The sequence below is a fragment of the Lathyrus oleraceus genome, chromosome 6 (assembly GCF_024323335.1).
Source record: "Lathyrus oleraceus cultivar Zhongwan6 chromosome 6, CAAS_Psat_ZW6_1.0, whole genome shotgun sequence".
Lineage (NCBI taxonomy): Eukaryota > Viridiplantae > Streptophyta > Magnoliopsida > Fabales > Fabaceae > Lathyrus > Lathyrus oleraceus.
Genome location: NC_066584.1, coordinates 264,736,385 through 264,808,473, shown reverse-complemented (window position 1 = coordinate 264,808,473; position 72,089 = coordinate 264,736,385). Strand labels below are relative to the sequence as shown.

Below are 72,089 nucleotides of genomic sequence, written 5' to 3'. Positions count from 1 at the left end.
GATTGCTTAACATGGAACTAAATTTGATCCTAAAGGCATATCATTCTAGTAAGTGAGATTGTAAGTCTCCCATTCTTCGTGGTATTTTGTGGAAACTTGACCTTTTTTCCTTTCATGAGAGCTAGTGGCATACTTGTTGCATTATCCAAGTTGGAGCTCTTCTCATGGAATATCTCTTGGTTTAAGGATTCATACTTGTGAAAGAATGGTTGAGTGTTCTCCAAAGAATGCCTTAATTAATAAAAAAACACCACTAATACTTGATTAACCATTGACTAACATTTGACTAACTCTTGTTAATATTGCTTTACTTTCAAGTCATTTACTTTATGCAATTTAAATTTCAGTCATTTATCATTCATTGCCATTTACATTCCATTTAACTTGTTTACGTTCACGTCATTTTCACTTTGCTCATTTGAGCCATATCTTGTGATTGTATATATTATTTGTGCATTTTGATTTTGTTTGTGGTCTTAGGACCTTAAAATACTTAATAATAACAAAAATCCTAAAAAATGTATGATGGACTATTGATCTTGATTTGAACTATTGGACTTAGGATTAAGCAACATTCCCCATGCTAAAGGACTTGGCCAATGCCAACATTTTGAGATCAAGTTACTGTGAACTAGGCATCTATCTAATGCAAGTCTTGGGATTACTTTGAATGCATCTGCAACTCTTTGTCTTGGTACTAATTGTTATTTTGATCTTGTGTCTAATGCTTTGTTCTGAGTTGATCAAGGAATATTTCATCGGATACATGAGAAGACAAAGAAGACTGCTAGCTATGAGAATTGCTTGCTTGGATGTGGCTATCTTTATTTGATGCCCTGATCTTCATAATGTCTAGATATTGCAAATTGCTCATTGATTATTGTTTGATTCAAATTCTAAAGGGAAAATGAGTTTTATATATGACATTCTTGTCTGTTGGATTGCATCTCATTGGTCAGATCTTTCAACTCTTAACTTTTAATTTGTGCTTAGGATAACCTCGTCATCTTCTCCCACTTCTTAAATTTCAAAATCTCTCCCCCTTTTTCAAAAACTTTATTTGCTTGTGATTTCAAATTTAGACCTTGTTTTAAATAGAAACTTTGGTCTTATGCCAATGGATTTTCAAACTCTTTCTTAAATCAAATTTGTAAATAAATTTAATCATATTGACTTAAAATTTCAAAGACAAAAAGAACTAACAACCTCATTCAAATTTTTGGTCCTTTGTGCCTTTTTCATTAAACTTTTGTTAAAAGTAATTCACCAACTTTGAAATTTTTACCACGAACTACGAGGTTTTCATCCCTCATTTTTATGTTGGAGGCACAAGATCGAAGGTCTTGTCAAACACAAAAATATAATCAATGAATTCTTTCTCATCCTCACACTCTATTTTTTTCTCAAACATCATTTATACCAAAAACACATGCACACATAAAAAAAGGGCTTCCTAGGAGTACCTAAGACACTTTGGGTATTAACATCTTCCCTTTGTGTAACCAACCCCCTTACCTGTAATCTCTGGCATTTTATTAGTTTTGATTTGAAAACTTCGTCAGTCCAACTGGCGCATGCTTCATGAAACGTGGTTATTTTCGTAAATATTTTGAAAAATAGGTTATTTTAGAATTTTATTTGAAAAATGTGGTTACTTTAAAAAAATCTTAAAGTTAACTTTCGAAGCGGAAAATAACATAAAATATATTCTAAAGTTAACTTTCAAAAGTATTTTAATATAACACGACTTAAACTTCCCTCCAATAATTGTCACTTGTTAAAAAATCATAAAACACATTCTTCTAAAATCTCATGCCTTCTTCCAATTTCTTAATCACTCTCACCCCTTACTCCAAAGTTTTTCAATCACAGCCCAACTCATTCAATCTCACCTTGCATTCTGTAAATTAATTACAACCCTTCCTCGCATTTTGTTGATGGATTTTATGAATAAACGATGACACACTTCTTACTTCCTCGCATTTTATCTGGTTAGTAACATATCTTCCTCTCTTTTTAAATTTTGATTTGATGAGTTTATCTTCTTTGCATTCCTTATAGAGTTGGTTTGTTAGATTTGGATTTTGTTACATTTGGGGTTAGGGTTTCTAGATGGAAGGTTTCTGGTTCGCACACGTATGGATGATAGCTTCCTGATACACCTTTAGGATGTTATCTTTTGGACCGCGAGAATGTTATGTTTACTCTGTTGATTTCTTTGTAGTTTTACACCTGCATATTAATTTTTTTGACAATATTTGTGAATTTCGCTTTCTCAATAATTTTCATTAGCTATGTTGATTACCATAATATCGTACATAGAAGTAATTTGTATGGAAGCTAGATATGATGCCATTGTGTGCTTATAGGTTAAAATTATCACATTATCAATTGTGTTGTCTGTGATATTATCTTAACTATCACAATGTCATTCATTGTCTTATGTGTGATGTTGTCTCTTGTTTTGTGTCACTATAGCAAAAATGGATGATGAACAACAAAGTATATGCATGGTAGATTATCACAACATGTATCAGTACGTAGCGAGAAAGGTAAATCGTTCATGACCCAAAGTATAAAGTTTGAAATAGTGCAAGTGCTTGGCACCTCTATGGGACCGTCATCCCATAGGCCGTGTAGTTTGGTCCAAAATCTTTATCCATTTTTATCCTCTTACTTCTTCGAAGCTCTGTTTCTTCTTGTATTTTTCTTTCATTTCCCCTCATCACATAAATGTGACATATTGTAGTTTCAATGCCCCTACTATTTATTGATTTCAATGGGTATCTAGCTTCATGAAAGTCAACATCGTTTAACTCTAAAATCAAAATAAAATAGAGGTTATAAAACATGTACACTTTGTTGTTTACTACATATATGTTAAATATACATTTATACGCTCTAGTGTCGAGTTTTAACTCGCTTGAATTATGGGATCCTAATATAATCTAGGCAACATGTACTTGTCAAAAAGTACATAATGCATGGCACCCCTATGCTGGTAGAGGTGGCTAGAGGCCTTATGGAATTTCTATAGGTTAGGGTTTGCTCACGGCGGTGAGAAACTCTGTTCCATGGTGTTTTAGGTTATGAAGATAATAAACTCACATGAGGTGAGAAGCTTTGTATTCTCTAGGTATTTTGTGTAGTAATGAGTTGTCCTCCTATTGTTTCGTCAACAATCTCTAACCTTCCTATGAGAGGATTACTTGCAGGACTGGCTACAAAGTCCTGGACTTAGTGTTTGAGCGTATGGTGTTTTGGTAAACAATGTCTTTGAAAGGTTTTAAAGAGTGTAAACGTAACTCTTGATGAGTTAGGGATGTGGTAAAAGTAAGACGAACGGGAATGTATAAATAGTAAAGCAAGAAACCAAAGGTAAATTTGGTAAGATTAAATGACTTATAAATGTAAAATGGAGGCAAAATATGTTTTTTTAGGAAGATTGACTCTTTTCTCGTAAACACTTTGGTACTTCAAGTTTTACTCCTACTGCAAATGTTTAAAATGCCATCTTTTAAAATCTCCTCTAACACTTGTTTAAATACTAATTAAAAGTAACCGTCTGGGAGGTTACGAAACTATCTTGTGATGACACGTGTTGGTCCACCTCCCCCATGTTTATGAATAACTACCCACACTCTTTGATAGCCCATGACTGCCTTCACCATTCAAGTGTTTCGACTTCAACCGAAGCTTGTAAATGTCGACCCATGGATGCGTCCATCTTCCCGTCCATCTTCCTGTCGAGGATGCTCCGACAGGTTCCTTAGTCGAACTGGTTTTCTTCTTTGGTTGAAATTGGTCAGCTAACAAATTGACCCCGAAAAGGCTGGTTTCGACATGAGCACATCGATCGAGGAACTTGCCTTTTGATTTCCCAAATTTAGGCTAGCCGTCTTATCACTACTCATGACCTAGCACGTGATGATGACTTTTTTTGGCGGCGCAATTCCCAAGACACTCCACCATCATTAGCAGTTATCCCTAGGTCGTGGGATCCCAACCGAACCCACTAACTCTTCTTACTACTTCCTAGCCATCCACTTGTCAATCACTTAGAGCTCGATTGTTCACCTTGTCATCCTATAAATAGTTCTCTCTTCTTCCTCAAACGTTTTTCTACTTCCATACCCACTTATTTTTCTTGCTCAATTCTTCAAATAGCTTCTACGTTGTAACTTGTCACCCAGAATCTCAAAACTCCAACCATTTGCTTCATCTCATAATGGCTTCCTCTTCTCATGTCAAAAAAATCACTACCTATGCTACTGGAAACAATCCCATCTCCTTCAAACTCACTGCTAAAGAGGGTATGAATCGCATTCCTCAACCCACATGAAGGAGAATTACGGTCCAAAACGCAGCGGAAATTAAAATTTCTCCTTTAGAGATCCTTACGAATGGTCATGATCAGTGATAGAATATTTACCTCTTGTGACGGTTGAAACCTTTGGTGCAGATCTCTTGTGATGATCAAAACCTTTGATGCAGATCCACGAAGCGATCACGAACGTTGAACGATGACAACGTCTCTACTCAGTCCACACGAACGGGTTCCTTCAATCTCAGTGCTAGCTGGTACGAATGAAGGCTTTGAGTGAGAGAGAAAGAGAGTGAAAACGAAAAGAATGCAACCGCACTTAGTGCTTCTGCACAAGGGTTCTATTTATAGAACCACTTGTGTGGGCTTCAAGCTAAAAGCCCACTTAAGTGTATTTTGGCCCATATCTTATAATATGCCCAAAATCACTTAAGCCCATGGTACCTTACCATATTTCGTATTCTACTCAAGTACACCGTACCTTACGATGTTCTATAATCCACTTAAGGGCACCGTACCTTACGATATTCCTTAGTTACTCTATCTCTCATCAATCCGTCCTTTGTGTGTGACCCTGTAGGTTTTCGCGGCGTTGGCAATTATATTAAATCATGTATTTAACATAATAAACAGTGAGCGGTATCTAGCAACACATCACTGCTATCCAAGACACGAAAATGTCATGTGATCTGACAATTCCTTCTGTGATAATATTTATGTGTATAATTACCCTTTTGCCCTTATGTCTATATTGAACACAAGGCATAGACCGTGTCATCCTTGTCCAGTTCAATATTGGGCCCGTAGACATTTATCCTGTTATGCAGGATGGGCAAATTCCATCTAGGTCACTCATGTCCCTCAGCATGCTTTGTGGAGTACCCATCAACTGTCTTTATGGTTATCCAGTTACGGACAACGTTGGATCAGCAATAAAGCACTCGACTCTACACCTAGGATCCATAGTGGTTTCAGGTCGAAGAGTGGAATACACTATTATCACCATGAGAATAACTTATGACACTTTGCATAACGTTCTATATAGTATTCTCATAGCGGGTCAATCCAGTATAAATATTACTCTTAATATTCATACCTATGTTTAAGACTTGATAACTCTTTATCCATGATCCATGAGATGTGATCATCAGTCTACAAACATAATAGTCTTAATGCTTTAATGTTATCCCACTTCACACTAAAGCTCGACTACGGATACTTTAAGAATAGTGTCCTTATGTTTAATGTGTTCTCATGATTAAGTCACACTTAATACATTAAACGGACTATCTATTCCAGGGACTTTATTAATCAACCAAAATAAAGAAAAAGCCTTTTATTAATTCGATACAAGTACCAAAAAGTATTGGCCTCTAGGGCTTACACCAACAATCTCCCACTAGCACTAGAGCCAATCAGGCATACCCCTTATGCCCATTGATCTAGTATGGCCATTATGCTTCTGCTGCGCAATAGGCTTTGTCAGTGGGTTAGCAACATTGTCTTGTGTAGGTACTTTACATATTTTCATTCAACGTCTAAGTATGTGTTTGGATCGTTGGTGAGATCTAGGCTCCTTAGCTTGTGCGATAGCACCATTGTTATCATAATAGAGACCAATGGGATCCACAATGCTAGGGACTATGCCAAGTTCACTAATGAACTTTTTGATCCAAACAGCTTCCTTTGCTACACTTAAGGCAGCAATATACTCGGCCTCGGTTGTAGAATCAGCAACTGCATCTTGCATTGAACTTTTCAAGCTCACAGTGCCACCATTTAAGCAAAACACATAACCATTGGAATCATTCATATTAAGGCGTCTCAGTACCTTGTCTATGTACTTTGACTTAGGCCAAGCATTTTATGATCTATCTCTATAGATTCTGATTCCTAATATATAGGCTGCTTCACCTAGGTCCTTCATAGAAAAGCATTTCCCCAACCAAGACTTTACTTGTTGTAGGGTAGGGATATCGTTTCCAATAAGTAATATGTCATCTACATATAATACCAGGAATACGATCATGCTCCCACTAACCTTCTTGTAGACACAAGGCTCATCTTCGTTCTTAATGAATCCATACAGTTTCACTATTTCATCAAAATGAAGATTCCATGAGTAGGTCACAGGTTCATCTTGATCCATGAGTAATACATCACCTAGATCAGATATCCATATATCTTAGTCAGGTGACGTATCCTGCCTGACCTACGCTGGTCTTGTTCTACTTGAGCAGGTTGCTCTTACACAACTACTTGTGTTTCCTGCTCTAATTCCTCCATAGGTGTATCGATACTTTGTGATTCTTGAATTTCTTCAAGTTCTACTTTCCTCCCACTGATTCCTTTGGAAATAAAATCCCTTTCTAGGAAAACTCAAGTTCGAGCGACAAACATTTTGCCCTCAGAAGGATTGTAGAAGTAATACCCTCTTGTTTCTTTAGGATACCCCACAAATAAGCATTTTGTCAGATTTGGGCTCAAGTTTAGTTGAAATTTGTCGTTTCACATAAACCTCGCAACCCCAAATCTTCATGTAAGACATATGTGGTCTCTTACCACTCCATATCTCATATGGTGTCTTATCAACCTTTTGGATGGAACACGGTTAAGTGTGTAAGCTGTTGTCAATAGTCCCCAAAAGGAGTTTGGAAGATTGGCGTGACTCATCATGGATCGGACCATGTCCAACAGGGTTCGATTTCTTCTCTCAGACACACCATTCCATTGGGGCGTTCCAGGAGGAGTGAGTTGGGATAGAATCCCACACTCTTTCAGATGGTCATCAAACTCTAGGCTTAAATATTCACCACCTCGATCTGATCGAAGAGCTTTAATATTCTTACCTAGTTGGTTTTGTACTTCATTCTTGAATTCCTTGAACTTTTCAAAGGACTCCGATTTGAGTTTCATTAGATATACATAACCGTATTTACTGAAATCATCGGGAAATGAAGTACTGAAAACCTCCTCTGGCTGGTATGTTCAGTGGACCACATACATCAGTATGTATGAGGGCCAAAAGATCATCAGCTCTTTCACCTTTTCTTGTGAGTGGAGATTTTGTCATCTTCCAAGTACTTTGGGCAGTTTCTCTTCCAATGTCCGGTCTTACCGCAATGGAAGCAGGTGTCTGCCTTTGCTATGCCTCCACTAGGCTTCAAAGCAGCAACAGTGGGTCTGGGTTTGGCAACTTCCTTGCCTTTCCCTTTATCACCCTGCTTGGTGGGCCTTTTGTTCTGTCTCTTTCCATTTCCGATCATCAGAATGGACTTCCCTTTTGACTTCAGATTCTGCTCAGCAGTTCTTAACATGGCTAGCAGTTCAGGAAGAGATTTGTCCATATCATTCATATTGAAATTTAGGACAAATTGACTGAAACTATCTGGCAACGATTGCAAGATCAAATCAGTCGCAAGTTCCTTTTCGAGGGGAAAGCCCAATCTCTCAAGGTTTTCCACATACCCAATCATCTTGAGTACATGGGGACCTACAGGGGCTCCCTCTGCTAACTTGCTTTGGAAAAGGGCTTTTGAAACTTCAAGCCTTTCATGCCTTGCTTGCTCTTGATAGAGCATCTTCATGTGTTCGATCATATCGAATGCTGACATGTTCTCATGTTGCTTTTGCAATTCTGAGTTCATGGTAGCCAGCATGAGACAAGCAGTTTCATTGGCATCATCGACATGCTTCTTATAAGCATCTCTTTCTGCCTTAGGTGCAGAACTAGGAGGTTCCTCTTCAGGAACAGGTGTCTCCAAGACATACAACTTTTTATCATGTTTGAGGACAATCCTCAGGTTTCGGTGCCAATCCAGAAAATTTGTCCCAGACAATTTTTCCTTGTCAAGGATTGATCGCAAGATGTTGTTAGAGGTGTTTGCTGTCATGGTTATCTACATAAGGATTAAGAAAATATAAGTATCATTGACATATTTAATTAGGCCTTTAATCAAATATGCTCCCACTATTTTACTCAAAACAAATGACCCTCATCATTTGATTCGGAAAATCCCGTTGGAAGATTTTCTAGTGGGTCGAGATCCATATTTCACTTCGTTCTAAGTCCGCGTAGGCGGATTACACAAAACTAGGTTATTTAGGTAGGAACTCCTTCCAGTTGTATCTCATACAACTCTCGAAAATTTCAGTTGGGTGAATAACTCCTTATTCCAATCCATCATATGGATCATTCCCAACTCTTGCTTCTAAAACATATATAAGAAAATTATAATTAAGTTTGACCCATTGTTTTAGCAGTTGGATATTACAATTATCCCATCGCACCTTACTAATATAGAACATGCACCTCGCTTTGGCGAAACCTACATTATTCGATACTAGTCTTGATGAGTGCTAAAACTTGGAAAGCATAAACTTAATATTTTAGTTTGAGGGAATTGCAATTGTTATGATCTCACCGGCTTGTTTATCATATAAATCGTCTCTCACATGCATCAACATACATTCACATGCATCAACATACATACACAATGAAACAGTTATGGCCCCTAGCGCAATTGTTCTCCCAAGCCAATGAGAGAACCTAAGCTAACCTAATAACGATCTAAGCTTCTCTAAGCAAGATCTTCAAGGTTGTCCTCCTTTAGTATTGAATTCTTCTCTAAGCTTCTCCAAGCAAGATCTTCAAGGTTGTCCTCCTTTGATCTTGAATTCTTCTCTTTCTTCATATCATTATTCTCCTTTGATATTGAATTCTTCTCTTTCTTCATATCATTACATTTACAGAAGAAACTCGTTTTACATACGAGGGTTTGAGATGAGAAAAGAAGTTACATTAAGAGATCAAAAGGAGAGGCACGACACGCAGGTCGTATTTAAAAAAAAAACCCAAAATAAAATAAAGAAAGACTAAGGCCATAACTGATCACAACAAGGCAATAATAACAAACACATTATTATTATTAATTTTAATTCCTTTAATTAATTAAAACCAAATTAAATTTCGGCGACCGATCACTCTACGCAGAGTTAGCCGGGGGTTCCGCTGCCCGGTCATTGTTTTGCATGAACACAACCCTTGCGTAGTCACAAAACAGGAACCCCAAAATTTTGACTCTGGGAGTGTGACGACCGTCACAAGCAATGTGAGTGTGACGACCGTCATGGGTGTGTTACGACCGTCACACATCCAGTTTGTTACGCCTGTTACGCTCGTCACACGAGCTTCACGCAGCCAAAGTAACAAACTTTGAAACAGTCAACACGCTCGTCACACGAGCTTCACGCAGCCAAAATAACAACCTTTGAAACAGTCAACAGACGTGTTCCAAAACCCTAAATTCACAACTCCTTGACGGCACAACCCTTGCGCCGTCACCAACCCTAATGCGCCAATTTCAGACCGTCAAACACACCTCGATTGTTGATTCAGTATGATTGATCAACAGGTCATTGCTTCACCATACTAATGTCGGATTCCGAAGCAAATGACCATTGATCGCTCAAAGGAAAACAATCATTTAGTGTTCGAATGAACGAAACAGAAATAGTATATCACATATACCGTATTTTGCATTAGGATTACTTATATCATATATAAGTTGATCGGTCTCAATTGCGTAACCTATGGACGATCGATGTATCGCTGCTTCACCATACTAATGTCGGATTCCGAAGCATAGTCAACATCAATCATCCAACTTATACACTCATGATGCCAAATTTAATTACTCTTTTAATTAATTGATTCATTCTGTCTTTTAATCATATTAATACAGAAAATAAACAGCTATCCGAGTCATGGTTTCGTAAGTGGCTCTGATACCACTGAAGGAGAATTGCGGTCCAAAACGCAGCGGAAATTAAAATTTCTCCTTTAGAGATCCTTACGAATGGTCATGATCAGTGATAGAATATTTACCTCTTGTGACGGTTGAAACCTTTGGTGCAGATCTCTTGTGATGATCAAAACCTTTGATGCAGATCCACGAAGCGATCACGAACGTTGAACGATGACAACGTCTCTACTCAGTCCACACGAACGGGTTCCTTCAATCTCAGTGCTAGCTGGTACGAATGAAGGCTTTGAGTGAGAGAGAAAGAGAGTGAAAACGAAAAGAATGCAACCGCACTTAGTGCTTCTGCACAAGGGTTCTATTTATAGAACCACTTGTGTGGGCTTCAAGCTAAAAGCCCACTTAAGTGTATTTTGGCCCATATCTTATAATATGCCCAAAATCACTTAAGCCCATGGTACCTTACCATATTTCGTATTCTACTCAAGTACACCGTACCTTACGATGTTCTATAATCCACTTAAGGGCACCGTACCTTACGATATTCCTTAGTTACTCTATCTCTCATCAATCCGTCCTTTGTGTGTGACCCTGTAGGTTTTCGCGGCGTTGGCAATTATATTAAATCATGTATTTAACATAATAAACAGTGAGCGGTATCTAGCAACACATCACTGCTATCCAAGACACGAAAATGTCATGTGATCTGACAATTCCTTCTGTGATAATACTTATGTGTATAATTACCCTTTTGCCCTTATGTCTATATTGAACACAAGGCATAGACCGTGTCATCCTTGTCCAGTTCAATATTGGGCCCGTAGACATTTATCCTGTTATGCAGGATGGGCAAATTCCATCTAGGTCACTCATGTCCCTCAGCATGCTTTGTGGAGTACCCATCAACTGTCTTTATGGTTATCCAGTTACGGACAACGTTGGATCAGCAATAAAGCACTCGACTCTACACCTAGGATCCATAGTGGTTTCAGGTCGAAGAGTGGAATACACTATTATCACCATGAGAATAACTTATGACACTTTGCATAACGTTCTATATAGTATTCTCATAGCGGGTCAATCCAGTATAAATATTACTCTTAATATTCATACCTATGTTTAAGACTTGATAACTCTTTATCCATGATCCATGAGATGTGATCATCAGTCTACAAACATAATAGTCTTAATGCTTTAATGTTATCCCACTTCACACTAAAGCTCGACTACGGATACTTTAAGAATAGTGTCCTTATGTTCAATGTGTTCTCATGATTAAGTCACACTTAATACATTAAACGGACTATCTATTCCAGGGACTTTATTAATCAACCAAAATAAAGAAAAAGCCTTTTATTAATTCGATACAAGTACCAAAAAGTTTTTCTACTTCCATACCCACTTATTTTTCTTGCTCACATCTTCAAATAGCTTCTACGTTGTAACTTGTCACCCAGAATCTCAAAACTCCAACCATTTGCTTCATCTCATAATGGCTTCCTCTTCTCATGTCAAAAAAATCACTACCTATGCTACTGGAAACAATCCCATCTCCTTCAAACTCACTGCTAAAGAGGGTATGAATCGCATTCCTCAACCCACATCCTCTGATGAAGTCGTGATGAAGAACTGGCAACGCCAGATGTTGATTCCTTTCGTGGTTGATAGGAAATTGCTAGTGTTTCATGGGCCTCTTGCGGACCAGAAATCTTCCCTAAAGGTTGCTGCAGCCTTTTTTCTGGATACAAACCCGCTGCTCCTCATGCCTTCGACAAATCTGTTGTACTCGACGTCAGATTCATGGAGGCGAAAGTCAGGGTTTTTAGGTTCATGCCTACTCCCGGCAACAAAGAATATCTGGCGTGGCTTAATAAAGCCCAACGAAAGCGTAAAGATCAATGGAGGAGTGCAGGGATCTACGACCTTATTCAAATATCAAGGTACGTTCACCGTGTAAATCTCTGCATGTTGCTGGAGTCCCTATACTTCTGGGAAGGCTCGACCAACACATTCAAGTTGCCTTGTGGGATGTTAACACCCACCCTTTTCGATGTGGCAGTGATCACCGACACTTTTCCTTTGGGGGAAGTCTTCGATCCCACCCTTTCGATGGAGAGTACCTTCTTGTTTGGTCAGACCATCCTTCTGAACTACATTGAAGACTACCATAACAACGATTTTATCGAAGTGTCTGACGAGGAACATATAGCCTTCCTCACTTTATGGCTTTCATACTACATGTTTTATCCTGGTTCCTTGCAGATAGTGGAGAGCTATATTGCCATGGGGATCTAGATTCATGAGGGTCGACAGGTGTCTTTAGGCAAATTGCTACTAGCCTCCTTGTATCAGGCTCTGGGGCTGGCAACCCTGAAATTGAAGCTTCTCTCCAACACCCCTAAGGCCTTGAATCTTTCGGGTCCACTATGGTTTTTGCAACATTGGGTAAATGCTACTTTTGAGTATCAACTAGGTTACCCCGTATCATACCGTATTGTGAGACTGACTGAAGATCGACCGATCGAAGGAGCCAGGTTGGCTTTGACGACCTGCCAAGAGACTTCCAACACACTTTTGTTCATGAAATACTTAAGTATGTTCATCAAAGCAGATAAATTTGCTCCTGGTATGGCGTCATTCGCTGACCAAACCTTCGGCCCTAAATGGTTCAAAGATCTCTTCCTTGGTGTTTCTCCATAGAATGCAGCCCAATCGAACACGATATGGAGAGCTTTCTTGACTCCTACCTTGCTGTCCTACAAGATTGAGCCAGGGTCGAAGGGGTTAAATTATAGAGATAGATCTCCTAACGCACCATGCACTAAATGAGTGTCACCCCATATTAAAACAAAAAATTATTTTGGAGATGCATCTCTGGGTATTTTCAAAAAATATATTGATATTTGAGCAGCCCAATGGATATTTCGAAGATGCATCTATGGAGGTTTGGGGCGGGATTTTGAAATTTTTGTCAGCTTTGCATGTCAAATATTTTTGGAGTCGCATCTCCGAAATAAGTTGATAAAACACTCATTTGCATGATCACATATCCATACTTGTTTTCCACTCCAAACCCTTTCCAAAAGTCCTCCCATTTCTACATTTTCGCTCCAAATTCATTCTTGTGTTTCATCATATCAAAGGGAGCAAAAGAAGATGGAATTACAGGTAAAGATCATTTATTTCAAGCCTCGTTGCTCACATTAATCTTGGTTTTTAGCTGAAAAATGTTCATTTAATCTGAAGATACATCTCCAGATTATGTATGAACTCTTCCGGAGATGCATCTCCGTAGATTGTTTGTTATCATTTTCCAGCCCTACTTGTAGAATTAACAGTTTTTGAGTTTTTTTATTGTAACAGTTTTCATTAGATATGGTGCACTCCAATCTTTTACCCAAACATGTTGTGTCTCCGGATGCCAAATATGTTGTTTTGAAGGAAGTAGATATTGGCAACCAATTTAAAAATGAGCAAGCATTTGAATTTCATGATCTTATGTTTCAATGGATTCGAACGGAGGCCTCCAAACTAGGATTTGGTGTGGTAATCGGAAGGTTCGATAATGGTTCAAATAGAAGAGGTGCATTTATGATAATGACATGCGAAATAAGTGGGAAATATAAACCTCCTACATGGAATTTTAAACGAGATGACACTAGTACAAGAAAATGTGAGTGTCCCTTTAAGTTGTGTGGTTATATGTTGGCAAATAAGAAATGGATATTTAATGTCATATGTGGTTTACATAACCATGACTTGTGTAAAAAGTTAGTCGGTCATTCAATTATGTGTCGCCTCATGCCGGAAGAGAAGGAATGCATTTCAGACATGACATTGAATTTGGTTCAACCAAAAAACATACTTGCAACTTTGAAACGTGAAAGACCCGAAAATATCTCAAAAATCAAGCAAGTGTAACATATTCGGTACCAAAATAACAAGGCTCTAGGGGGGGATAGAAGTGAAATGTAACAACTATTGAAACGTTTGGATGATAACAGTTATATTTCCATGTACCGAACATGTGGGGATGGAGTAACCGTTAGAGATATACTTTAGACTCATCTTCATTCCATCAAGTTGCTAAACACAGTTCATACTATGATCATTATTGATTCAATGTACAAGACCAACAAGTACAGGCTTCCATTATTGGATATGGTTGGTGTTACCTTTATTGAGAAGACCTATTATGTTGGGTTTGCATTTATAGAGAGCGAAAAAGAGGAGAATGCTACTTGGGCCTTAGAGGTGTGTTGGGAAATGTTGAAGGACCAAGAAGAGATGTCTAAAGTAATTATTGCCAACTGCGATACCGCTTTGATGAATTCGATTGCAAAGGTATTTCCTACTTCTTATGCATTACTTTGTAGGTATCACGTGACAAAGAATGTAAGAAGTCGGGTTAAACCTGCGGTAGGGACAAAATAGATAAAGGCCGAAGATCGAAAAATGTTGAAGGCGGGTGTGATAGTGGAAAAAATAATGGATGCATTGGCAACTATAGTAAATTATTCTAATAAAGAGTTATATGTTGATTTCATTATAAATTTCAAGAAGGTGTGCGAAAATATCTAGATTTGTTGAAAGCATAATTTTGGACCAGGTGAAGGAGAAAATTGTTTGTGCATGGAACGATCAGGTTAGACACCTTGGGAATACAACAACAAACCGAGTTGAGTTTGCCTGTGCTACATTGAAGAATTGGTTGGCAAATACTAAGGGAGATTTGTGTAGAGATTGGGACTCTGTGACCAAAATGATCCAGAACCATCATAATAAGATACAAACATCATTTGGTCTAAGCATCACAGTTTTGGAATACAGGTTAAAGACAACAAAATCTTTATTCTCAGTTGGTCGACAACATATCTCGAGCAGGTTTGAATTATATTTTTCACAAACCTAAACGAGATGATAATGTAGGCTCTGATGGCGCAAAATATGGTTGTGAAATTATGAAAACCTATGGTTTCCCATGTGCTTGTCTTATAGCAAAAAAGGTGAAACCTAGTAGGTCGTTAAAAATATGTGAAGTTTGCAGTCACTAGAAAGGATTAGGTTTGATAACGATAGTGCCATGAAAGACGGTAAATCAAATATCTCTATCTTGGCCGAATGGAAAGTGATACAAGAGAGATTTTTGAAAGTCGGTAACAATATGAAACTCCACATCAAAGAACAATTGAGGAAGATTGCTTATCTGGAAACCACTGACTTGAAACCACTTTCTCAACCAATAAAAACAAAAGGTGCTCTAAAGAAGGTCAAGCCTACATCGAGTGACAATTCAATGGTGTCATCTTCTTCTTATTTTGAACATGTTGACAAAGTTTTTCAAGACTCACAAACTCCAAAATCTATAAAAAAAAGTGTTTTTAAAGGAGCTCACATTAGCAAACCCCTTCTTCACCTTCCACCAAAAATTCCATTCATTGACGAGATAATAGAGTGGTATCAAAACTGTATCTCTGAAACTAGCATTGATACATGATAGAATTATAGGTCCATAATTTTCTACAACTTCTATAAATTTAGGCTCCTGTTTTTTATTTCATACAAACAGAAAATATCGCAAATGTCACAAATAAACATCATATGGTATGTCACAAATGTCTCATTTTCCAGTGCGACACCGAGCGAAAGTTTAAGATCAATGAGTACAGGTTTTTTATAGATCTGTAATACGAAGTGAATAATCTCCTATCTTATGGAGATAATAAAAAAATTGTGAAGCTCGAGTACCGCTCACCATCAAATAACAATGAAGGCAAGACTAAGTTCAACAACTATGATTCAAGACGGATGCAGATGTAAGAGCTATGTGGAATAAATTTTTCTGTTTTGAAACAAAAGTTTTGATCGAGTTGGAAGTGATGATTTCAATATCGGTCAAAGATATTGTGAAGATGTTGAAGCGTCCACCAGAATATTGAAATGTAATGTCTGATTTTATGTTAACATCACCTATGTAATGTTGATTTTATGTTATGAATGGTAAATTTATTTTGTCAAAATACAACTTTCTGGTTTTCTACTTCTGTTTCTATTTCACTATGCTACGCAGATGCATCTAATGACACATTATGGAGATGCATCTCCGGGTAAAAAAAAGGGGACACCCCTAGGGCGTCACTCAGAATTTTCCTAGGTTGTGTGTGTTTAGGGTGCACTCATAGATGTAACTCCGGAATCTGGGGGCATTTTAATATTTTTCACGTTGTGTCATAGTAGTATATATGAAGCATTAAGAAATCTCCTAAATTTAATGGTCTAATAGCATAGTAACCAAAAATTTACTTTTAAAAATAAATAAGTATGGTTTGATTCAAGTGTGAGTAGTTAAGTCGCGTGTCAATTAAAAATCGAGAAAATGTTGAATATATAAGATAGATGACTCATACTCCAATTGTCTTAAGTTGTGGATAAATATGTGGTATCAAGGTCTTTTGGACTTGAACGACCGATTGACACTCTCAACGCTTCCTAGATTCTCTAATAAATAGTATGAAACCACAGTTAGACTAGATGGGGAGCGAAAGTGAGATTCTAGTATAGTTCAATGTCAGTGATGTGAGTGATTCACAATTCTGATAAATGTTATTGGATTTAAGTGTCGCACCTCATAGAAATAGAAAAAATATTGGGAAAATTTTACCTCATATCCCTACCGTTATACCTATACCCCTATATTTTTAAAAAAATACTAATTTTACCCTTGTTTGTTTTTAACCAATTTACCATTTCACTTTTAACCATTATATTGAGACTTCCGAAAATTGCACTATTCATCCTCGTACCAGAACACATTGGAAAAGACTTCCGGTATATTTTTTTCTTAACCGAAACACTTTGTGGAAGACATCTAGTTTAGTGTGAAACGTGTTTCGGAAGACTTACTTGAAGAGTTTCAGTTTAGTTTTAAAAAAGTACCGTTCCAGAACACTTAACATATGTGTTCCGGTTAACATACTAATATATACCATAGCTCTTTCCTAAAGACTTCTGGTGTGTTATTTATGTGTTCCGGAACTCTTCAATGATGTCTTTCGATTTGCATTATTTTTTTTTTGACAATTTTTTATTATACCGGTATGAAAATTCTTCCCCAAATATGTGTAGATACTTCTGGTGCTTTTTCAACTACTCAAAGATTTGGTACACGAGAAGAGGTGATCAGGTGGATTAAAGAGCTTGGAGTCCATAATAAAGTAATTGTTATTATCACTCGTTCAGATACTGAAACAGGTAAGAGAGGGAGAAGTAACAAATTAATATTTGGTTTTGATAAAGGTGGGAAATACAAGGATACTGATAGTGGAACCAAAAGTGAGACAAAAAAATGTGGATGCCCATTTAAAATCAGGTCGACTCCAGCGAAAGATGGGTCTGGCTGGAAGATTGATGTAAAATATAGGGTCCATAACCATGGTTTACCTGATAGATTAGAAGGTCATTCCTTTGTTGGTAGGTTAACCACGGATGAGAAGCAACATGTTGTTGATTTGACAAATAGACATGTACCATGTAGACACATATTATTTTCCTTGCAAGACCGAGATCCAGAGAATGTCACTGGGATCATGCATATACAAGTATAAGAGTATGATAGGAAAAGAGATAAGAGGTCCTAGAAGTGAGATACAACATTTGTTTAAGCTTATTAAGGATGCAGGCTATGTGTATTGGAGTAGAAAAGAGATGACTCAGAAGTTGTGAGAGAGATATTTTGGGCCCATCCCGATTCAGTTAAGTTGTTGAATACTTTTCCTATTGCGTTAGTTATGGACAGCACCTACAATACAAACAAATATAAACAACATTTATTTGAAATTGTTAGCATGACATCAACCGAGTTGACTTTTGCTGTCGCATTTGCATATATGGAGTCTGACCAGACAGAGAATTTTGGTTGGGTCTTGGAGAAACTTAAAGAATTGTTTGTGAAGAAACATTTGTGTCCACATGTGATTTTGACAGATAGAGATCTTGTTTTGATGAAAGCAATTGAAATTGTGTTTCCTAGGTCGATTAACTTTCTATGTAGATTTCACATTAACAAATATGTTGGTGAAAAATCAAGCAATATGTGGTGAATGACATGCAAAAGACGATCTACACATTATGGATGGAAGTTGTTTAGGCTAGTGATGAGGTTGAGTATGATCAATGGTTGCATCAACTTGAGCAGGAATGTGTTGATTTTAGTGAATTTATTAATTATGTGAAAGGCACATGGTTGACTCCACATAGACAGAGATTTGTTGGAGCATGGATTAATTGAGTGCTACATTTGGGTAACATGACGACTAATCGGTATGTGTTATATTTTTTACTATGTATTATATGTGGTATTTTTAATATTTTCAATATGTATTATATTTAGGGTTGAATCTGCTCATTGGAAGTTAAAGCAAGTGTTGTGAAACAATATAGGTGACATGGTTAAATGTTGGTAATCTATGAATAACAACTTAAGGTCACAACTGGGCTACATTATAGCTTCTTTTCAAAAACGTATTTACGAAGTCGAGCACGCGCACATAAGTCTATTTTATGGTAATCTGTGTGATTCAATGTCTCGAACTACTTTGAGATGTATTGCTGAAGAGTTATTGGGAGTTGATTATGTTGGAACTAACAGGAAAATATGTGGTTGTACTCTTAGAACATCTTATGGGTTACCTTATGCTTGTGAGTTAGGAAGATACACATTTGGTGGTATACTGATACCAATAGATGATGTTCATGTTCATTGGAGGAAACTAAGTATGGAAGTTGAGTTAGAGGTAGATGTAGATTGTGAATCAGAGATGGATATGAGTTGTGCAATATATGAACTATGGAAAAGGTTTAGGTCATTAGATGTTGTTGGGAAAATGACATTAAAAAGTAGGGTTTGTGAATTTTCCTACCCCACAATGACTTCATTGTATCCACAATCTGAGAAATTAAAAACCAAAGGAGGAATGAAGAAGAAAGGAAAAAAAAACAAGTAGGATATGATGTTTATAGGGACCCTTTGTATCATGAGTATGTTGATCAAGTGTCTCAATCTTCACAGAGGCAATCTCAACCATCACAAACTTCGAAGAAGTTTAAATTATCAAAGAAGCAGCCACAATCAAAGAAACATTTCACTCTTCAATTTCCTAATCATATTAGGTCATACATTGAAGATGTAGTTAATGTTGTATCAGATAGTAATTGTGGATTTAGAGTCATTGCATCATTGCATGGATATGGTGAGGATGGTTGGTCAATGGTTCACCGAGACTTGGGGTTGGAAATAATAGACAAGGAAAGATCAAGTTTGTATGATAAGTTATTTTATAATCGGTTAGTAGAACTGAGTGAATCTTTGATGATAGAATCCTTTGGTCCACGACCACCACAGAAATGGTTGACTCTACTAGATATGGGTTACTTGATAGCGAATCTCTATAATATTGTACTTGTCTATTTAGTAAATTCGTGCATGATTTTCTTTCCTATGACAAGTTCACATTCACCAAATGTCTCCATTTATTGCATTTGTTTTGTTAACCAAAATCATTGGGTTTAGGTGCATATTTTATTTTATATGACTTACTATTTTAATTATTTTACTTAGTTCACTTTATTAAATATATGACTTAATATTGTAATTATTGTTATCAGGTAAACATGAAAGAGGCGTTTCTGTTGCCATCAGTCACATTAGATTGGAAGAAGTTTCGTTGTCCAGCAGTAACATCTTGGATGTTAGTGAAGGAGAATAGCGATCCAAAACGCAGCAGAAATTAAAAAATTCTCCGTTAGTGATCCTTATGAATGGGCATGATCAGTGATAGAATCGTTACCTCTTGTGGCGATTGAAACCTTTGATGCAGATCTAAGGAGTGATCGCGAACTTTGAATGGTGACAACGCCTCTACTAAGTCCACACGAACGAATTCCTTCAATCTCAGTGTTAGCTGCTACGAATGAAGGTTTTGAGTGAGTGAGTGAGTGAGTGAGTGAGTGAGAGAGAGAGAGAGAGAGAGAGAGAGAGAGAGACGAAATTTCAACTGAACAAATGCTTCTGCACAAGGGTTCTATTTATAGAACCACTTGTGTGGGCTGCAAGCTAAAAAGCCCACTTAAGTGTGTGTGGTCCATATCTTATTGTAAGAACAAAAATTGTTCAACAACAGATTCCAGGATTTTGATGATAACAAAGGATGAAACCAAAAATGGCACTCTAACGAAAAGTCTCTAAGTGTGCAGGACTCTAAACAAGAAGAAAGGAATCTGATCGCGTCATCAGATACAGAATCAAATCAGATACAAATTACCAAAAGATCAGAAGCATCTGAAGTAGAAACGCGCTCTAGAAGTTCTGACTCTAAGCAAAACAGCATATCAGAATATCAGAAGCATCTGAAGAAGAAGCGCGCTCTAGACGTTCTGACCCTGAGAAACGGTATATCAGAATTCCAGAAGCTCTCAACGTCATCTGAAGAAAACATCAGAACTCTAAGGAATCAGAACTATCAGAAGCTCTGAAGCCACATCTCAAGATCTCAGATTAACAGAGTAACGCAGACTCTGATAATGGATTTCCTCATCCAGAAAGAGTAACGACAACTTTAACTTCAAATGGAAAGAAACTATATTTGGAAAGAAGTTATTTAGAGAGACAAACTTGTTATGGCAAGAAACAACGAAGTTATGGCATTAAACTCTCATCAAGACTAAATATCTGTCATCACTACAACGGTCATTTTTCACCTCTATATAAAGAACGGCGAACCTCATTGAGAGATACACCTGAACGCACAGAATTACTCTACTCTCTCTCTAATCTTTCACGAGTTTTTGCTCATAAAGTGAAACCTCTTATCTGCTCTAATTGTTGTAATACTTGCTTTATCCTAGAAGCACTCTAGATTACAAATTCTGTTTTTATCTCAATTGTTTTAATTCCTCAAGTGACTCTGCGCAGTCTGTATACTTGAGAGGACTAAGAGATCCTTCTCTTAGACGTTGGTTGTAATAATCTTTCAAGATTAGTGGATTAAGTCCTTGTTGAAGGCGAAATCACCTTGGCCGGGTGGACTGGAGTAGCTTTGTGTTATAAGCGAACTAGTATAAAATCCTGTGTGATTTTATTTTTGCAAAAACGCTTATTTTCCAAAACAATTCAAACCCCCCTTTCTTGTTTTTCTCACCTTCACTTATGATATGCCAAAATCACTTAAGTGCGTGGTACCTTACCATATTTCGTATTCTACGTAAGTATATTGTACCTTACGATGTTCTACAATTCACTTAAGTGCACCATACCTTACGGTGTTCCTTATTTACTCTATCTCTCGTCATTCCTTCCTTTTGTGTGTGACCCTGTAGTCTTTCGCGATATTAGCAATTATATTAAATCACATATTTAACATAATAAACAGTGAGCGGTATCTAGCAACACATCACTGCTACCCAAGACACGAAAATGTCATGTGATCTGACAAATCCTTTTGTGATAATACTTATGTGTACAATTATCCTTTTGTCCTTATGTCTATATTGAACACAAGGCATAGACCGTGTCATCCTTGTCCAGTTCAATATTGGGCCCGTAGACATTTATCCTGTTACGCAGGATGGACAAATTCCATATAGGTCACTCATGTCCCTCAGCATGCTTCGTGGAGTACCCATCAACTGTCTTTATGGTCATGCAGTTACAGACAACATTTGATCAATAATAAGGCACTCGACTCTACATCTAGGATCCATAGTGGTTTATGGTCGAAGGGTGATATACACCATTATCACCATGAGAATAACTTATGACACTTTGCATAACATTCTATATAGTATTCTCATAGCAGATCAATCCAGTATAAATATTACTCTTAATATTCATACCTATGTTTAAGACTTGATAACTCCTTATCCATGATCCATGAGATGTGATCATCAGTCTATATACATAATATTCTTAATGCTTTAATGTTATCCCACTTCACAATAAAGCTCGACTACGGATACTTTAAGAATAATGTCCTTATGTTTAATGGGATCTCATGATTAAGTCACACTTGATACATTAAACGGACTAGCTATTCTAGGGACTTTATTAAACAAACATAATAAAGAAAAAGCCTTTTATTATTAACAAATAATTCGATACAAGTACCAAAAGTATTGGCCTCTAGGGCTTACACCAACAGTTAGAATTTGCAGGACGCCTACAATATTGGCAATTACTTACGCCTATATTGGCATGAATATGTAATCAAAACATGAATATTATATTATGTCATTCAGTTCTAAAAGTTAATACATAAATCAATGTGAATGAGAAATATGCAAAGCTTCAAATAAATCAGCAAACTACGGGTCATCCTCTTCAACATTAACTTGTCTAAGATAACGATGAATTAATGTAGAAACACGAACCCAATTAGGATCAGATGGTCCTGCTTTGTAAACAGGAACGGGCATCTCTCTTGGCTCAACACGATGGGGCGAGATCAAACGAGGATGCGAAACACAATAATACCACTCCAGGTATCAACCATTTATATCAGATGGAATGGTGGCCAATATTGTCGGACGGATCATAACAATAACGCTCTGATGGTAACCAATCCACTCGACATCAATATTATTAGCCATCATACAATCAGGAGGTGGGGGTGGAACATACTGCCTGTATCCGAACTGACGTATACATCTGTCAGGTAAGTATGAAACAACTAAGTTACCCCACTTCATACACCCCCTGTATAGACATAACTCATCAAACTGACGCATACTCTATGAATCCAGCACTATTACAATATAAAAACATAATAAATTAAATTAATATACTAAATAAAATTAATTAACATATAATAAACAAAATTAAATTAAATTAAATACTTGTAGGAGAGTAGAATATCCACTGAGTTGTTTGCAACTGAACATAGAAGCATCTTTGAGGTATCTATAAAGGGTAACCAATGCAGTTGCTCCCCAACTGTATCCCGAACATCTCTATATGTTTTTAAACATTAAGAGATATCGTTCCTCGACAAGCGTAAAGGTCTTGTCGACAAAAATTATGGAATCCACCAACATCAGCAAATACGCTCTAGTCGCATATGCCTAGCTAGAAGCAGCTCTATGCGCTATGAATAAATCGTATAACCACTCCAACTTATAGTAAGAACCCCTACAACTACGAGCATATGCATGTGTCTCACTCTGTGACACTCCTAAGTAGTCAACAACAAGTTCAACAGCAGCCTCTTCAGTGACACCTTGAGGGCTCCAGAACACACCCTGATGGACAAGTGAAGTAGACAAGAGACGTCATCTAGAGTAATGATCATCTCATCAAACGGCATGTCAAAATGAAGATGTCCCTAGATGTCATCTCTCCACAAATGCGGATATTAGGTTTGTGTTTATCTTTGTCAAACTGATTCTCTGAAGTGAAGATAATTCAGACCTAGAAATCCAACTCTCCATCTATTGTGGAAGAGCTTATAGAACCCTCGATGTCAGCTTAAGTCTGTGTCCAACAACTTTCAACTCTTTCTTCGGACCTCTCTCCTGAAAACAATTAAAACACAGTATAAAATATTCAAATATTATTGAATATCAAATATACGTCGTTTACTTGCCTCGCCAAACCATAAATATCGAGCAACATGATGTTCATACTTTACCAAAAGAGATGTATCGTACGACCCTTCTGGAAAGCCAACCGACTCTACTGCAGATGTAGATGCGTTCCGTCTTAAACTACGATCTGGAATCCTACCATCCTTGCCTCGTCTTCGAACCACTATCAAAAAATAAAATTAAAAAACGCATCGGGACACTTCTTAAAAGAGTTCCGGTGTGAAAAAAAGGCAAAACCGAAACACTTTTAAGAAGACTTCCAGTGAAAAATAGGAAAAACCATAATACTTTTAATAAGACTTCCGGTGAAAATAATGCAAAATCGAAAGTCTTTTAAGAAGAGTTTCGGTTCAAAGTTTGAAAATCAAAAGTCTTTTAAGAAGAATTTCGGTTCAACGTTTGAAATCTGGAACGAATCGGAAGTCTTTTAAGAAGAGTTCTGGTATCTTAATTGTGAATCAGAAGACTTATTCTATGAGTTCTGGTTTGCAATAGTAAAAGTGATGTTATGAAATTCTTGAAAAGAAAGTGAAGTAAAAAATGAAAAAATTCAGAAATATAACCTATTTATATGAGGATATTTTGATCCAAAAAATTATAATGTAAAAAAAGGATAATCAATGGTGTACGAGATAAAAAAATTTAAATATTGGTACTTAAGATTTTAGATTGAAATATGATATTAAAATATTTTAAATCTTACATTTTTAAACCATTAACATTTCTCATTCTCTTTAAACTCCCAAATAAATATAATATTGGGAATTCAAGGTTTGCTACTATTACCATCTTTGAAGTTGATAGACTTCAATTTGCAAAGGTGGTTCACCCAGACAGTTAACTAAATCATTCTGCCAACTTTTTATCTTTATCTCTAAAAAAACAACACTATTTTTCCTCTGTAAAAGTCAACCGTGAATGCCCCAATCCTTCCAGAAAGCACCGGCATTATCCGTCTGTACTTTTCATAGGGAAACGATTGAAGTTAAGTGATCAGTCACATCACATCACATCACATGGCAACCCAAACCGAACCAAAGAAGATCATAATTGACACCGACCCTGGAATCGGTAATTTAATTTTTACTGATCATCAATTCAATACACACTTTTGAATTTCCGATTCAATTTCTTTCATTTCAGATTTCACTTTTTTCAATTGTTTTTTCTTTGTGTGGGTAGATGATGCTATGGCTATATTCCTTGCTCTGCGATCGCCAGAGGTACAAGTTATTGGACTTACAACTATCTATGGAAACGTTTACACTACTCTTGCTACCAGAAATGCCTTGCATCTGGTAATTTATTTTGGGATTCTTTCGGTTTCAATAGCTCCACTTTTGATGAAATTGTGTTTTGAATTTTGATAATAAATTTGCATTTATATAGTTGGAAGTTGCTGGAAGAACTGATATACCAGTTGCTGAAGGATCCCATGTCACATTAACTGTAAGTTTGTTACAACTCATCTCTATTTTTGGTGTCCTTGTGCGGACTGATGTGGTAAGATGTGGTGTTACCGTTACGGCGTTATGATGCGGTATTTAGTGTGACTTACGATCCACCACAATTGCGGCATGATGCGGATGCGGACACAACCGCAATATTGCGACCGCATCGCGTGATGCGGTCCGCAATTTAAAACCATTTTATGACCACGGTCATTAGTGCATTCACTGTGGTTGCATTTGACGGCGATTCTTATTAATATTAAGGATTGTGATGGGACGACAGTGATTTGAAACTATGATTATTTCATTGACATTGATTGGTTTTCCAACTTTCACAATGACTATTACTGTTATCTTATCTGATACTCCCACAACCACCGTGTGTTTCATTTCATTTACTTAATCTTTTCTTCTTTTTTGTACTCTTTATAAATGTTATGAGTATTTAGAACTGATTATATATTTGATTTTTTAATTAAATGCATTTAGGTTAACAAACAGTCTATGTTATTTGTATTAGATAGTCCGCACACTTGAAACTTTCAGAGAGGCACACGGGCCGGCTCACACGCATTAAACTATATTTTCTACTCATTGAAATTTGTGTATTCCCTTCAAATGCACTGTAGTTGATGCTTCACTGAGGAGATCACTTTGAAATTTGGAGTATGAAATTAGTAGATCTGTGGTGTATCTTGGTATTTGATTTGACTAATTAGTATAATCCATGTCAATTTTATAGAAAGGGACGAAACTTCGCATTGCAGATTTCGTTCATGGTGCAGATGGACTTGGCAACCAAAACTTTCCTCCACCAAATGGGAAACCCATTGAAGAATCAGCTGCTGAATTCTTGGTTAACCAAGCGAAAGCTAACCCTGGAAAAGTCACTGTGGTGGCGTTGGGCCCTCTTACAAATATTGCTTTGGTATGATATGTCTGCAATTTCCTAAATATGTCATTTTTCCGTTACACTTCATACTTTGTTAGACGGTAACATTCGTTTTGGCAGGCTATACAGATGGACCCGGAATTCGCTAAGAACATCGGGCAAATTGTTCTGCTTGGTGGATCTTTTGCAGTAAACGGCAATGTGAATCCAGCTGCTGAAGCAAATGTAAGTATTACCATTCTGTATTAAACTCTAAATATAATCTCCATAAAAATATTATACCGTTCACTGCTCGATCTATCTAAATCTTCAGTTTGATTTGGTTCCAGATATTTGGTGATCCAGATGCTGCTGATGTTGTATTCACAAGTGGTGCAGATGTATTGGCAGTTGGAATAAATGTTACTCACCAAGTCGTATTGTCAGGTACCCCTCTGCCAAATTCATATGCACCCAGTTTTTTTATACATAAGCAGGCATATTGTTTAAATGAATAATCATCTCTTGGTAAGTCTTATGTGGTTTAACATCTAGTTGTTATGGTAATTTTCTCTCCTTTTCCTTTCAGGATTTATGCATCATGATCCAACAACATTTTAAGCAACTGTTTTAAACTTTTTATTTTAACAAGTTCCCATATATAATATTTTCAGCTCAACAGATTGCAGAGATGTCTCCCTAACTGAACTAGTATTCTCAGAAGACTTTTGATTAATGGATAACATTGTAGTAGATAATAATTCATTTACTAACTACCCTATGCCAAAATATAGATGTAGGAAAAAATGGAGATTAGAGATGAGAATTAGAATCTGTTTTTTCCTTTTGTAATGCATCTAACAAAAAATTAATTTGCACTCTTGCAGTACACATGATGTTGTACTTATTTTTCAGGGTTATATAGCATATATTCATTTTTCATGATATCACCGCATTTTTAGTTTGATGCTTTTTATTTAATGCAAACACATGCCAAAGGTAGGGAAAGATCACACCATGTTTGAATTGAGAGAGACAGAGTTCAAATATTTCCACTAACTTAAATAATATACTTCCCATGATAAATTTCAATGACTAACTCTCAAAAGCTTCAGTTTTTAAGTGAAGTTCATGACTGGTTTTATATTTAACTATTAACTATAATATTTTGACACCCATGCAACTTTTTATTACCTTTGTGTCTCATATTTGCAGTATTTGTAGCATTTTAGCATGAAACTTGACATCGATTGAATGCGCTGAGCATGCTTCTATTTTAATTATGGTTCGTGTCACTTGTCATATTCTGCCACATTTGTTTTGGTTTATCCTCATCCGAAAAATACAAAATGACTAGGTTCTGATCGAGAAAAGTTAGCAAGTTCAAAAGGAAAATTTGCTCAATACCTGACCGGAATCTTAGAGGTGTATTTCTCTTACCATTGTGACGCATACAACACCAATGGTATGTCTTCATACTGCATCAAAGAAATGGGAGAGGCCTGATCATCTGAATTATTAATCATAGTTTTTTTATACAGGAGTTTACCTTCATGACCCAACAGCGTTGCTTGCAGCCGTTGATCCTTCACTTGTAACTTGCACAGAGGGTGCTGTTAGAGTCCAAACCAGTGGCATAACAAGGGGACTTACAATAATCTACAATAAACAGAAAAGGTAGAAAGCACTAGGAGTTGATAGCCTTGAAATTTATCTATATGAATATTAATGCCTTTTCTTAGCAGTTCTGTCTCATTCCAAAATTTCCAGAATAGTTTGTTAAGATGCTCTGGGATTGCATTTTGTCCTGAAACTTTCTCTAAAGAACAACAACCCCCCCATTTTGTCCAGAATAGGAGTTGTGAATCCACCTGCGGGTTTTTCTACATGGATCAGAGAATTCCATTGACTCTATCAAAAATTGTATAATTGTAATTAAAAATTTTTAAAAAACTGGTATCATATGAAGACCAAAGAAATAGGGATTTTTCAGTGACCAACCTAGTTCTTTAGGAGAAGGAAGTAAACTTTTCGTAAATGGTTTAAGTTGTTGTTGATAGGAGTTTAGATTGCATTAAAATTTAAATGAATTGCCCGACCCTTTGTTCATGTATTCCTTCTATTTGATTAGGACGAGCAATTTAAGTGAAGATTTCTCAGGTATGTATGCCTAGAACATTTTGTTGGTCAGATAACTGTTACATTCTCTCAAGTACACTGCATTAGCCCCAACCTTGCCAAAATCTACCTTGCTGGACCAAACATGATGACAGGGATAACTACAAAGAATTTCTTTGGTTAAAAGAGTCTTAGCTGAACAGAGAACATAACCTGGAGTGTTCTAAGCTTGTTCCTTTTTGTATGGGCTAAAGGAGGATGCTTTCCAAGGGGTGAACAGTGTGCCTCTTTGATAAGAGCTCGAGCAATGGAAACCCCCTCCTTTAAAAACTAGCTGTCAAGAGGGAAAAACTAAGCCACACAGGTACTCCAACAACCATTCCATATTACTAAGCCACGTAGGACTTAGGTACCCCATAATACCCAAGTCATATCATAACACTGCGCACAAGAGCCAACGTTCTGGAGGCCGTACTGTAGAAAACTTCACTTGACCTTTTTCAAATAGCTCCTCCGTAGTTGGCTTTTTCTAAGACACCGGCAACCAACCCTAATACCATTTAGGAAGCCCTCAAACACTCGAGAACCCTTCCCTTAAAACAAAGTCCCTCAAATACTCTGCCGAACAAGTTATACTATTCAGTATTGGACTTGGGAACTTCATAATATTCAAGTCTCCATCACCCTTCTGAATGCAATTATTAGGGAAAATAGTTAGTTATAAGGATTTTTTATCTTGTGATGGCTTGTTCATTTTGTTATGAATTTTGAATCCAAATGCCCTAATTAAGTTGGTGGGTAAGTAAGATCAAATATCATCTACAATTGGGTAAGATGATTTATTGTTGAATTGGTTGACTTATATCTCTATTGGAGCTTAGTTTGATTCTTGGCTCAAGACATTGGTTTTTGTTAGTAGTCTCAATACCGCCTAAACCTCCCTAATTTTGAGGTTCATATGAGGATGTTCCTCTGTACCTACGAAAATACTAGACAACATACAATTAAAAATGATGATTAAAGATAGAATCAGAGTAGCACCTTATTGTAGAAAAATTGGCTCTATCTCGACTTAGGTGGCTTAGACATATGTGGAAAAACGTTACAAGTGTAGATCAGATGAAGGGTAGTCCAACCGCTAGAGTCATAGGAATACTTAGAAAAACTGTACGAGGAATTATTAAGGAAACGTTGGGGTCAATGGTTCGCTTCGAACAAAGATATGATTTATGGTAGATATTATACGGACATCATGCCAAATCAGATTCCTCTAAAGTGAGCAATTTACGTTAGAGTGTAACTTGAGTAATATCAACCATTAACTAACAAGTCACAGGTAGATATTATAGGTGCATCATTACAAATCATGAATTTGTTAACAACCCTTGGTTTTATCGCTTTACACTTAAGTCAATATAGAGGATCCAAATTCGGATTTATGATAGAACACTATGGCATCGTTTGATCCTCATAGGCGGCCCACCTAATGTTATATGGATTGGTTGATGTAATATAGAAACAAAACCTCTGAAGAACTAATGTGTTGGCATGCATAGCTTGGAGAACCAATTAAATGGTTTAATCTTTTCTTAACCGGGTTTCAACATTGTAAGAGTCCAATATAATGGATGATTTGGGAAGGGGAGTTGAACAAAAACCTTTTTGTAATAATATCTTGTCTTCATCTTGTATTGCAAATTTGATAAACTCTGTTTTTACGTTACCTTTACTATATGTTACCTCAATTTTCTGTCACTTTTCTGTTTGTAATAAACCAGGTTTGAAGAAGTCACTGAATGGTCCAATATGCCTACAGTAAAAGTAGCTGTGACAGTTGATGCTCCTAGAGTTGTGAAATTGGTCATGGATCGTCTTGTGGCTTGAAGTAGCTATGGAGACGTTCAATTAACATTATTGAGTATTGTCCATCTACTTAAATCTGGTTTCAATGTTTTAAACATAAGACTATGCTCACTTCAAAGCTGTTCTGTTTATTCTTCGCGCCATAATTGTGTTTTGGAGCTCTTGAGCATTACTTTTTACTTCACATTTTAGTTCAATTTCAATGTAAATTAACATGTGTATCCTAATTATTATATATTGAGTCTCATTCTTGTGAAAACTGGATGATGCCTTTCTATTAGACAGTACTCATCTAATATTGATTGTTGGAAGCATCATAACATGTTAAAAAAGTATCTCTGATCTTGTGCAAAATACATACATCTTCAGCAGAACTATTCTTTATGATGTTATATAACATTTTGGATCTGTGTTTACAATGACCCTTTGAAGATCTGCATACTATAAGAAGGTAGTGCACAAGTCTCTAATCTTTCTCAATGATTGGACAAATGCAAGGAGTTCCACGTTACGCACTTATCATGTTCAAATTACTTCACCAAGTTCAGGATGCGAGTTAAAAAAAATTCCAAAAAAAAAGCTGTCACAAAAAGTTATGCACATCAGACAACACTCTTCATTTGTTCATCTGACACATCTCATTTCCTACAATCCGCATAAGAGTAACCCCAATGGGAGTTTTTCAAAGTTTCCAGGTTGGCTCCTCTTCTCCAAGAACAATGCATAATACAAAGCAGTTTTCTCAGGCATCAGGTTTTAAAGAGACAAGAGACTTAGGTAAGTATTTATGCATTCCTTTGACAGGCAGGAATCCTAAAAGGAAAGGCTACTAATATATTATTGACTAAGTCAAACCAAAATTAGTGGCTTGGAAGGTAGAGTATTTATCTTTAACAGGAAAAATTACCCTCTCAAAGGCAATAAGTGAAGTCATTCCTACATACAAGAAGTTCTGAAAAAAGTTTAGAACGCCCAAAGAGCATTCATATGGGGAGACTCAAGTGCTGGTAAGAAGGTCCACACTGTCAGCTGGGAAAACATTACATTACAAAACCTTAGTGTATATGAGGATTTGACTTGAGAAATTTAATTGACATGACCAAAGCTTGTTTGGTCAAGTTAAGTTGGAACTTGAAGAGTGGAGTGAATTCTTTGTGGAGTCATGTTCTCCAAGGAAAATATGGAAGAAATCACAAGAATTTTATTGACATAACAGCTAAACCTCATGATTCTTGCATTTGGAAGTCTATAGTGAACATCTGGCCAACAATGAACAATATGGTGCATTGAAAAATTGGAAATTGAGATAGTATCAACATGTGGAAGGATTATTGGCTGCATACCGACAGCAAACTTAAGCATTTGAGACCTGCTTCAGATGAGGGTCCTCAACTTGAAAGAATTACTAAGTTGTTGGACACTAGTGGTGACTAGAATGTGGAGACCGTGAATAGATACTTCCCTCTGAATATTATTGATAGTATGTTGATTATGAGCCCTCCTAATGCTGAGAAGAGGGGAGATATATGTATACGGAAAGGCACAAATACAAGTATATTCATTATTTCTAGTGTTTATAAGTCCCTTAGATGCTCTATGAATGATGATAGCTTTGAGGACTAGAACACAATTTGGAGATTGGAGATTCCTGAAAGAATTATATCTTTCACGTGGATGGTGAAGCATAACTGTTTGATCGTCAATCAATGGCTCTCTCTATCTCTATCTCTCTCTCTCTCTCTCTAAGACATTTGAGCATGTCTGATTGTCCTGATATTATGAAGATGAAATAATCATTCATATTCTGCGAGATTGTAACAATGCTAATATTATATGGTATAATTTGGTGGGTGAGGCAAATTGGGAAAATTTCTTTGAATGCGGTTTGCAGGAATGGATACATCTCAATCTAAATGACATAAAGGATCATGAGTGGAGCAACACTTGGACTACTACATGTCACATGTTGTGGTACTCGAGAAATCAAAGGAAGTATAATGCAGATTACATCATGCCTACAAATTTGGTGACTGAAACTAGAAGAAAAATAATTGCCTACAAAGATAGCATAAGTATTATGTAGAAGGTGCACCAAAAGAGGGAAGTCACTAAACTCATTAGTTGGCATCCCCCAAATGTTGATTGGTTGGCTCTTAATACCGATGGAGCAGTCAAGAGTAACTTGTATGCAGGTCGTGAAGGAGTATTGAGGGACAACAAAAGTCTCTGGTGTGGAGGTTTTTCCTATAATACGGGACCTGCAAATGTCATTGAAGCGGAATTGAAAGTTATCCAACTAGCTCTTCAATTGGCTTATGATCGAGGGCATGGGAGGATTGTTCTTTAAATTGACAATAAAGTGGTGTATCAAGCTATCAACAAGAAATATCCTATCATCAAACTAGGGAAGACCTTCATCAATAATATTAAGTTGTCGTTCAACTTTGATTAGGAGGTTCGGGTTCATCATATTTTTCGTGAAGCTAATAGGAGTGTAGATGCTTTGGCTAATCTTAGTCTTCAGCATAATATAGGAACAATGATGTATGATAGTTGTCTTTTGGATATTTATCCATCATATTCCTTTGACTTGTTTCGGGAGGCAATACCCTGTTTTTCGTGTTTAGTATTTTGTTTTTTGGGGCTTTTTAGCCCTCCTTTATATCAAAAAAAGTTCTCCAGGCTGACAAAAATCATTGAGCGTTTCTTAATGCATCTTTAAAACTTCTTAGCCACCACACTAAATTATTTAAATGCGCTTAGTTTTCAGAGATGCATCTCCGGACGCACCAAATCCGGAATGAACATTGTAATATCGCAGAGATGCATCTCCATAACAATTTAAAATATTCAATACATCCCACTCAAAAGTCATTTACATTTGAATTGTACCGTAGATGCATCTCCGTGAATATTCCAGAGATATATCTTTGATACGTCTCAGAACAGGTATTTCATGTTATATGTTGTTTATCTGTGTTTTGATGAAGATTTGAAATATACTGTACAATCGAAAATAAAAAAATAGACGTACATAATTTCAGATGGACCAAAAATGTCATACAAAAATAAAATACCAATAAATGTCAAAAATGTCGTACAATTGAGATTAATAAAGTAGCAAGACCGTCAAAATAAAATACATACCATAATACTACTACTAGATAATAAGAGACTACTAGGTGTGTCTGACAACCTCTCATCTACCTCATCTGCCTCCTCTGTCAACTCTTCTTCCTCAGTCATCAATCCCCTTGTTCTCCGATATTGTCTCTGGTACATCAATATCCCTCGTGCCTCCATCATGATGGCATCTAGGACCTGTCTCACATCATACCCATCAAGGAAGATACCTTTGTCAATGCATACATGCGCAATCTCCACTATGCGACGACACCTAGGCAATACATCCCAGAATGATCTAGTTGTGGATGTTCCTCCTCTAATATCTCCTGATGAGCTGGTCTCGGCAAGTCTCATGGAGCAGCCTGCACCATCTACGGATGTGACACACTGAAGAACCATTTTATGTACCCTTCGACATAGCTTTAGTCGCTCTCAGCTATGGTAGCCTGTATGGCACCATATGACTCTCATAATCATAAAATATGTCATTTATATGTATATGTGTCAAGGAAGGAGGAGCAAAGCAGGGTGTCTGGGAATGGTCTGAGTGTACTCGAACTGTCGCATGACGCGCTCGAGCATATGAGGAGCAACGAGACGCGATCCTCATGCCAATCATCCATAGTATATAATTATCTCGTCAAATGGTCGTGTCTTACGGTGATCACATAGTTGTTGAAGTTAATTTCCTTAGCAATTAAATTGTCAAGGTAGACTCTATAAGCCTCGGTCGTCTGGTTCCCTTTGAGCGGGATAAAAGCAGTAGCACGCGGTATATCCTCAGTGTAATCAAGTACACTCTCCCAACCAGAGATGCGCGGGAAGTGTTGGAGGATCCAACCTTGAAATGAAAAGTTTGGAACACACGAATCATCAATAGTGGATTTGCAAAGATGAAATAAAAATGACAAAGAAACATTCAAAGATCAATAGTTATTACCGCCAGTAGTGTCACGCTACTTCTGACCTGCTTCGTCTTCCACATATAGGCCTCTCTCAGCTTCGAATACAGGTAGACCAAGCAAGTCGCCCCCAATTATACTCATGGATCCACTTGAAATCCACTAAGTACCATAGGTAGACGACGTCAGTATACGTGGCACTTTTGTCCATAAAAATCAAAGTGTCAACCAAATAAGGTATGCTCTCAATGCATGCGATATGTGGAGCTCCACCTGCTAATCATCACCATCAGCATGATGTGCTCTCTGTAGCTCAATTATGTATATCTTCTTCAAGTACTCAAACCTAGCATTAGCACTCATGGTCCTATCCAACTTGTTCTTCGTCTCCTCTTGGTCATCCCCTAGATAGTGTACCACCATCTCGAGTGTCTCATCTTTGGTTATCCTTCCATGATCTAGGAATCTCCCCCCGATTAGAAGATGTAGCAAACACGAGACATCATCGAGTGTGATAGACATCTCACCCTGCGGGAGATGAAACGACAAGGTCTCTGAGTGACATCTCTCCACTAATGCATTAAGCATCCTGTGGTTGATCGTAGTGTAACTAGTCATGCACAAGTCCTTCAGGCCAGATAAGGACAAAACTGATTGAAACCAATCCTCATCCGGCTAAGGAAACATAACAATCTTCCTCCTATGGTTAACAAACTTATGCGGATCACGCTCCTGAAATTTGTTAGAAATAATCAATGTCAGAAATTAAAATTAACGTAAAAATAAATAAAGAATCCAATTAATGTTACCTCTTCGTTCCATATATGTTTGACAGTATGGTCTGAATACAGAGGCAATAAGGATAAATCAATTGGACCACCTCCAAAAGCCTCTGGCTCGGCATCCGCAACAGCCTCACCCTCCGGAGGTGGCACTGGATCAGCATGTGCAACAGTAGGAGGTGGGAGTGGATCAACAGTAGGTGGTAGGAGTGGATAAACAGTTGGTGGTGGGAGTGGATCAATAGCATCTACAATAGGATGTAGTATTGGTAAAACCTGACGCCCACGGGACGATGGGGGAGTGATGCGTCAGATGTTGAATCATGTCTCCTACAGAAAGAAGAAGATGGAATGGCATGAGGAGAGGCACGAGCCCAAGAAATAGATGGCTCTTCCTGACCAGAGGGACCAGAAGCATCCGGAACCTGGTGACTCTTCTCCTGCCGAACGGATGCGTGTTTAGTAACCCTATCATGCCTCAATCTATCATGTATATCAGACATTATTCTTGTAAGTTATAGTAAGGCAGACCATTAGTGCGTGCAAACAACACAAGTAAGAAAATTAAAAAAAAACACTGAGAAATTTCTGGAGATGGATCTCCGATTTTTGGGAAACATTACGGAGATGCATCTCCGATTCATGGGAAACTAAAACTTTGAAAATTTTCGGAGATGCATCTCCGAAATTTTCTGCAACTCATAGGTCACGACAATGGCGTAATGTACCACAATGAAGCTCAAAACAAATTGTTTTGATCGTCAATTTCAACCAACAAACAACTAATACATTATGGTTAAACTATCTTAAATGTGATTTCTACTCATTTCTAACTGTAATCATGGATTTATACTCATTTACATCAAAACTCAAACATTTATCAAAAACTCGAAAAACTTACAAGAAATTGATGTTTTGGGTGAAGTTTGGATGGTGCTACAGATGAAGATTGATGTTCCCTTGAGCCTTGTTGAATGAAATTTGATTTGATGTAGAGAAGAAATTTAAGAGAAATTTTTTGAGTTGAGTACACTATAAAATGAGAAAGGAGAAGAGTTTGGCGCAACTTAACCTCCAAAGTATTCCGGAGATGCATCTCCGAAATATTTTAACGTTAACTTGTCTTTTGGTGCGTCCGGATATGCATCTCCGAAAAAGGATGACAGCTTTTAAATTAATTTCTCTCATAATTTTGTTACTTTACCATTAATTTTTATTTTATTTTTATGTCATAATTTCATCTCATTAACCCACATTCGACAATATATTTATCCATATTTTAATTTTCTTACTTCATAATTACTATTGTATAGGTTGAATGGATCTTAATCAATATAATTTTCAATAGTATATGTTCCATCTCATGCAAAATTATCAAAGTCCTAATCCTCAAAATTCTCAATTGTCATCTCCGTCAACAAACTCCATCGTATTTTTCCATCACTAAACAATCAAAATATGTATTATATACCACAAATAAAACTCATGTGATGGAGTTTTCTCGTCATAAACCTGAAACACCAGTTGAGTTTATGTTCAAACGTCAAGTTCCATAATTTTTAACACAAGTTGGTATTGAAAATATTACAATTAAAAAAGAAGAAAGATATTCCGTTAAAAAAAATCTCAAGACCTATTCACAAGGGAAGAGAATACACTTCTTATGCAATCATATCTCAAAGGATCCAATTGTGGGAGTTGATCAAAAATTGACAAATTTTGGTTAAGAATCGTTGTCAATTATAAATAGTATCGTGGACATTTGTGAGAAAAGCTAAGTGGCCAATTAAAATGTCGATACATTGGATAAATGGCCTTGGTCAAAAATTTGTTGGATGTTACAAACAAGTTATTTATGGAAAGAAAAGAGGGACATCGAGTAAGATATTTTGGTAAATGCACATGTTTTTGTTTGCTCAAGATGAAGGTGCACCATTCATTCTTTAGTGTGCATGATGATTGTTAAAAGATGGACCTAAATGGATGGGAGCATCGACTGATAAGCATTTAAAAAGAACAAAGAACTTTGCTAGTATAGCACATTCATCATTGTCTAACTCAAAGACACTTTTAAGTTATGGGTATAACTCATCATCTCCAATGGAGCGTCTAATGGGACAACAGGTGGGCAAAAAAGGAAGGGTAAGACAAATGAAAATGTAAATGGAGGTCAGCGAGAGATCTTGTAATAGGTTACACTTATGCTAGCTTTAAGACATATAAATATCACTTTAGATCACAATCGAATTATGTGTTTTGTTTGATTGGTGGCGCTGGGAATTGGAAGAGTTTAAAGAAGGAAGCAGACGCATATTCTACCACAGAGGTCAATTATATTAACTTAAATGCAGGAAAAAAGGTTGTTTTAATCATGAAGTTCATTATTGAACTTGGTATAGTTTCTATAAGTGTTTATCACGTTGATCTCTATTATGATAACAATTGTGTCATTACACAATCTAAGGAGCCTAGATCTCACTAGTGATCCAAACACATATTTATTATCATCTAATTTGGGAAATAAGCGAAAGGAGATGTGAATATGTGTAGATTACCAGAACTTGAAAATATTGTTGACTCATTCACAAAGTATCTTACTCAACATAAGCATGATGGTAATACTAGATTTATAGGTATTAGATATATGTTTGATTGGCTCTAGTTCTAGTTTAAAATTGTGACCGTAAGCCCTAGAGGATAGTGATTTTATGATTGAACTTAAAACTTGTATAATTTTTTTATTATTAACAATAAAACGTTTTTATTTATTAAGTTTGTTTTCAAAATAAAAAAAGTGTTGTCAATTTTTTTAATGAAACGTAGTGTGACTTAATTGTAATATAAGATTAAATATAAGAACTTTATAAATTGTTTTAGATCATGGACTTCAAAATAAATCAAATCAGGCCCAAAAGAGAATTAACAAAGTTCTCTCTATTTTTTCCCAGTCGTAGAACAATGGAATCAGGCGCAGGTAGTAGTGGAAGACAAAGTGTAGCATAGTAGTCTGCTAGCGCGGAGGAGTAGATGGCACTGTCCTTTTTGCTGCATGATGCGTTTAGTGGTTGTATTATGTATTGAATTTTGTCTTTTAGCGCTATGTTCTTATCCTTTCAAATGAACTATCCTTCCAAAGAAAATTATTGTCACGTGAGCCCTAGGAATTACAATTGATGTTTCTCATTTTCTCTCAGCTGCTTTCGACTTTCTACTTTCCTTTAGGTACCAGTTGTTATCCCAAGTTATCGTGTATGACCTCATCAGAACTAATCTTTCAAACGCAACAAACACATAAAAACTACAAAAAAGAGCATCCATTATGCTCTTTACAAATTACCCTAAAAATAGTAAAATGCAATAAATTTAACTATTGAATGATAAAAGAATTAAAAATATCTAAATATTAGGTCTTGTAATAACTCACAAAAGTGAATTATCACACACAGATAATGTTAGCTCACAAGTAACAAAGAGATGGACAATCGTCTCAACTAAATGCCCACACAGGGACAAAAGATCCCATTGAAATCTGAAATCACCCCTCTCTTACCAGCATTTTCTCTAGACATGAGTTTATTTTACAAAAATTGCCAAGAGAAGACCAAAATCTTAAAAGGAGATCAACTTAATCAAATAAAAGGGTGGATTAGACTTTCTATCTAAATAGGATCTAAGGTGAAGGTCGTATTATCCCTTTGAACAAGATAAATATATGTCACTGAGAAAATACCCTCTCTAGTATGCTTCTAAAGCCACTTATATACAACTAGAAAAATAGTGACATCCCAAAAGATAGATATAAGCTCCTCAAAAACGGATAACTCTAAGAACGGTCTACAGAAATAGAAAAGTCAAGAATTTAAAGAAGCTTCAAGAGCATATTAATGAAATGTAACTTTGGAATTTATAAGTTGAGAAAGCATTTAGCTTTGTTTTCTAAATCAACTGGAAAATTTTTTAGGCAAAAGAGATTTCCTCCTCATAATCAAGGCTTAATGTCGGATAAGAAAGTCTATAATGACTCTTTTAAGAAAGCTTTCTTTAAAAAAATAATTTTAAATACCAACTAAACATAGGAAAGGCGAAATCAAACTAGGATCATACCCTCTTCAAATTGTAAAGTTTCATACAAATCTAAGGATAAAGATTGAAAAAGGGATCATCCCTCACTTGGAAAACCTTTTAAGAGAGCTTCCTTAAAAGAGTCGCTACAAATTTTTTTACTTGACTTTAAACCTTGAGTAGGAGGAGATGAAAACCTCATTTGCCTCACGAGCTTCCCAATTGATTTAGAAAATAAAGTTGAATGGCTTATCAGCTCATAACTTCCAAATTATAAATGTTATATTATGTCAAATGACATTTTCATCACTTGGATAAGAGTAATGTGTTATTTCATCACTTTATGATTATAATATTAAATTAACGAGTTAATATCATTGTCAAATATTACGAGAATCCTCAAGATCACACACATAAGGGCACAAAAATGAGAGATTATTCATTTATGATTTGGTGGTGCATTCTTACGATGTATCCACTCTAATTAGAAAAACATGAAACACTGCAAAGTATGATGCATATAAATTATTCTATAAATAGAAATCTTATATTAAAATGGCATTCACTTATTCAATTCTTTCTTTATAAGATGGAAGGAATGTATGGAAGGAATGTGCGTTTAATTGCAAATGTAGTCGTTATAACCTTGGGAGAAGGGGAGATTGTTATAGATCTCAATTATGTGATACTCGGTTAAGAATTTAAAAGACTGAGAAAAATTGTTTATGTATTACTCCTTTTGTAAGTGTCATTATTTTGAAGAAAAATTATTTTTTTAATTGTCACTTACAAAGTTCAAGGTAGTATTAATTGCACTTTTGTCAAAATTACACATAGATAATTATTATATAGAGAAAAAAAGTAAAATAAATATAATAAATAATTAAGAATATTATAGATAAAAAAAGAATTATTGTTTGAAAAATAACCATAATTATTAGCTTTCTTGATATCTATAAAAAAAATCAAAAAAATCAAACTTAAAAAAAAAAACGGATGGAGTATTTTTTAAGTAAAGGTTAGTCGTGGAGTTCAAATATTTCCTTCTTTTTAAGAAGGTACTAGTTTGTTCACCAATCTAAAAAATTATTTTGTTTAGATTAATTTTGTGGTATTTTTTCAAATATTTCCTTTTAATAAGGTAGTAGTGTTCAGAGGATCAAGTCAATAGGGAACGTGAATCTAACCAATATGTTTGTTAACAATGATAGTTCTACAACTGCCAAAAATGATAATGTATAAGCAAACACTTTGAGGATCAAGTCAATAAATGCCATGAATGTAACAAAATGTTTGTTGACCGCCACAAGTGAGTGTATTTGTAAACAATTTGGGGATGCAATCTTAAAACATAATAGTGTATAGGTTAGAGACTGTGATTGTGAAATTTAAAATTTAGAATAGTGCATAGCCGAGTCTAAATCATTAGTTAGACTTTTAAGAATTTTAGAACTTAATTAAATACCTCATAACCTTCTTTGGGTCAAGTTTCAAGAGATCCTTCAGCTTATCTGACAGTCTATAGAGACCGTCCGACCCTTGTCCACTGCGTCTCTCATCTAATGGTTTATAGAAACCATCCGACCCTTATCCAAATATGCCTCATGACCCCCTCCAAAACACACTATTACAAAATGTCTTTCCAACTCTTCTGTCTGACATAGGTTGTGCTCTTGAAGTTGGCCTTGTTATTATCCTCTCAGTTCATTCTTTCAGCATTATTGAGGTTCAGTTAAGAACAGAAACGGACTACTGTGTTTTCCAAAGCTTTTGAAATGTTAACAAAAGGTAATTCAAGTGATTGAGTTGAAACAACTAAAAAGTAAGAAAATCTATCGTTTGCTTATAAAAGGAACTTTTCCTTCTTGCCTGGTGATAACTTTTTTGTAATGTCAGACAATTTTTCTTAGCAATAACGAGAGTAAGGAAGGACACAGTGCTTCTAGAGACCATTACTAATGAATGATTTATCAGAACACGATTTCAAAAGTGCTCAAAAATACCTGAGATGGGACACCATACCACCTTAACATAGGAATGTGGGAGATGTATACACCCTTCTGCGAATTTAGTTTATTTTATGGAAATCCATTTGTAACACTCACATTCCTGCAAATCTCATTCATTCGGTAGATCAAAGAATGGTGCTGAAACTAGTACCTACTGCCGGTTGAAAAGCCCGTCGAGTTTTTTTATGGCTTACAACGTATAAATAACCAAATTGACTGTAATACCGTACTACTAAAGAATACACTTTCAAATATTGTACTGAACATTATACAAAGGATTGTGAAACTAAATGTAAAATATTTGGTGGAAGTAGACAAAATAATATAACAAAAATAGGGTTCACCTAAGAAAAAACAATGCATTTGAATCTCAACGATACATGACTAGCACTATCCAATCATAATAGTAAGCCATTTACTAAATAATTTTACAATAAATTCAGTCAAATATTCACCAAATTATAAGAAATACGGAACACCTGTCCTTGGCCCTCTCATCTGATTGTTCTCCTCTGTTTCAGTGAAAAACTTAACTTCTCTCTCCTGTTACAAGAAAAGATGCAAGGGTCAATAACCAAAATACTGGAAACATGTAAGCACTATAACAATCATTAAAATCCATGTTTACCAGGTCGCATATATTATTTTCTAAACATTTCCCTCGCACCAACAAAATGTTGCAACACTCAAGCATTCACATTGCAAGACAGTAATTTCATTAGGCTTGACAGTGAATTATGTACATTTACCACCTAAAGATCAAAATCAAATCAAATAAATAGCGGGGATACAGGATTTACAACAATGTTCTATGGACAAATTCGACATAATTGTCGCCCGAGGCATGTACTACAGTGGGCCAACTATCACTGACCCCAAAACTTCAAATGAGTTCAAAAATCAAAACTATGTTTTTTAACTAAAAGTGTATTTGTTGACCCCTTCCATTTAATGAAGTAACTTTACTAAAAGTTCAAAAATACAAGCCAAGTTACAATAATGTTGAGGTCAAATGCTACTTCAAGAGCAAACCAAATTAAAGGGAATCGTTTTCTTTTCAAAGTCAAAAATTTGTGTAAATAAATCAAGGGTCAGTATATGGCATTACAACTACTCAGTCTCGTAAGACAAATATATGTTTGTGCTGCTTCCATATTATATATTCCAACTTTTCACACATCAGACATGTTTGTGCTCCTTCCATAATATATGTTTGTGCTCCATTTTCTAATTGTTACATAATTGTAATGTTTATTTCTAAGAAAATTATTTGACATTGATTAGTGGTATTTGGGCTGGTTCTGCAACCAGGAAATCTCTTTTCATCAATTTCCAGCAGTCCCTCCCTACTCTAGTTTCATGTTCTTTTACAGTTCTCTAGCCTTGGCCCTATATCATTTAAGCAAGCCTCTCCTCCTTCAGCTATGAGCCATTCTAATCACCTTTCCGCAGTGTTGCTATACATCTATGAATCTTAATGAAGTTACATTTTGTAAAGCTTGCTAATTCACTGATTTTCTTTGATGCTTCTTATGTTTAGATGTTTATATATAATAACAAGCTGAGTTACTTCAGCCGAGGGTATTCTGATTAATAGGAAAGTTTTGTAGTGACTTGTAGAGTACAACCAAAATAAAGAGTTTGGGATAGTGATGCACATTGAGATACAGCACATGCAAAATATTCCAGTACAAGTAGATGAATTGCATTACAGGTTTTTCATTCTGTCAACCATTTGGTGATGATCACAGAACAAAAGTAGTCTCAGTGAGAAAAGGGAAGAGAAAGGATTAGGGAGGAGCAATGAGGAAGAGGAGGGCTGAGAAAGTTATCAGGAAGAAGAAAAATATGGAAATGATTTTACTTTGGATCATGTTTGTGTGGGGGACAAGAAATCATTCCATGTATTAACTACTAGTTTTAGGATTTTTTACATCAAAAATTATTCTTTTTGTCTGATGCTTTATTTTCTGTTTTATTGTAGTATTCCGTGAATATTTTTAAGATCAATAGAACGGGTATTTACAGTCCAATCCTTCATTTATCAGCAAATCAAACACACTAGGTCCATTAAGTCAAAGGCATCAAAAAATTAGTTTGTTTTATATGCATTATAATTTATATCACAATTAGTTCTAGCCGCATCAGCATTCTGAAATAAATTTACGTGTATAGACCCCTCTTCATCTCATTTCTTTCCTTTTCCATCTAATTCCTAAAATTTCAACAGCATCTACAAGAAAATGTGTAACTTATGGTTTTGTTGTAATTTTAAGATTCTGGTTTGTTCAAAGTTTGACGCCATGCCTAACTTGGCTATTTAATCCACACAAAAAACCATGTGCAAGCACAACCCCAGGACCCCGTAAGTTAAAATAACCACAACTTCAATTTGTAATCAGGAGAAGTGCTGATCCTAGGTCAGGGAAACACCTTCCAGCTGCCACCTCATAATATGCATGTGTCAGACTGATCTTAGCAAGAAGCAGCTTAAGGGAGAAATACAGGTACCATATTCCCCTCTTCTTTTCCTCCCTAATGATCTCCCTTTCACACTATCCAATTACAAAAGAAAATCCACTAATATTAAAAGCCATCATTTTGAATCAAGAAATAATGTGAAGCATTCAAATCGCTGATTCCACCAGTACTCTATAAATACTGGTAATAGTCATTCAAAAGTACATTCCTTGACATCCCATATGTGACTGACATTATAGATACATCTGTGTTCCACTGTATTGGACTCGCCACTATTCCTCAAGTCAATTTTTGCTGAATAGCACCATCCAAATTTTAAGAATAAATGCCTTACTTCCAACAACTATAGGAGTAAGGAGACATATTATCCTCTATCTCTTGATTTCCTTAATATTAAGGTCATAAAAGAAAAAATACTAATGGATGGTATAAACAAAGACAGCATGAAGTTAAAAGTTCTTCCCATATGAGATATGCGAACAACAAAGGCACCACCACATACATCATGAGACCAAATGATGCAACAATAAAGATGGTCCTGAAAATATACTTTAAAATATTAAAAAAAGCTCCGGGTGACTTACCATATTTTCATTGAAACTAAGAATAGAAGCTACATTTCCACAACGGTAACAGTAATTAGGTGCAGACCATACCTGCAAATTCAAAAGAGAATTACTTTTTTACCTCAATATTTTCAAACAAAAAAGGAACCTATGATGAAAATTAAATACAAAAGCTACCAAGCAAGTTATCCCACAGGGTGTGGTCAGCTAAATGGATTAATCATGGGAAAAGGCTCTTCTCAAGTGATTTTGTCTGTACATTGAGCAAGTGAGGGTGTATTCAGTCTTAAGACTTGTGTTGAGATATGATTGATTAATATATAACGATATCTCAACAACCTATATAGAATAAAATTGAGGGATTGCAACCACAAGTCCAGCTACAAGAAAATACTCAGTAACAGAGAAGCTGTAGTAGCCTGATTCTGTTCCACAATACTCCCCCAACAATCAATAACTGTCTCTGACACTGCTTCAATAAGTGCCATATGCAAGTTTGAACACAAGACATTGCCGAGCCCCCAAACACTAAGCTCAAGTATGCTTACTTTAAACACCCCTTGTGAGTTCCCTTTACCCATAATTGGACTACTTCGGCCTAGAGCTTCTATAGGTCTTTTCACATGATCGACCGAACCACTTCAAAAGACCAGTTAATCAAAAAGAGAAAAATCAGTCTTTTAAAGATTCAGATACTTACAGTTACAAGGCCTTTATCTTGGAACATGTATTTAAGGCCTTCTTGTACAAGTTGATGTGCTCGACAAACAAGATCAAGGTTGTTTATGTGATTGAACTGCATGAATAGAACGAGTCTGAAAAATCCACACATAACGTTCAATTCAATAAGCAATTGACAATTCATTACATTACCTCAGATGTAACCCGAGATCCGAAAAGCCAACCAGCTCCACGCGGACTGACTGCCCATGTTTCAATATCCTCAGGATCACTCCACATTAGATCACAAAATGGCCCCTCATGAGGAATTTCACAGTTCCGCTCAATGACTCTTATCTGCCATAAATTTTATATTACTATATTTTATCAATATATATAGTTGTTCGGCTTTCAAAAAAGTAACAAAATACTTAAGCTATACAATTAGCAGTAAATTATCCAAAAATAGCATATAAACTGATATCTTATGGTAGTGCTGAGAAAGTAACTTATAGAATACAATATTTTTGTTTCAAGCTTAATGTTGGACTTTCCGCCTTAATTGCGATCCGCCCCTAGTTGCCTTAATTGTGGCACTTTGGCTTGCCTCATTGCAGCCCCTAACACCTTTGAAGGGGTGGATTTAGTTCCACATTGTTTAGAGATATGGCTTGTGTTGTGTTTATAAGTGGGGGCAATCCTCACCTTACAAGCCGGTTTTGTAGGGATGAGTTAGGCCTAACCCAAATTCTGAGATGGTATCAGAGCCTATCCTAGATCCATTGTTGGGCCTCCCGCATCGCCCACGCTTCTTGCTCATTGAGGACCATGCGTAAGGGGGTGTGTTGGACTTTCCATCTTAATTGCTATCCGCCCCTAGTCGCCTTAATTGCGGCACTTTGGCTTGCCTCACTGCAGCCCCTAACACCTTCATTGTGTTAGCTTTGAAGGGGTGGATTTAGTCCCACGTTGCTTAGAGATATGGCATGTGTTGTGTTTATAAGTGGGGGCAATCCTCACCTTACAAGTCGGTTTTGTAGGGATGAGTTAGGCTCAACCCAAATTCAGAGACTTAACATTATATTTTTGTTACAAATTACAAATAAACCAAACATAAGATCAAAAGGAAACTGAAGGGGTGGATTTAGTCCCACATTGCTTAGAGATATGGCATGTGTTGTGTTTATAAGTGGGGGCAATCCTCACCTTACAAGCCGGTTTTGTAGGGATGAGTTAGGCTCAACCCTAATTCTGAGACTTAACATTATGTTTTTGTTACAAATTACAAATAAACCAAACACAAGATCAAAAGGAAACCGAAGGCTTTCTGAAGTCAAACTGTCATATAGCACTTTAGCGCCTGTTTGGATTGAAAAACAAATTGGTTTTCATTTCATGGTCGTTTACCCACAAAAATGCCACCTTGATTATTCCCATCCCATACAGATCTTGATATCAGTAAATCAATTGAATTGTGAAATCAAGGTGGCATTTTAGCGAAGTGTAATAAACAGGAAAACATAAAATGATAACAGAAAGCACGTTCTCAAACCAAACAGGCCCTTGCCACGTTCTCAAACCAAACAGGCCCTTGCCAGTACCGTTTCAATTTATTAGCATTAAGTAAGGAAAAGAGATATAAATAGCATCCAATTATATGAAGAATTATATGCATAATTATCAATACAAGCATGTTTAAATAAATGACGCACAATATGAAAGCAAGGTGAAGACGTACCAGAAATACAAGCATTTTTTAGTAAGAAATACATGCATATCATACACACATATCATGCACTAATAAATATGATGTGATAAAAAAGTAAACAAGTTCACATACACAATGTCAGTGTAGAATTTTGCAAAAATTTTATTTGACAAAATGCAAGACATCTGGACAATATACATTTTCAAGTTGGCTAGGCATGCGTTCAGGTTTTGCTTATTTAAAAACAAAGACAGCTTTTGAGACCAAATTCATTATGTTTCGTTCTTTTTATGTTCTTCTAATCACAAAATAAGCAAATCCAATTGCACTTAGTCTAATACTTAGATAATATAGATTTTGACCAGAAGCTGAGAAGGGAGCTAGAGAACCTGGTCAATTGTTCGAATGTCTGGAGAAAGGCCGCCGTGAACACAAAGCACCTGGATCAACCAAAGCATATAAGAGAATTATGTTATCTTAAAGCCGAATTAAGAAACAAAAAAAGCTCATGCACTGCTTACATGCGCATAGGAATCAGAGAGAGGGAGGAGGGAGAGAAAGAATAAAAGAGATTTACAGTTCCATCTATAATTGCAGAAAGTGTAAGATAGTCGAAGACATCGGTACAGTATCGCCAAGCATTAGCATTTCCATACTTTCTCTGGCATTCATCATAAAATCCATAGACCTAGCAAAATATTAAATTACAACATCAACAAAACTGGCATCATAATTTTTCACATCTAATATCTAATCTTAGCATTTCCTCAATTATCATCTCTATAAGATCTCGTAATAAAAATCCGTAAATTTTGACATTTCTTACTGGCACTACAGCTAGAGTAGAAGTAGAAAACCAAAACAAGAATGATAGTTCACAAGTCCTTACACAACTGAATAAATCAATTATATAATCAACAGACTCCTAATTCATTTTAACAAATCAAACATCTACTTTCCACAATTACACAATTGACAAAACATTGGCATGTTCGAATGACATGAATCAGAAAGCTTAATAATTTCCTATCTACATAAGTTGTTTACTTAAGCCTCCAATAATTCATGTCAGGTATGATAGCCAAGTAGTACATTTAAAGCATACCTGGGTGAGTTGTCTACTTTCATGATTTCCACGTAGAAGGGTAATATTAGCCGGGTATCTACAAAATCAAGCAAAAAAAACAAAAAGATGCTTAAACAAAATAGTAGAATTAAGAAAGACACAATAACAACAGTTGAGATCCAAACACAACCAATAAAGTAGAAAGTCTCAAAACTACGAAGTAACTGCAGCATTACTCAAAGTCACATAAAAATAATCCAAGTTAAGACAGATACAAGCAAACATAGATGGAAGCAACATAACATACCTAGCTTTTAGAAGCAAAAGGATGGTGAATACTTCAAGACTATTGTAACCCCGATCAACAAAGTCCCCCTAACACACATTTAGCAAAACAATAACAAAAAGCATTCATTAAAAAAAACATAACAACATCATCCAGATCCAACAAACAGTACATAAGATAACATAGTACAGTACCATAAAAATGTAATTTGTCTCGGGAACATGACCACCGGTCTGGAAAAGTTTCATTAGATCATGAAACTGACCATGAATATCACCACAAACAGTTACTGGACTATTCACAGGTTGCACATTGGACTCCTCAATAAGAATCTCTTTAACCTGAAACGGAAGAAACAGAAATAATCGCTTTACTAGTTATAAACTAAAACTAAAACAAAATTAATTAACTAATTAATTAATTAAAAGCAGCAAAGTAATAATAAAACAATAATAGATAAATCTTCATCGGAACCAAACAGTGCCCTAAATCTTCATCAAAAAACAAACACCTCGTGGATTTGAAATTAACGAATAATTGAGCATGAATCGATTGAAATTGAGAGTGAAGGTGAAAGTGAAACCCTAATAAATGGAGAGAGAAAAGAGAGAGAATACATATTCGCAGAGAAGTTGAAGTTCGTCTTCGAGAAGGTGTTGGCCGTCTTTAACCTTCGAGATCCACTGGTCCAAATCCATATCTCACTCAGTCTCTCTCTTCTCCCTCGGCGGTGCTAAAATACGAAATGTACCAAAACAAGAGGAGAAGGAGGAAAGGAGCGTCTCGATTCTCTGCTAACAATTACTTTCCCTCCAGTCAACAAAAACAATTAACCTCTAGCTAATGTAACCTTTTTTTTTTCTTTAATAACCATAATTTATGTCTAAAAAAGGTAGTAGCATCAAATAATAAACCAGTTTTTAGCTAATCTCATAGTAATAATTTAGTCTAAAAATAATAAATATTAATGATAATATATTGTTAGTTATTTTTATTTCTATTTTTAAAATATAGTAAATTTGTTTTTTTTTTCAAGTAACCCAATAGCTAGCCTTTTTTAAAGTAAATAAGTTACGGATATGAATTTGTGTTTTTACATTTGGGATGTGTTTTTATGTTAAGAGAACAAAGTTTTGATTACTCTAAATTACTATTAGTATAACTTGGAGAAAAAAAAAAGACAAACTATCGCGAAAAGAAATAGCTAAAATATCATCAATCTAGTTATATGTTTTCTAAGTTTTTCACTAAATTGGTGTTTGCCTTACTTTGGAAAAAAAATTATCGTTTCGATAGCTCCAAATACCATATATAATCTCTGCAACTGCAAGTTTGAGAATTAATGCCCTTAATCATTTACCTTTACGACATTCCAGCAGTCAATGTGTTTCCTCATTCCAAACTTTAGACACATGTGTAATTTGAATTCAATCAAGAATATACCTCCATAACATGTTCATCTCAACACACTCAAAAAAATAGATGATTGATAGTTTCCACATTATCACAAAAACAGCATTTGATGTTATCCATCAAGCCAAACTTTTGAAGTCTATCTTTAGTTGCTAATTTGTCATAACAGGCCAACAACATGGTCATGATTGCTCTTGGGAGGGCAACATTACCATACTATTAGACGATATGCCTAAATATATATGGGAGTTGAATAGATCCCAAGTTAAAAATTTATCCGAAAATTTGACTTAGAAAAATTTATGGCGCGGAAGCAGGTCTCAAATATTTCCCGGATCAAAAATCGTCTAACCGAACCTACTATTGAAATATTTAGATATATGTAAAAGTGTCAATGGTATGATAATAATCCACAAGCTGATTAATAACACTTTAAACAACAAACTGAATACTCTACTATAGTAAAGGTATATCTCCAATGATAACAACACAAAAAAAATAGTTTAAACAAATTGTCGAACACATTGCGTGCGATTAACAAAGTTTCGTTATAATCAATACCTTCTTGTTGACTATAACCTTGAGCTACCAGTCGTGCTTTGTTTCTGACAACTTCTCCTTTCTCGTTCAGCTTGTTTCTGAAAACCCATCTGGTTCCAATGACATGAGTGCCTCTGGGTTTAGGAACGAGATCCCAGACATCATTCTTGGAGAATTGATCTAACTCTTCTTGCATAGCTGCCACCCAATCGTTATCTTGAAGAGCTTCATCACAGGACGTAGGCTCAATCAGAGACACTAGTCCCAGAGGAATATCTTCCGAAGTTTTGAAGGTAGATCTGGTTCTAACAGGTTCATCTTTGTTTCCCAAAATCAAATCTTCAGATACGTTAATACGACTTTTAACTTTCCTTGGAATTTCTGGAGATTTAATTTCTTCAGAGTCTGGAGTGACAGTTGCTTCTGGAGTTTTCTCAGATTCTACCAGAGTGATCTCTAAATCTGCAAACTTTTCAACTAGCTTTGACTTTTCAGGGTCAAGCTTATCATCAAATCTAACATGAATTGATTCCTCCACAATTTTGGTTTCTGTGTTGTATACTCTGTAGCCTTTAGAGCGTTCTGAGTATCCTAACATAATACCTTTCTGTGCTTTGGAATCAAACTTATTCAGATGTTCTTTAGTATTTAATATAAAGCAAATGCATCCAAAAGGATGAAAATATGAGATGTTAGGTTTTCTTCCCTTACACAGTTCATAGGGAGTCTTATCCAGAATAGGTCTAATAGAGATTCTATTCTGAATGTAACACGCTGTATTTACAGCTTCTGCCCAAAAGTGCTTTGCTACATTAGTTTCATTGATCATGGTTCTGGCCATCTCTTGGAGTGTCCTATTCTTCCTCTCTACAACTCCATTTTGTTGTGGAGTTCTAGGGCAGGAGAAATCATGGGATATTCCATTAGAATCAAATAATTCTTCAAAATCTTTATTTTCAAATTCTCCACCATGATCACTTCTGACTCTAACAATTTTAGAGTCAAATTCTTTTTGCACTTTAGAACAGAAACTGGTGAATACAGAGTGAGACTCACTCTTGTGCTTTAGGAATTTTACCCATGTCCAGCGGCTGTAATCATCAACGATTACTAGTCCATACTTCTTTCCATTGACTGATGCTGTTTTCACAGGACCAAATAAGTCAATGTGAAGAAGCTCCAGAGGCTTAGAGGTAGAAACAACATTTTTCCTTTTAAAAGATGTTTTTGAAAACTTTCCTTTCTGGCAAGCTTCACACAGAGCATCTGAAGAAAACTTCAGTTTAGGCAGGCCTCTGACTAACTCAAGTTTAGTTAGCTGAGAAAGTTTTCTCATGCTAATGTGGCCTAAGCGTCTATGCCATACCCATTGCTCTTCGTGAACTGACATTAAACATTTAACATTTTGATCTTTTAAATCAGAAAGATTTATTTTATAAATGTTGTTTTTCCTCTTGCCTGTGAAAAGGACAGAGCCATCGTTCTGACTAATGGCTTTACACGTTTTTTGATTAAAGATTACATCATAACCGTTATCACTTAATTGACTTATGGATAACAAGTTATGCATTAATCCTTCTACATAAAGAACATCAGATATAGAGGGAAGAGTACCATTACCAATAGTTCCGGAGCCTCTGATCCTTCCTTTCTGATCTCCTCCGAAGCCTACAAATCCAGCGTCTTTAAGTTCCAGGCTTTGGAACATAGACTTTCTTCCCGTCATATGTCGCGAGCATCCAGAGTCCAGGTACCATGACTGGTGTCTGAACTTTACTGCATAGGATATCTGCAACATAGATAATCTTATCTTTCGGTACCCAGAATCTCTTGGGTCCTTTTAGATTAGTCTTCCCAGAGTTTCTTATAACTTTGGGTCTTCTAGCATTCTTAAATTTTTGTTCTTGTGTGTGTGTGTAATGATATGAAAACGGAGATTTAAGTTGGTTACTGGTAGAGGTTTTATTTTCCTCAGAATCATACCTAATTCCCCTTTTATTATTCTGACTTACTCCATAAATCATGGATGCCATAATACTCCTATCTATCCCATTCTTCAGAAATTGTTGAAAGGCTTCTTCATATTTATAAATAATTTCATTTGAAGTTTGTGGTGCTTGAGACAACGTTTCTTCTAATTCTAAGCTTTTTGTTTTAGCTCCATCTCTTTCTATCGTTAGAGATCTGATAGTATCATCTCGTGCTAGAATTGTTGTCTCAAGTCTACTACATACTTCAGATTTTGCTTTAAGAAGGCCTTTAATGTCTTTAACTTTTTGTTTTAATTTCTGAAGAGAGGTAAGAGTTTCTGATAAACATGATTCTAAGTCAGATCTAGAAAGTTCAGAAAATACCTCTTCAGATTCTTCATCTGAGCTGCTGGATGTGGTAGCCATAAGAGCTACGTTGGCCTGTTCATCTGAGTCAGATTCTGATGATTCGGATTCACTATCGTCCCAGGTGGCCATTAATCCCTTCTTTGTTCTGAAGGTATTTTTCTTGAAGCTTTCTTTCTTAGAGTTATCTTTCTTCAGCTTGGGGCATTCATTTCTGTAATGACCTGTTTCTTTACATTCAAAACAGGTAATATCTTTGTTAGGTTTACCTTTTGAAGTTGACTCTGATCGATCCCCTCTGGGTCTTGATCTTCTGAAGTTGTTGTTGTTCCTCTTTTTCCAGAGTTGCTTAACTCTTCTGGTTAGTAGGGACAGTTCTTCTTCATCATCAGAGTCTTCAGGTTCAGAGTCATCAGTGTCTGCAGTTTCTGCTTGAAGGGCTTTGGTTCTGTCTGACTTCCGTCTTTCAGGTCTGGACTTCAGCGCCACTGACTTGTTCTTTTTCTGAGGCTCATCCTCCTCTAGTTCTATCTCATGGCTTCTGAGAGAACTAACAAGTTCTTCAAGGTTGATATTGTTCAGATCCTTTGATAACTTCAGAGCAGTAACCATTGGTCTCCATTTCTTTGGCAGACTTCTGACAATCTTCTTAACATGATCTGCAGTCGTGTATCCTTTGTCTAGCACTTTAAGACCTGCAATAAGAGTTTGGAATCTGGAAAACATAGCTTCTATAGCTTCGTCATCTTCCATCTTGAAGGCTTCATATTTCTGGATCAGCGCCAGAGCCTTCGTCTCCTTGACTTGGGAATTTCCTTCATGGGTCATCTTCAGAGAGTCAAGTATATCTTTGGCAGTCTCTCTGTTGGTGATCTTTTCATATTCATTGTATGATATAGCATTTAGAAGTATTGTTCTGGCCTTGTGGTGATTTTTGAAAACACGTTTCTGATCTTCTGACATCTTACTTCTGGGAACTTCAGCTCCATTTAAGATTGGAGGTTTGTATCCATCTGTGACAATGTCCCAGAGGTCAGCATCATATCCCAGAAAGAAACTTTCGATTCTATCTTTCCAGTAATCAAATTTTTCTCCATCAAAAACAGGAGGCTTGGCATTGTAAGAATCTTTCTCATTTGAGTGGGCCATTGTTTTTCTCGTACTGGATCTCTCTACACGGTTAAGTGTTTGATTAGAAAATCAATAACAGAGCCGGAGCTCTGATACCAATTGAAGGTGAGAAAAACAAGAAAGGGGGGGTTTGAATTGTTTGAAAAATAAGCGCTTTTCCAAAAAGAAAATCACACAATGATTTTATACTGGTTCGCTTATAACACAAAGCTACTCCAGTCCACCCGGCCAAGGTGATTTCGCCTTCAACAAGGACTTAATCCACTAATCTTGAAAGATTACAAACAACACCTAAGAGAGAAGAAAATCTCTTAGTCTTCCCAAGTCTACAGACTACACAGAGTCACTTGAGGAAATCAAACAAATAAAAGATACAAGATATGTAATCTAGAGTGCTTCTAGGAAAGCAAGTATTACAAACTTAAGAACAGATTTTTCACTTAATAAGCAAAAGCTTAGTGAAATTCTTTGAGAGCAAAGATGATTTTCTTGAGCGTGAAATAATTCAGTATAGTTTTGGCTAGTAAATTTCTTATTTCCTGAATGTTGATTGCATCTCTATTTATATATGAGTTGGAGTAGAGTTGAATCTGGTGGATATTAAACTGAGTTTACTCCATCACTTAAATAGCTTCTGCAGTTTAACTTTTCATCTTTGAAGTGACTACTTACCACAAGTAGTATCTTCTCTCTTGGAAGTGGAGATTAACGTCTCTTTCTCTGTTTAGGAAATCTATTTGAAAATCTTTACTTGACTTGAACGTTACTTCTTCATGATTAGCAAAACCATAATCAGAGTATTTGTGTTTCTGGAGAATCTTGGAATCTTGCTTCTGATGTTGATCTCTTGAGAGTTCAGATGGCGCTGATGACGTTTCTCCAGAATCAGAGCTTCTAGACTTTACTTCATGTTCAGATGCTTCTGATACTTTGCAGTTTTGTCCAGAGTCAGACTTTCTTGAATGAGATTTCACTTCAGATGCTTCTGATACTTGAGAATTTGTATCTGATCTAGTTGTGCATCTGATGACATCATCAGATTTATTACTTCTTTCTTTAGAACCCTGCACACTTAGAAACTTTTCGTTAGGGTGCCATTTTTGGTTTCATCCTTTGTTATCATCAAAATCAAGGAATCTGTTGTAGAACAATTTTTGTTCTTACAATCTCCCCCTTTTTGATGATGACAAAACAACTTAAAATAGCAGATGAAACATGAAATAAATAAGATCAGATAGACAGAAGCTCCCCCTGAGTTAGTGCTAGGGAGTTCAGAAGTTCTTACCAGAGCTTTCCAAGTAATGAGATTTCTGAAAACTTTCTGCAATTTCTTAAATTTAATGTTAGAGCTCAATTTCTTAAATTTAATGTTAGAGCTATTTAATCAGAGTTATTTTAATCAGAGCTATTTCTACAATTGTTGCAGAGTGCTTAAGGTTTTTAGACAATTTTCATCAGAGCTATTTAATGATTTCTCCCCCTTTTTGTCAGAATCAAAAAGACATAGAAAAAAAAATGATTGAAGAGAAAAACAAAACATTGTATTAAAATATAACAGAAACGAAAACCAAGAGAACACAAGACATCAGAGTCAGCAAAACAAGAAAGCAAAAACAAGAAGGCAAGCAAAACATAAAATCCTAAGTGCCTAAGGGTTCTGAGGCAATTTCTGCAAGATCATGGCAAGCATCTTCTGGATATTCTCATTGACCGTATCTTGCTTGTCCATTCTGTCTCGGAGGATATTCTGATCTTCCTTAAGGTCCTTCAGAGTCTGAAGGATCATGGGAACAGCAGTTGAAGACTCCCCCTGAGTCAGAGCCTGCTGGGCTTCAGCTTCTGCAGCAGCTTGAGCTTCTGCATCTGCCAGAGCCTTAGCTTCAGCTTCTTGTTGCCTTAGGATTTCTGCTTCTTGAGCAATTCTTTCCTCTTCTATTCTTCTTGCTTCTTCTGCTTCTCTAGCCAACCTCTCCTCCTCTAGCCTTTTGGCTTCAGCTTCTCTGGCTAATCTCTCCTGGAGTCTTTCCTCAGCATCTCTGATGTAGCCATTTCTGACTTGTTCAGAGACACTCTTCAGCCTATAAGACTCAGAGGTCATCCAACTAATGACTCTGTTCCAGTGTGTCCTAACAGATTTAGGATCATCACTGACTTCAGAGTTGTTAGCCAGAGACTTGACCTTCTGGATTGAAGCTTCTGCTACCTGCCTGATGGCTTCCTCAAGGGTAGGTATGGTAAGTTCAGGTTCAGGTTCAGGTTCAGGTGAATGAGGTGGAGAGTTTGAAGGGCTAAGATTTAGAGTTTGAGGTTCAGATTCTGCTTCTGGTTGAAGTTCAGAATCTGCTTCTGGTTGAAGACTGGGGGATGAAGCATAAAGAGGATTTAGGTCTAATGGGTCAGAGTCTGGTTCAGGTACAGCGGGAATAATTGGTGGAGTGATATTAGAGGTGAAGGGATCAGATGGTTGAGTTTCAGAGGGGAGAGTTGTTGTTTGTTGTGGTGGAAGTGAAGTTTGGAGTGGTGAGGTTACTTCAGATTGTGTTAGAGTTTGTTGTTGAGAGGCAAGTCTATGAGCATATAGAGTGGCTATTGTTAGGGAGTCAGGATCAGAAGGTTCATGGTCAGAGGAAACAATAACATAAGGTGGTGATTCTGGTATAGAGGATGATGAAGAAGAAGAAGTGCTTTGGTGAGTTTGTGCAGGTATAGAGGGAGGAATGAAGGTTCTAGCTATGTTTAGAACTGGTGTAGGTTGGGAGGTTCTGGTGATTGGGGGTGGGATTTCAGAGGTAGTATATAAGGGAGGTGTTGTGAGAGGATGAGAAGAAGCCATCATAGGAACAGAAGTAACAAGAGGAATAGACATACCAGAAGAAGAAGTTTGCAAAGGAGCAGGAGATTTGGTTCCAGAAGATTCTCCAAGTCTGGCTTTCTTTGCTTTCCTTGCCTCAGCAGCTATCTGTCTCTCAGAGACACCTCTCTTGTATCTGACTAGATCTTCTTCTGAATCCAGACAGTCGTCGAGACTGAAATCAGAAACATCAAAACCTTCTTCCAGCAGACGATGAAGATAGAGGGCAACAGCGTCTCTGGGCTCATTCTTGAAGAATCTGGCCAGGCCATGAGGCATCTTCCTCTGATCTTTTAGAGATTCCCAGGATACATCCAGAGTGGGCTTAACTCTAATCTCTTTGATGATTCCCATGCTCTTGAGGTTTCTGGCATTCAGAGGCTTCCCTACATCAATTGCCAGATCATCCATACATCTGGTCTTTTCCAGAGCGTCTACCAGTCCATGCTCAATGAAGATGTCAGAGAGCAATCTACCCAGAGGAATGTAGGATCTAGGCTTCATGTTATTCCTGGTTTCTCTGACTGAATCCCTCAGATATCTGAACAGGAGAGTAGGGAGGTTGATCTTGATACCCTTCTGAATGCAGTACAGAATGCATTTCTGGTCTGCATTGATATAATCTGAAGAGTTAGAGGCTGGACGGTGATGGATTGTTCCCAGAATTATCTTCAGCCACACTCGGAGGTTCTGATGTAGCTCTTTGTTCTTAGAGGGGTTTCCTTCAACATTTGGTTTGAAGATAGTTGGGTTGATGACTTCAGTGATGCGCTTAGACCTGGGAGGAATGTTGTAAATCCTTTTTCCTCCACTTTCCTCCATATTCAGCAAGGAGGCAATTGATGCTTCAGTGATGACAATCTTTACCCCTAGAACAAAAGAGACAATGAATTGGTCATCTGCATCAGCATGTCTCCAGAATTCCTTGACCAGAAGAGGGTAGATTGGACCATAAAGCCTGTTGAAGTAGGTTTCACATCCTTGTTGACGAAGTTCCTTGGTAAGATCAACGCCATTTCTACTTAGGTTGTCAAAATCAACCAAAGATTCACACAAAACATCCAAACCTTCAAAGGGAGTTGAAAGGTTTATGTGGCTTTCTCGGTCAAGAATGTGGGGTTCTTGATAAACAGGGGTTATGGTGACGCCTGTAACAGTTGGTGTTTGAGTGTTTGAGGTTTGGGGATTAGAACTGGATTCCATCTGTTGGGAGAAGTTAAAAACTTCTTGCTGTTGAGCATCCATGAAGAAGATTGATGAAGAAGGTGAAGAACTTGCAGAGAACTTGCAGAGAAGGGTTTAGGGTTTTAGAGTGAGTGAGAGTGATAAGTGTGAAATGTGAGAGAAAGTGTTTATATACTCTAAGTAAAACACATGCAAAACGACACCTCAGAATGCGTTAGACACAACACTCAAAAAAGCACGCTTGGGGGGAAAAATGATTACAGCTAATAAATGAATGTCTAATCCCAACAGTACGCACACTGCTCTAGGAGATTTCAAACGTTCTGACCTTTGATTTCTATTGACAGCTGTCTAGAAGTTCTAGGGTTAGACATTTAATGCTCCACGTGTTGATGTATCTGATCTTCAGGAATACCAAAGGATTGGTTTCTGAAGATTTCTAACTCAGATATCTTCTTAACTTGTAGAAGTATCAGAGTCAGAGGCAGAAGTGTATTTGTTTTTATCAGAGTCTCATTTTACATGTTCAGAGCCAAATTTTACTCAGGACAATTTTTAATGTTCAGATTCTCTAATATAAAAAGAAATCTATCTTCAGCTAGAGGCTTAGTAAAGATATCTGCCCATTGATGTTCTGTATCAATGAACTTCAATGTTACTATCCCTTTCTGAACATAGTCTCTGATAAAATGATGTTTTATTTCTATGTGTTTGGCTCTGGAATGTAGAATAGGATTCTTACTTAAACAAATAGCAGCAGTATTATCACAAAAGATAGGAATGTTACTCTCAAATATCTGAAGATCTTCTAGCTGATGCTTCATCCAGAGCATCTGAGTTGTGCACAGTGATGCTGAGATGTATTCTGCTTCTGCAGTTGATAGAGCGATAGTTGACTGTCTTTTGCTAGCCCAGGAGATTAGATTGTTTCCCAGAAGCTGGCAATTTCCAGATGTGCTTTTTCGTTCTATTCTATCTCCTGCATAATCTGCATCACAATAACCAGAAAGCCTATACTCTGATGTTTTCTCATACATCAGGCCCAGGTTAGGAGTTCCTTTCAGATACTTAAGAATTCTCTTAACAGCTGTTAAATGAGATTCTCTAGGATCTGATTGGAATCTGGCACAAAGACAGACGCTAAAGAGAATATCAGGACGAGTAGCAGTCAGATAGAGAAGAGAGCCTATCATACCTCGATAGAGCTTCTGACAAACCTTGTTGCTTACCTCTTCCTTTTCCAGAATGCAAGTTGGGTGCATAGGAGTTTTTGCAGAGTTGCATTCAGTCATGTCAAACTTCTTCAGAACGTCTTTAATGTATTTACTTTGATGGACGTACGTGACTTCTGGAGTTTGATTGATTTGAATTCCCAGAAAGAACTTTAGTTCTTGCATTAAACTCATTTCGAATTCTGCCTGCATTAACTTAGAAAATTCTTGGCAAACAGAGATATTAGCAGAACCAAAAATAATATCATCAACATAAATTTGGCATATCATGAGATCATTATTAAGGTTTTTACAGAAGAGTGTAGAATCAACTTTCCCTCTGATAAAATTTTGTTCCAGAAGAAAATTGCTTAAGCGTTCATACCAAGCTCTGGGAGCTTGTTTAAGTCCATATAAGGATTTCTTAAGTTTAAAAACATGTTCTGGAAAGTTTGAATTTTCAAAACCTGGAGGTTGATTGACATACACTTCTTCTGAAATATACCCATTAAGAAATGCACTCTTGACATCCATTTGGTATAATTTGATAGAATGATTAATAGCAAAAGATACAAGAAGACGAATAGATTCTAACCTCGCGACTGGAGCAAAAGTTTCGTTATAATCAATACCTTCTTGTTGACTATAACCTTGAGCTACCAGTCGTGCTTTGTTTCTGACAACTTCTCCTTTCTCGTTCAGCTTGTTTCTGAAAACCCATCTGGTTCCAATGACATGAGTGCCTCTGGGTTTAGGAACGAGATCCCAGACATCATTCTTGGAGAATTGATCTAACTCTTCTTGCATAGCTGCCACCCAATCGTTATCTTGAAGAGCTTCATCACAGGACGTAGGCTCAATCAGAGACACTAGTCCCAGAGGAATATCTTCCGAAGTTTTGAAGGTAGATCTGGTTCTAACAGGTTCATCTTTGTTTCCCAAAATCAAATCTTCAGATACGTTAATACGACTTTTAACTTTCCTTGGAATTTCTGGAGATTTAATTTCTTCAGAGTCTGGAGTGACAGTTGCTTCTGGAGTTTTCTCAGATTCTACCAGAGTGATCTCTAAATCTGCAAACTTTTCAACTAGCTTTGACTTTTCAGGGTCAAGCTTATCATCAAATCTAACATGAATTGATTCCTCCACAATTTTGGTTTCTGTGTTGTATACTCTGTAGCCTTTAGAGCGTTCTGAGTATCCTAACATAATACCTTTCTGTGCTTTGGAATCAAACTTATTCAGATGTTCTTTAGTATTTAATATAAAGCAAATGCATCCAAAAGGATGAAAATATGAGATGTTAGGTTTTCTTCCCTTACACAGTTCATAGGGAGTCTTATCCAGAATAGGTCTAATAGAGATTCTATTCTGAATGTAACACGCTGTATTTACAGCTTCTGCCCAAAAGTGCTTTGCTACATTAGTTTCATTGATCATGGTTCTGGCCATCTCTTGGAGTGTCCTATTCTTCCTCTCTACAACTCCATTTTGTTGTGGAGTTCTAGGGCAGGAGAAATCATGGGATATTCCATTAGAATCAAATAATTCTTCAAAATCTTTATTTTCAAATTCTCCACCATGATCACTTCTGACTCTAACAATTTTAGAGTCAAATTCTTTTTGCACTTTAGAACAGAAACTGGTGAATACAGAGTGAGACTCACTCTTGTGCTTTAGGAATTTTACCCATGTCCAGCGGCTGTAATCATCAACGATTACTAGTCCATACTTCTTTCCATTGACTGATGCTGTTTTCACAGGACCAAATAAGTCAATGTGAAGAAGCTCCAGAGGCTTAGAGGTAGAAACAACATTTTTCCTTTTAAAAGATGTTTTTGAAAACTTTCCTTTCTGGCAAGCTTCACACAGAGCATCTGAAGAAAACTTCAGTTTAGGCAGGCCTCTGACTAACTCAAGTTTAGTTAGCTGAGAAAGTTTTCTCATGCTAATGTGGCCTAAGCGTCTATGCCATACCCATTGCTCTTCGTGAACTGACATTAAACATTTAACATTTTGATCTTTTAAATCAGAAAGATTTATTTTATAAATGTTGTTTTTCCTCTTGCCTGTGAAAAGGACAGAGCCATCGTTCTGACTAATGGCTTTACACGTTTTTTGATTAAAGATTACATCATAACCGTTATCACTTAATTGACTTATGGATAACAAGTTATGCATTAATCCTTCTACATAAAGAACATCAGATATAGAGGGAAGAGTACCATTACCAATAGTTCCGGAGCCTCTGATCCTTCCTTTCTGATCTCCTCCGAAGCCTACAAATCCAGCGTCTTTAAGTTCCAGGCTTTGGAACATAGACTTTCTTCCCGTCATATGTCGCGAGCATCCAGAGTCCAGGTACCATGACTGGTGTCTGAACTTTACTGCATAGGATATCTGCAACATAGATAATCTTATCTTTCGGTACCCAGAATCTCTTGGGTCCTTTTAGATTAGTCTTCCCAGAGTTTCTTATAACTTTGGGTCTTCTAGCATTCTTAAATTTTTGTTCTTGTGTGTGTGTGTAATGATATGAAAACGGAGATTTAAGTTGGTTACTGGTAGAGGTTTTATTTTCCTCAGAATCATACCCAATTCCCCTTTTATTATTCTGACTTACTCCATAAATCATGGATGCCATAATACTCCTATCTATCCCATTCTTCAGAAATTGTTGAAAGGCTTCTTCATATTTATAAATAATTTCATTTGAAGTTTGTGGTGCTTGAGACAACGTTTCTTCTAATTCTAAGCTTTTTGTTTTAGCTCCATCTCTTTCTATCGTTAGAGATCTGATAGTATCATCTCGTGCTAGAATTGTTGTCTCAAGTCTACTACATACTTCAGATTTTGCTTTAAGAAGGCCTTTAATGTCTTTAACTTTTTGTTTTAATTTCTGAAGAGAGGTAAGAGTTTCTGATAAACATGATTCTAAGTCAGATCTAGAAAGTTCAGAAAATACCTCTTCAGATTCTTCATCTGAGCTGCTGGATGTGGTAGCCATAAGAGCTACGTTGGCCTGTTCATCTGAGTCAGATTCTGATGATTCGGATTCACTATCGTCCCAGGTGGCCATTAATCCCTTCTTTGTTCTGAAGGTATTTTTCTTGAAGCTTTCTTTCTTAGAGTTATCTTTCTTCAGCTTGGGGCATTCATTTTTGTAATGACCTGTTTCTTTACATTCAAAACAGGTAATATCTTTGTTAGGTTTACCTTTTGAAGTTGACTCTGATCGATCCCCTCTGGGTCTTGATCTTCTGAAGTTGTTGTTGTTCCTCTTTTTCCAGAGTTGCTTAACTCTTCTGGTTAGTAGGGACAGTTCTTCTTCATCATCAGAGTCTTCAGGTTCAGAGTCATCAGTGTCTGCAGTTTCTGCTTGAAGAGCTTTGGTTCTGTCTGACTTCCGTCTTTCAGGTCTGGACTTCAGCGCCACTGACTTGTTCTTTTTCTGAGGCTCATCCTCCTCTAGTTCTATCTCATGGCTTCTGAGAGAACTAACAAGTTCTTCAAGGCTGATATTGTTCAGATCCTTTGATAACTTCAGAGCAGTAACCATTGGTCTCCATTTCTTTGGCAGACTTCTGACAATCTTCTTAACATGATCTGCAGTCGTGTATCCTTTGTCTAGCACTTTAAGACCTGCAATAAGAGTTTGGAATCTGGAAAACATAGCTTCTATAGCTTCGTCATCTTCCATCTTGAAGGCTTCATATTTCTGGATCAGCGCCAGAGCCTTCGTCTCCTTGACTTGGGAATTTCCTTCATGGGTCATCTTCAGAGAGTCAAGTATATCTTTGGCAGTCTCTCTGTTGGTGATCTTTTCATATTCATTGTATGATATAGCATTTAGAAGTATTGTTCTGGCCTTGTGGTGATTTTTGAAAACACGTTTCTGATCTTCTGACATCTTACTTCTGGGAACTTCAGCTCCATTTAAGATTGGAGGTTTGTATCCATCTGTGACAATGTCCCAGAGGTCAGCATCATATCCCAGAAAGAAACTTTCGATTCTATCTTTCCAGTAATCAAATTTTTCTCCATCAAAAACAGGAGGCTTGGCATTGTAAGAATCTTTCTCATTTGAGTGGGCCATTGTTTTTCTCGTACTGGATCTCTCTACACGGTTAAGTGTTTGATTAGAAAATCAATAACAGAGCCGGAGCTCTGATACCAATTGAAGGTGAGAAAAACAAGAAAGGGGGGGTTTGAATTGTTTGAAAAATAAGCGCTTTTCCAAAAAGAAAATCACACAATGATTTTATACTGGTTCGCTTATAACACAAAGCTACTCCAGTCCACCCGGCCAAGGTGATTTCGCCTTCAACAAGGACTTAATCCACTAATCTTGAAAGATTACAAACAACACCTAAGAGAGAAGAAAATCTCTTAGTCTTCCCAAGTCTACAGACTACACAGAGTCACTTGAGGAAATCAAACAAATAAAAGATACAAGATATGTAATCTAGAGTGCTTCTAGGAAAGCAAGTATTACAAACTTAAGAACAGATTTTTCACTTAATAAGCAAAAGCTTAGTGAAATTCTTTGAGAGCAAAGATGATTTTCTTGAGCGTGAAATAATTCAGTATAGTTTTGGCTAGTAAATTTCTTATTTCCTGAATGTTGATTGCATCTCTATTTATATATGAGTTGGAGTAGAGTTGAATCTGGTGGATATTAAACTGAGTTTACTCCATCACTTAAATAGCTTCTGCAGTTTAACTTTTCATCTTTGAAGTGACTACTTACCACAAGTAGTATCTTCTCTCTTGGAAGTGGAGATTAACGTCTCTTTCTCTGTTTAGGAAATCTATTTGAAAATCTTTACTTGACTTGAACGTTACTTCTTCATGATTAGCAAAACCATAATCAGAGTATTTGTGTTTCTGGAGAATCTTGGAATCTTGCTTCTGATGTTGATCTCTTGAGAGTTCAGATGGCGCTGATGACGTTTCTCCAGAATCAGAGCTTCTAGACTTTACTTCATGTTCAGATGCTTCTGATACTTTGCAGTTTTGTCCAGAGTCAGACTTTCTTGAATGAGATTTCACTTCAGATGCTTCTGATACTTGAGAATTTGTATCTGATCTAGTTGTGCATCTGATGACATCATCAGATTTATTACTTCTTTCTTTAGAACCCTGCACACTTAGAAACTTTTCGTTAGGGTGCCATTTTTGGTTTCATCCTTTGTTATCATCAAAATCAAGGAATCTGTTGTAGAACAATTTTTGTTCTTACACAAAGATGTTTCCAAAAAGACTTGTATGCTTCCTAATGCTAAAATGCACATAGAGAATATGAGGATATCGTCCAATGTACATAAACATTAAAGAATTCTAGTTTTGACATCATACAAAACACTTCTAATGGAACTTAATAGAAGATGCACTCACACATACATCAAATGCCTCCAAGCAACATTTTGCATATCTTCTCGTAACTTGTCATACATACCCTTCATTCGGAATTTGGTCTTACCCATCATCTGATTCATGGATGCTGAACTTGTGGGATAGTGTCCGTTTGTTGCATAACCGTTTTCATGATCCAAGAACTATTAATTTTGATCTTAGCTTCCATCACATTAGTTTTTTTGAAATAATAGGTATGGACCCATTTGACTCATAAGTTGTTTGATTTTCCACTAAGATTCCAGAGGAGTTTCATCAAGGTTATTCTATTCAAAGTATACAAATCAATAATATTGAGGCCTCCTTGTTTTCTAGTCTTGCAAACATTTTTCCAAGCAATAGGACTTTTCCTACTGATGTCAGCCCCACCTGTCCACAAAAAGGATCTGCAAATGGCATCAATTTTCTTCATTACAAACTTTGGCAAAGGGAAACATTGCATATAGTAATTTGCAATGGCAAAGGTTATGCTATTGATCAATTGCACTCTTCCTGCATATTTGGTACTCCAATGTTTCACTCTACCAATAATCTTGTCAACAAGGATCATGTAATGGTGGATGGAGAGCTTTTTATTGGTTAAGGAAACTCCCATGTACTTGAAACGGAAATTCCCTTATTCATAAGAGGTTAAACACTTAATGATCAGCTTTGTGTCTTCATCAACATCTCCAAAGTATATGTGACATTTTCGAGGGTTAACCTTCAAACTAGTGGAAGAGGAAAGGCAATCAAATGCATTAAGCATTAACTCAATAGATCTATAGTAACCTATAGAGAAAAGCAGCAAATCATCTGCAAAATCCAAATGTGTGATTTGGAGTTTCTCATATTTGGCATTATGATTAAAGTTAGGGATCTTTTGCATTTTTTGGAGGACTATATTCAAATACTCAATGACTAGAACAAATATGAAAAGGGAGATATGATCCCCTTGCCTAATTCCTTTCCTAACTTACATAGTCCTTGAGTACTCCCTGTTGATGTTGAACTTGTAAGAAACTCTGGTCATAGTGAGCATAATCCAAGTGATGAACTGATGAGGCAAACCAAACTCCTGAAGGATACACTTGAGGGCTCTCCAATCAACCAAATCATAAGCTTTTTGAAGGTCAAGTTACAACATGTATTCATGGGAGCCAACCTTTTCAGTATAGCCTTTTACCATTTCATAGGCAAGAAGAATGTGGTTGTGAATTTGTTGTCCAAGAACAAAAGCAGCCTGACAATCCCATACAATTCTCCCAAGAACCATTCATAATCTTGTTGTTAGCACTTTATAAATGATTTTGTACATTGTGGTACAAACATATATTGGTATATAATCCCTCATGTATTTAGCATCATCACTTTGGGGAATTATAGAAACCACGGTGTAGTTGAAACCTCTATACAATCTCTCTTGCCCAAAAAATTCCATGAGTGCTGCAACTAAATCATCCTTAACAATGTTCCAGCTGGACTTGAAAAACCTGGCACCAAAGTTATCCAAACCTGGGGATTTCAAGTCATTGATACCATGTAAAGCTTTGTAAATTTTCTATTCAGAAAATGGTCTGAGAAGGAAATCTCTTTGCTCCATAGAAAGTTGAGTTCCAACCCTCGTGGCTTCAATATCAATATGATGTAAGTTGTTGTCCCTCTTGCCCATCATCTCTTCGTAGTATTGTAAAATAACCTCTTCAATCTCTTCACGAATGGACACAGAAGTATCATCATCCCTATAAAGATCTTTCAGACTCTTAACATTGTTTTGGGTCTTAATTGAGGCATGGAAGAAAGAATTATTACCATCCCCCAATCTTAACCAAACAATTGTTGCCTTTTGCTTAAGAGTATCTTATTCAATCCCATTCCACCTTATGACTTCCTTTGTGCAGTTCTTTACCTTCTCAATCAAATGGATATTCATTCTATCATGAATGAGATTAGTTTGTGCTTGCTCAAGATTTGATATGGCTTTGGCTATGCTCTATTGAACATGGGCAATAGGTTTGCTCAAAGTCCTTAGCATAGGTTGAAGCCTCTTCAACTTGTTCCACAAAATAAGCATAGGTCTCGCATATGTTGGATCATTCCATCTTCTAGAAATTATAGCCTCATAATCATTCATCTTAGTCATGCAGTTGATGAATTTGAACTTAATCTTTTTTGGTCTGCCTTAGTTCTGAGTAGCTAAGAGGAGAAGGGCTTGATCAGAGAAATTAGGGGGTAAAACCTTAAGGGAAGTTTCGAGATGGTCCTGAAACTAGCTCACATTCCTTAAGACCCTATCAATTCTGGAATAGATATTACCTTCAATGTGATTATTAGACCAGGTGTAGTAATCACCAATAATGTTCATCTCAAATAAACCAGTTCAAGCCATCATATTATGCAGATCAATACACTCACCCTCAATCACAATGACGCCGCCAATTTTATCATAATCCTTAGTGACATTGTTAAATTCACCAATTAAATACCATGGCCCTTGTTGTTTCCCGTGAATGTTCTTAATATCTTTCCATAAAATATTCCTTTGATTCAGTTTGTTAAGAGCATAAATAGTTGTTAACCAAAGCTTAAAGTCACCATTGTTTGCATACATACCACAATGAATCATCTGACTTGTGCTTCTAACATGTTTAATCTCTAACTTGTTATTGTTCCAAGCAACCCAAATGCGACCATTATCGTGGTGTTGATAATTGTCAATATAAAGGCCTTTAATATTGAGCTTGTTTTTAATAGACTTAGCTTTATCAATCTTCACTCTGGTTTCTATAAGTATGTTGAAAACATGAAATCAGGTTTAAGTTGAATGAGACGAGAGTTAATCTCCCAAGCTTGCCTGTTTTATTCAACCCTCGCATGTTCTAAGTTGGAATCATATCCCAAAGCCAAGTGTATCTAGTGGATCATTCAAAATCCATAGATCCATAAAACCATTCAAATTTGGACTTGGTCAGGTGAGTCTTCCATAAATCCATTTTCCTCGATCTCTGTTACCTTTGTTAACCTTGGTCCATACCTGTTGCTGCTCATCAGTTTGCATAGTAACCTTTGATGAATCCTCATTTTCTGTTGCAAGGGCGTGTTTAGCTTCTTCAAAAGGTTTAGATTTTGGTGTCCATTGCTTCTCCTTTGTTTTTTCCACATCACATTGATGTCCCGTCTTTTACATTTCCTACAAAATAGTGGTTTCCACTCATATTCAATAATCTGCTTCAGTTTGTTCCCTTCATTATCTTTGATGGTAATCTCTTGTGATAGTTCTTGGGTGATATCAACATCCACTAACATTCTTGCATACGAAACACAAAGTTTGTTAGCAGCGCGTTCATCTATAACTAGGGGATTTCCAAAAGCACTTCCTATCTTGCTTAAGCTCTTTTCTCCCATAGGTAAAGAGGGAGTTGAGAGAGTTTGATCTGCAAGGGTAAAGTGCGCAACATGTCTTTTCAAGTTAAAATCTGGTATTCATTCATGCAGCAGGAGAGGCATGTTCCTGATGGTATAAGGTATTTTCATCATCACTTCATCCTTTTTCTTATATGATTTGAATATGAGGAAGAAGTAGCCTTTATCATGATCATACATATTTGGCATTGTTACAAAATTACAATTCTTGATCATGAATTGCTTAATGATATTCATGCTCAAGTCAGCTCTCAGAACATACAAAATCAGTGCAGTATCCCAAATTTTCACTTCGGATTCAATGTATCCAACTTTTATTTCTACCTCAATCTCCTCATCCACCACCTTTAAAGCGATAAATTCCATAACCATACCCTTTAATGGATTCTTATTGTCTTTGAAAACATCTATCTAGAGTGTTCGTTGCTCCTTTGGCTCTTCAGTGATTAGGGTTTCGACATTAATCTTCTTCATAAAAAGCCTTGATTCCAGTTGGACTAGCTGATTCTAGGTTTGCTGTTTCAGTTGTCTCCTCTGGCTTTTGTGGTTTTGTCGTTGTTCTCTGGTTTCCATGAATCTCCGGTGGCGGCGACACAATTTTTCTCGGACGCTTACGCCCCCTCGAAGATCCCATTTCTTCCTTCGTAAAAAATTTTAAGGGGATGGGATGGGAGGGGAAGGAAGCAAAATCCCTCCAAAACCAAAACACACTTTTTGTGTCCCCTTAATCGAGGGGATTTGGAGAGAAGAGAATGGGAACTGAACTTTAATATTTAAAAAATTATCACATTTATTAAAATATCCTCACTTTTATTTTATAGTATTTCAATATTATTCATTTTCTTTTGTTTACTGTTTCTCTTTTGTGTGAATTTTATTTATTGCTTCTATCAGATTATTATAATTGTTCTTCATCTTCAAATTATTTTTTGTATTTGTGTTTTTTAATATAAATTATAATAATTTAATTTCTTTATAATTTTTTTTTATGTTTATTATGGTTCATTTTTTGTTATTTTGTTATCATGTTATATTTTTCTATATCAAATTTCAAACCATTCATTTTATATTTTTGTCTATTAAATTGTAATATATATATATATATATATATATATATATATATATATATATATATATATATATATATATATATATATATATATATATATATATATATATATATATATATATATATATATATATATATATATATAATATTTAGTATTAAGTTATTTTATGTATTTCTTTTATTAGATGTTTCATCATGATTTTAAAATTGTGATCAACACATAATTTAATTTGTGTCAGAGAATTATATTATGAATCAAGTGTGTTCAATTTTTTAACACTATGTAGTAAGTTATAACTTTTTTAATCACTCAAAAATATAAATTTTGTGTTTAATTATTTAAGCATATGTTATTATCAAAAAAATACTTATGAATTTTTCACTTTTTGAATATCATATGACTTATATAAGATCATAAGGATAAAAATGTAAATTACTAATAAAATATCTCCCCTCCCTTCAACCAAACATGTTTTTAATTAAAATTTATCTCTTTCTCTCCCCTATTTTGAACCTAACATATATGTAATTAAAAAAATTCTCTCACCTCCCCTCCCCTTCCCTTCCCTTTTCTTCGTTAAAATCTTTCACTTCACCTCCCCTCCCCTTCCTTTCCCTTTTCTTCGTTAAAATCTTTCACTTCACCTCCCTCTCATTTGAACCAAACAAACTCTTGATGTCTCTACACAACTATCAATTGAGTTGACTTAACAAAAAAGTAAATATATTTATGTTTCGTCAAAAAATATTATCATTGTTATAATATTAAATTTTGATAGGAAAAATTATAATAATATTTAGATGAAAGTTTAAATTGTATTAGAAAAAAAATGTAAATTATTTTTTAAAACTCAAAGTGCCTAGAATGGATTGATTTTATGATAAATAATATTTGTTTGAAAATGATTTGAGACAATCTTGGGAGTGTTACCGGATAATTATTTATGGTATAATGGTTTAAATTAGAAGAAAAAAAAGAAAAAAAAACTAAAGAAATTAAGCCTAATAACTAAGCTCCTCGCCAAGTTGCTTAAAAGAATATTACGAATTTCAATGGACGGGGCATGTCAAATCCTACCATGATCATAATTATATGCATCAAATTTAGCTAGAACCTCACACATATGTTTCATTAGTAAAAAGTATGCTTAACATTTGCAACAAAGACTGCATACCCATGTAATAACTCAATATGCTAGTTGATGATATCAATGATGGTTTTTGAATTCGAATAACAAATCACCATATGAACACCTAGCACTTTAGTCGTCTTTAATCTGAGCCAAAGGATTAAAAGCTCAGCATGGATGATATTTGTATTTCCTAGAAAACTGTTGAATCCCATAATCAAATTATCATTGTTATCTCTGATGACAACTCTTAGTCAAGCCCTTTCTTCCTTTCAATCTAGTTGTCATCCACTTTCATTATAAACACTTCCTCTTTTGATTTGTGTCATGATACCCACTGCATCATGTTACTACTTTTGTTTTAAAATGAATGTCGTTTAAGGTTTTTTACACATAGATTAAGAAATACAATGATATTGTCATAAGATGTTACACTTTTACTATATTAGTCCTATTAATGCGTTGGGACTAGTGTAAAAAGTAATAATTAAATGGCATAATTGGAAAAGTAACAATCATTTTTACATTGAAAAGTGTGAATGATAGTCACTTTGAAACAAAATTTGTTTAGAAAAACGACTGTTATTTTGAAACGAGAAGAATATTATTTATGGCATTGATAGTAAACACCATTAATATGTCTTCTTGTAGTTCTCGGTATTCTTAATCACATGATTGGGTGTAATAGACTCCTTATAAATGCAAACTAAATTTCTTGTCCTTCAACTGCACCACAAACTTGCTAAGAATAAGTTAGCAGCATTATGATCACTACTATTTTCTTTAATCCTGGTCAAAATATGTTATTGGTTGTTAAATCTTATGTCTATAAAACCTCGAGATTTCCTTATCTTGTTTTTGTAATATAATCTCTAAGATAGTGGGTCGTGTCTTCAAGATGTACCAAGCACTTGGGATGTTGATTTAATGGAGCCATGTTCCTTTGATGCGTGAAATTAAGAGCATGGAGAGTTTTATATCCAATGATCCTTATGACAATCTTGATTTTTCTCTACACACTTTAATCTCTAAATGCAAGACTAATAAGTGTCATGAGTGATCATACCTCAATTAAGTTTGAAATGTATAATTTCTAAAATAAATATAATATTTTCTTAACTACAATTAATATTTACATTGTAATTTAACTATTGTGACCATGTATTTCATGAAATTAATTTTGTCTCTCTAAATAGTTTGGTCGTTTTAACATTCTGTTTACTGGTGTTTTTAGTAAAATAAATCACAAGTTTTATATCACTTAAAGGATTAAATTCAAAAAAAATACGAAAAACATTTTGTGCGAGATGTTTGAGAAATGTGTTTGTGCCTAAAGGTTATATCTTTGAATTTATATAAGCTGGATAATAACGTGAATAAACAAATGCATAATTGCTTAAAAGGGACAACAAAAATGTAAAAAAGCAATAAAACAATTGAATAAAAAAGTGTTTGAATTAAAAATGAGACGCAAGTGTCATACCCCAAAATTCACCATACCCTTCACAAAGTTCATCTAGGTCACTAACCTTAATCATCTGCATATCATTGTGATCATTCATTTCATCTGCATAGTCATGGTCCAATACAAGAGGACATGTATCATTGATTCCAAGCTTTATGTTTTCACTTAGTGGAAGCTAATATTTTACTTCAATTAAAGGTGACTCAATCAATCAAACCCTAATTGGAGGTATCTCTTGGAGCTTGTGTATTGTGCCTAACATTAGGGATTCAGCTGTGGCTTCTTGGTAAAGCAAAACCCTAGTTTGGGGTCCTCACTTGATAATGGTATCCCCAAATCCTAATTATGGTCACTACTCCTTGTGTGTGCCCTTAACCCCACTTCATTGGTTCATCATCATTCCATTGGGGGGGGGGGGGTCACTTGCTTGGCCAAGACCCAGTCTAAGCCCATTTATTCATGATCTTTGGTTTAAGTTCAAGTCCTTGGCATGTCATATAGTCATTTCCTCACTCCTAGCCCATAGCTTGTTCATGGTTTGTTTATGTTCATTTCATCTGGTCATATATGGTGCATGGTTTGTTCATGGTATATCCATTGGTTCATCCAATCTCATTGCTCATTCTTCCATGCTAAGGCCTAAGGTGATCCATCTAAGTCTTGTATCATCCACACATATTTCAAGAGCCATACATTGTCTAGGTCATGGTTGTTGTCCACTGGTCCATGTTAAGAAGATCCATCAAAGTCTTGTTAGTCATCATTCATTACACTCAAGTGCGTTAATTTCAAGAGGTTTGGGTTTGATTATATGGATAGTTCACCCAAGTCCATTTTCCATACAATTCATTCCATTTTCAATACCATAACTTGTTTATTAAAGTCATGTTCATTTCAATACATTCAATTCATTTCAAGAACCAATCCAATTCATTCAAAGTATATCATTTTCATTCATTACAAAGCAAAGTGTCCAAAATATGAAAAATTAAAAAAAAATTGGAAAGGTTGACTAAATGTTGACTTTGGTCAACATTTGACTTTTTGGTCAACTTTGATCAAAGTCAACCCAATGCCCAAAAATCTTAAAACCCTGGAATCCCATCCTAATGCTTCCTTAATACATCCATGAACCACCATGATTCCATTATGGTGATCTTAACATGATACCTTCAAGTGTAAACCTCCACTCTTGTTCATGTTGGAAACCTACAAAACCATGTCATGAGCAATGCATCACATCCACTGTAAACCAATACATTAACCCTG

General features: G+C 36.1%; 2 protein-coding genes across 3 annotated transcripts; one reads left to right on the top strand and one right to left on the bottom strand.

Annotated features, from left to right (window-relative positions):
* The first annotated feature begins 24,466 nt into the window (after window positions 1–24,466).
* Window positions 24,467–30,283, top strand: LOC127091543 (probable uridine nucleosidase 2). Its single transcript, XM_051030212.1, has 9 exons — window positions 24,467–24,792; window positions 24,904–25,019; window positions 25,111–25,170; window positions 25,915–26,100; window positions 26,185–26,289; window positions 26,394–26,490; window positions 27,401–27,508; window positions 27,585–27,720; window positions 29,940–30,283. Exons 1-9 carry the CDS (start codon window positions 24,738–24,740, stop codon window positions 30,043–30,045), a joined length of 969 nt encoding a protein of 322 aa, XP_050886169.1. The 5' UTR covers window positions 24,467–24,737; the 3' UTR covers window positions 30,046–30,283.
* Window positions 30,284–41,119: 10,836 nt separating this feature from the next.
* Window positions 41,120–48,546, bottom strand: LOC127091542 (phytochrome-associated serine/threonine-protein phosphatase). 2 transcript variants are annotated; one of them, XR_007791930.1, is made up of 11 exons: window positions 48,290–48,531; window positions 47,867–48,013; window positions 47,694–47,761; window positions 47,426–47,483; window positions 46,898–47,008; window positions 46,710–46,760; window positions 44,826–44,969; window positions 44,653–44,748; window positions 43,971–44,042; window positions 41,534–41,657; window positions 41,231–41,448 (listed from the first exon to the last, which is right to left on the bottom strand). XR_007791930.1 is itself a non-coding variant. In NM_001426949.1 (10 exons), exons 1-10 carry the CDS (start codon window positions 48,368–48,370, stop codon window positions 41,365–41,367), a joined length of 912 nt encoding a protein of 303 aa, NP_001413878.1. In that variant the 5' UTR covers window positions 48,371–48,546; the 3' UTR covers window positions 41,120–41,364. The 2 variants fall into 2 exon arrangements, 1 of the variants encoding a protein (NP_001413878.1); NM_001426949.1 differs by lacking the exon at window positions 41,534–41,657 and having other exon boundaries at window positions 41,120–41,448; window positions 48,290–48,546.
* Between the last annotated feature and the right edge of the window lie 23,543 nt (window positions 48,547–72,089).

Bases quoted from the DNA above. Each gene is read 5' to 3' on its own strand.
- LOC127091542 (NM_001426949.1), bottom strand. From the start codon at position 48,370: ATGGATTTGGACCAGTGGATCTCGAAGGTTAAAGACGGCCAACACCTT. The intron at 48,014-48,289 runs GTATTCTCTCTC...CTTCCGTTTCAG, and splicing joins TTCAACTTCTCTGCGAATAT to GTTAAAGAGATTCTTATTGA. The intron at 44,749-44,825 runs GTAATGTAATGA...CTATTCATGCAG, and splicing joins GATCTCGGGTTACATCTGAG to TTCAATCACATAAACAACCT.
- LOC127091543 (XM_051030212.1), top strand. From the start codon at position 24,738: ATGGCAACCCAAACCGAACCAAAGAAGATCATAATTGACACCGACCCT. The intron at 24,793-24,903 runs GTAATTTAATTT...TTGTGTGGGTAG, and splicing joins TGACACCGACCCTGGAATCG to ATGATGCTATGGCTATATTC. The intron at 26,491-27,400 runs GTACCCCTCTGC...CAAAATGACTAG, and splicing joins TCACCAAGTCGTATTGTCAG to GTTCTGATCGAGAAAAGTTA.